Here is a 72089-nt window from a genome sequence, read left to right as displayed (position 1 = left end):
GTTTCTCATTTCTTTATCAGTACACATTGTATCTGGGCTGATTGTTTTGCATAATGGGTGTGTTTCAGTAACCAAGATCATTTTGAGCATTGAGCATTTTTAATTATGCTGACCATCATTCTTGGGTTTTATAAAGCCTCTTAAGAAAATAATGGGTGACATCACCGAGACTACATCCATGTCTTGTTTGTACAGTCTATGGCTGTTTTCACAAATGCAGAAGCCAGGACATGACGTTACAAGACTGACACAGAAATGGCGGCTGAAGCAACAGAATCCGATGCAATGACGATATTTTTTCTAAGCATATAAGTGCTGTGTGTTGTTCGACGTAGATTGAACTGATTCACAGTATAACAGCAGAGATGAACGTTCTGGCTTACAGAAATCATGACATGTTTCATTACAGGCACAGATGTCACTCTGGTCACTCAAGATATAAACTTCATCCCCCCATTCCCACTTGCCTGTGGTGAATTTTCCTGAATATTTCCGTCTGTGTTCTCACATCGGCTCACCCTGCCTTTATACAGAAAATTTGCAATGGGGGTCGGAGGAAAGATTCTGGAATAAAGTGAAAAATGTGTCTGTTTTCATTCACACATGCAGCTCACTCTGAAAATTTCAGGAGGTTTTTAGGAGTTTTGTGCATATGTGAATAGAGTTTACGACTGCAATAAAGTGGATTGGATTACGCCTCCATCCTTGTGCCTCCTTTTGCACTCCACACAAACTTTGTCCCTGCACACAGCCAGCGCCCAATGAAACAGTGGATGATTCTGCATGGCCGACAAATGGAAACCAGAACACTTCTGACACCAAAAAAATCAATAAATTTTACCCTTTGGTGGCAATAGATGATAGTCAGGGCATAAGCAAAGTCAATATGACTCCTCCTCTGTGGATCATAAATGTCTCTTACAATTGTCATGGCAATTTATCCAATAGTTGTTTAGCTGTATCAGACAGATGAAGGATCATAGAAATTACGCTAACATGGCCAAAAAATAAAAAGTATCAGCTGCCATGTTGTCCCCCCGTTTTTTTAAAACAGCAGCTGCATCTTTTTAAAATGTATTTTTTGTTATCCTTCAGGGAAACACTGTGTGCTTATGAATGTTTGTGTGATTACTGGAAGACAGCGCATACGGGACGAACAGAGCCCACTCCTGCAGTTCAAAGCACTGGGTGTCTCAGGATTAGGGTTTTTTTTTTCTTTGTTAACGATTGGAGGACTCATAAAAACCGCAGCATCCCGCAGAGTGTTACTCAGGCTGCTCTGCTGGTGTTCCTCAACCACTGCTGTCTAGCTGCATTCACGTTTTATTGCACAACAACTCTGGAAGCATGTCTCAATATTTCCAATCTTTTAGTGTACACCTGTGAAGTGTAATCCTACATGAGAATATTACATATCCACTGTCGAATAAATTAAGAGGACTGGTGTGCCATAAAACTAATCTCTGAAGTCTGCATCTGCACTCAGCAGGAATTAAAATCTAAGGAGATCTTTATGGCCTAAAGCAGCACCTCTGGGAACTTGTACCATATATGAATACTCTAATCTATGACATGCAACACTCTCATAACACATGAGGCAAAATAAACCAAAAGGTAGAGTATTATATACTTATAATGAATGTCTTTGAAGGGGACAGCTGCTCATTAGGCCACATAAAATCCTGGTTGTTGACAGTGTTTTCTTGAGCTGCATACGACCTGCTGGTGGGAGATTAAATACCTAAAGCATTACTTCTAATTCACTCATATGGAGCAGATATAATGGATTCCATGTTTGGTATAATTATTGAACAACAGATCTTAAGAGGGCGACGTTAACATTTTTATTTATGCTCTTAACGAATCACTAAATCACTCAATACCACGGTTAGAGTAAAGACTATAGCCCTATTCACGCAGTTGTAAAATCTCCTTTTAGTTGTCTGGGTGAACTTGCAGGTGTGAACCATTGACTGTATATAGATGGACAACGTGTCTTTATCTCGCACATTACAGATAATACGTCAAAGATCCATCAGGTTGTTGTTGTTGTTAGTCTAGAGGCCGACACTATTCCTGACACCCAATTCACACATACTCCGTGCGCGCAGCGGTCCGTCAGTACCACGGTTTTGCTCCGTCGGACGGCTCGCGCCCATTCACACTGGATCCGTTTCTCGGATGTCAGCGCAGCGTAGCGCACCCATGACACATCACAGGAGAACTACAAGATCCCGCGGGAATTAAGAGAAAAACATGCAAACAACATGTTGCTTTGTCTTTCTGAGGATGCATTGTTGTTCATTCGGTGCCTGTTTTGACGTAATGTTGAGAAAGCGATGAAAAATACGATCGCGAGTCCGTATATTGTGTTTTATTTTGAAACTGACCGGATGCTCTGTGCGTTTCCTTGTCTGACTTCCTGTCCGGGCTGTCATATTCTGTCCAGCTTGACGCGTGCCTGCAGCGTACTCCGGCGAAAATAGACTCGCTGCGTATTTGAAACGGAGCAGAGTGCAGTGCCGTCGGTGGCACGCGCCGGAGACGGACCGCAATGTGACCCTGTGTGAACACAATGATAGACTAGAGTGGAAGCTAAGTACAACGCGCGCCACTGACGGACCGCGGCGCGCACGGAGTATGTGTGAATTGGGCTTAAGTCATGCAGGTCACAGGATTGCTGTGGGATTCCTGCATAATGCTGAACCAGAATCTGGTTCAAATTGCTGCAAGGACCCGTAGCTGTCTTTACTGCAGCCAGTCAGCAGGGGGAGCTCTTAATCGTTTAGCTCATTTCAATGCGCCTGTTTCTCCGTCCATCTTAATATACATGCTATGGTGTGAATGCCAACACCCAAATTATTCACCCCAACTTTAGTCCAACTTTTTCTCGCTACCACTCTAGTAAAATCTCACAAGAAGTCTGGATGAGTTAATGTGTGAACACAGCTGGTAAATTCACCATGAGCAAGAGGGCAGGAGGAGATGACTGTGACCTGTGTGCAACCGATTCTTTGTGCATGTAATGAAGCTGCTCCATACTCTTTTCAGCTTGCCAGCATGTTATTTTACACTCATTAATTGATACTGTGAATACATTGAAACTCTCCTTCTGTGAAGGACGTTTGAGAGGGCAGCCAAGGAAGATTTCAGGGGCAGGCTGTACTGAACTTTCCATGTGTGAAAGGGGCTTACAATTCACAAAAACGAGTATACTACTAAAGTACAGAGTCAAAGAAAAGCAATGACAGTATCCATGTTCCATATTGCTATTCACTTGTTCCACCATTTGTAGACTCTGATCTCTTCAACATTTCCACTGCTGTCTCAGGGGAAAAAACAGCAGAGGCGAGCTAATCTCTTGAATCATGTCTTGTGTTTCTCGGCCATGTTGTTGTTACAGATTGACGGGGCTCAGCACTTTGACCCCCAGGGAGGTTCCTGGAGGTTGACTCACCGCCACGTTGTAATGGAGTCAGCATCACATCACAGCAAACCCCAATGCTACAGCACATTTCCATGGCTTGGCAGAAAAACAGCCACCAAAGCAGGAAAACCACACTTGCTCTCTGGAGTGTTCCAGTATCTGCAAAACCCCCAACTGGAGGATCCCGTCCAAACTACACCCTTGAAACATGGAAAGGCTGTCCTGGAGGTGAAATATTACCGAGCTTGTATTTGGATCTAGAAGTCTTTTTGGTTAGGCAGCTATAATCTGAATAACTACACCTTTGAGAAATAACTTTTTGTTTCACATATGGGAAGACTTCCTTCATTGACAAGTAATACAGAGCATTACAGCATCTACACCAGGTACTCAGAAATATGATGATGGGGCAATTGTTAAGCTGATCAGTTTGGTCTCTCTTCTTTGACAAACAGGTGATATCAAGTAAATGGACTTCAGCTTGTGTAGCGCTTCTGACTACTCAAAGCGCTTTTACACCTACACATTCACACACTGATGGCAGAGGCTGCTATGTAAAGTGACCAAAGGATTTACTGTAACTTATCCCATTCACACACATTCATACGCCGCTTACAAAGCAACAGGAGCAACTTGAGGGTTAAGTGTCTTTCCCAAGGTCACATCGAACATGTGGCCGCAGGAACTGGGGATCAAACCCTCAAATCGACCTTGAGAGACGACCGACTTTATCAACTGAGCCACAGCCGCCCCTGTGGAAACAATGCTATAAGCCTATCCCAACCCCTAAATAGCGAACATCAGTCACTATTAAGGCAATCATTTGGATTTCCTGTTGGTGGATGTTTAAACCTTGAGGATGGGATTACAGGAGAGCTGTGTGCAGTCGCTGATTCAGCCAGTTAATCGGTTAAATGAAATTGTTTTGACTGTTTCAGCATGCAAGCATACTATCTCAATTCCTTCTTCCACTTGAATATAAGAGAAAAAGATTTGGGGTGGTTTAGGGATACAGTCAGTACGTTTACATGCACAGTCAAGTTGAGCTAAGGTTATAGTTCTAGTTAGGTTTAGTGCTGTTTAACTGGACTACTGTCCTTGTCCCAGTATAAAAGCATGTGGGGGAGGGGATTAATCGACTGAATGTTTATACAACGTTGCAGACATATGGGGACCAATAGTTTTAATCTGAAAGAAAGGACTGTTGTGATGTACTTTACAACATTTGAAGCCATAAAAAAAGTTTTAAAAGGTCGAGGTTTGGGCTTTCAGACTTTCTTTATAGTATAATAAAAGTCTTAAATGTTGGTCGAATGGGATGGTCGTTTTACCTCTGTGCATTCAGAAGTTGGTCCAGAACAGGTTTAGACTATTAAAGTGACATTATATTATATTAAACACTTCCTTTCTCTCAAAAAAATCACATCCATAGGAAATGTACCAAGTTTACAATCGTCTCTGGTCTCAGATGATGTTGCATTTTAAGCTTCCTGTTTGATACTGTGGTAAGCTCTTTTGGTCTCCCAGTAAGTGAAAGTCCTTTTCATTATTTCCATTTCATTTTGAATACAGTACTTTTTTCTACTACTGTAAGAGCTTCCAACTCTGTGTCTTATAATATTGGTCAGCCTAAGTGAATATTTGACGTTGCGGTCACAACTAATGAAAGACTAAATATAAACGACTGTAACTCTGGTTCAGTCCAGTGGTGATTGTTTTGAAATGTTTTCCAATGGTGGTGAACATAAATATTCACACATCAACACTCATTTACTCTGTCTCAGAGAAGCCAGAGGATTTATTAGCAGACCCATACAAGAAAGAAAACATACAGAGTTTTAGTTTTTCAGGGTTATGACGACAAAAAGGCCGTAACACATCGAGGTCACTTGGATAAGAAAACAACGAGTCGACGTTTTAGAAAATGTTTGAAGCCGACGTCGGTTTGAATTTAGTGGCACGGACGATCATTTTAATGTTTCAGACCTCACTTTTCAGTCATCCAGAGGTCAATCCTGTTCTTATGCATTATTCTCACAAAGGGTTTAAAGTTTCACATGATCTTTGTAACCTTCACACTATAATCAGAAACAGACACTTTGCTTTAGGCCCTTTGACTAAGCACAGACATTATTCTCAGCTATTTAGAGCAGCCATCAGAGTTTATATTTAATAGCCAAATGGCCTGTGATCATACTGGTGTTTTCTTTTTTTACCTATTAAAGGTTGAGAGACAAAGGGGTAACAGTATATCATGTAAGTCAGATGTGTTTAACAATTCAAACACTTTATTTTGCTGCCAAGTAAAGACGACCTTCAATGATTTACCATGGACATAAACACAACCAGCGATTACAGTAACCAGTGTAACTTGTATGAATTATTTTTATCTATTTCTGTCCTTGTATAATGAGCGTAAAAAATATAAAACAATATAAAGATACATTACATGAATGTAATAAAATGCTGTTTTCTTTCGTTGTAAAGTTGTGTTGACTTTATTTAAAGATGTTTATGTTAAAAAAACAACAACAAAAAACTTTGTCGCAACTATGATACACATGTAACTTAAAAAAGAGTTTTGGATGCAAACCAGACTAGAAGTCATCTCTGAGCCCCTTTTCTTAAGTTTGCACACTGTCTTGAAGTGAAGGATTACAAACTGACTTGAAATCCTTCCTCCTTATGTAGTCAGACGTTTGCTTGTTTCAGTCCCTCGAGGTAGGTTTCTGAGAATTTGACCATTTTACCCTAATTCCCCTGCACACGTCATCACGTATGTCACCGAACTCGTTTCTTTGATTATAAAAATATCACCCCCCCCTCGGCCTGCATTATTGTATAAACATCCGAGGGTATGGTTGACTGTGTCTTTAATATCTTGGGAACGCTGCTGACTTGAGACATACTTTGAAGCAGACAGCTGTGCACTTGTAACGTGAGCTCTGCTGCGATCGGTTCTCTTTCATGTGCTACCTAATCCGGCCTCAGACTGCAGTGTTTTAAAGGAGACAGGTAATCCATAAATCAAAGGTGTTCTTGAGATTTTTTTATCCACAATGTCAGGTTGAAAACTGTCATTCTGCCACTCCTTTAACCATTTCCTGATGCGAGGCTGTGCTTCAAACTTTTCACCAGCCGGAGGCTCTCATACAAAAGTGAATGAGTGAGTGTGTGCTGATCTCAATCCCTCTTTTTCTGATCAGTGCTTTCACACTGGCCCGGCAACAGACTTAACGTATTAGTAATAATATGCAGATCTTTCTTTGCCCATGGATAGCTTTATAATGGCGTACTCTTGATCACATACTAGACGTGTTACCTAGAATCTAAAGTCTTGGAAGACCTCAACTTCTAAGAATGCTTCTACAAACCGGGTCATTTGAGCTCCAACAATGACGGAAAGTCAAGAGTCAAGTTAACAAACTGGCCTTAAGTTTATAACAAGTTAAAAAAAGATGTGGCATTAAGGTTCTTCTTCCATTGGACGGATGCTTGAAGAGGTATGCAGCGAGCGTTCAGATGTCAAAAGCTTCAGAGAAGATGAAAGCATTAGCAGTTCAACTCTGCTCAGGTTGTGTCAGTTTCCACAAACCAAAGAGATTTACTCTTTCCAATGAAGATATCAGTCTTCAACCACTTAACTTATCCCTGTTATCACCTCTTTAAAAAACGTTTTATCTTCAAAACACATTTTTCCTCATGCCAATAACGATGATTCCAGGATGAAGACTGATCGAATGATCGCATGTGTTGGTAGAAATGTGCACATGATCCTCCATTAAATTTACTTTTTGCAAAGCAGAAGAGAAAATATGACGTAACAAACCCATAATGCCTTAAATCAACGGTTAAAAGAAACTGAATGCACAACAAAGATGATCATTTAAATCCTATTGATTTTGGGATCTACAACACAAATTTAAAACTCAAGCAAAAGACTCCACTTTGCCTCCATTTCTGGATCATTTTCATGCAGATTCAAGAAATGATGCATACTCAAGCAAAATATGCCAAATTATTCCAGGTTTGTGTGTTGCTCTATCCTAAAATATTCATATTTCTTTTAAAGGAGGACCTGCCTCTGAATTTATTGGCTCTAAATTCTTTAAATATTCCTTAAATTTTGGCGCTTTAAAGCAAAAACTGCCAAAAAAACAAACAAAAACACAACATTATCCTCCTGCAAAGACTTATTTACTCTCAAATCTGTGACGACCTGATCATCTTTGAGTCCGCTCCTCAGACTGATCAAAGACATCCCTCCCACAGAGATCAGGGAGATTTGTCAGCCATTAAAAAAAAAAAACTGTGGAAAGTACTTGAGTCGTCTCAGAGACATCAGGGATCCCTCCTCCACCCTTTTAGAGTTCCCACCGTTTGAACGTTTCATGTCTGCAGGCTTTTGTCTCGCAGCTCTGGTTTTGTGATTATAGACAGAGAGATCAAATGTCTCTGTTACAGCCCAATTTCAGCTGAACGTGAGATGAGTTCAATATCACACTTCAGCTATCACTACTTTCAGGAGGAAAAATGTAATGTTTGCTTCACTTGTGTCGGTGGCTGCAGTCTAACTTTTTTTATTTCTGGAATCGTGATTATGATACGATGATGTGATGGAGTCAGACGAAGTGAGTTGCAGCACTGCATAATCGGCCTTTGTTTACAGTTACAGCAAATATTCAAAACGAGTGAAATACATTTGAATGTGAAAGGAAAGTGTGATATATTTCGGACAACCCAACTTACACATGTACAGGACAAGATCCCTCCAAAGGGGGCGCCAATCTCAACACATACCCAAAGTTCCCCCCCCCCCTGGAGCTTTAATATAAATGTTCTGAATGTTAAAGGGTTTCGCTACATAAGGAGATCAGCGTGTCTGATACTTGCAGTCCTCTCTACTTTGTGGAAAAAGTCATATGGAAGCACTTCTTCAAACTGCTGACAACAGAAATCTTTCCCCTCATTTCGAATCCTCTGAAGATCATGAAGACAAAATGTGGGAAGTAGCTTAAAACAATTCCCTGAGATTTGAAATACATGAAGAAGTACAGATAAGCTCCAGGGCTTCCTTGTCTTTCATTATATGTACTTAAACACACACACACACACACACACCTTGACAACACCTGGCACTGAAACATGGAGTTCAAGGAGAAAACCAGAGTAAACTCATGTCCCTGATGTAATTGTCAAATAAACATGTATGCGTGTATTGAAGTGTGAGAGCTCCATAAGAACGAAGGCTTATGTGTGTTCCACCTGTCCACATGTGCGTCCTGACCCTGCTCCTCACTGAACATGCCCCCAGCATTGTTTTATGACCAGCAGCTCTGAGCCTCCAAACACCTGTACTATAAATCAGCAGCTCTCTTCTGTAGGTGTTACATAACCCAGCAGGGGTTTACTGACGCCAAACACACAAGCGCCCGAGGTGGAGGCCCGACACGGGGCCGGCGGGAGTCGACTCATCTTCTAAACGTATGGGTGGTGCTTTGGCACACGGGTGTGATTACAGGTGGTTCACAGTGAAGGCAAACAGTCATAAAACGTGTTGTTGGGGCCTTTTAAAAAGTCTTCCAGAAGCAGAGATGAATGCTCTTTGGTTTGGATCCACCGAGTTAGGATGGACTCTGCAGGGCCCCTCAAATAAAGACGTTTTGTCTACAAGTATATTGACTTCTTTTACAACCTATTTTTCAAATCCAATACAAAAATGTCCGTACAATCTAACGTTAGTTATTTACTTCATCCCGACAAAAACAGAAGAAATGTGGATTTTCAAACAGGCATGCAGAGCGACGAGGAGGTGAACAGGTCTTTGTCAACAGATGTCAAAAAGCTGAGGCAAAATGAGCTTGCATAATAGAAACTTAAAAACAAATCATGTTGTAAATGATTTAAAGAAATGACAACACCCCTAAACATTTCTGCAATGCAAATATTAGCAGTGTTAGCCCTTTTCCTACTCTTCACTTCTTGGTCTGGGATCATCTTGAATGCCTTCCTACGCACTACATCTGCATTCTGCAAACCCCTCTCGAATATGTAAAGTATGGAGTAACATGTTGGAAAAGGAAAACAAACAAAAAAAACGTGAAATTGATTCAGTGGATATGGTGAGAGTGGGCGCTCCTTAACGTGGCCTGTGTGAACAGATAAGGTTCTCAGACCACCTCCGCCTGAGGCCCGAGTTCTTGGAGGACAGATATGGATCCGTCCTCAGTGCATCTTGGGTGCATTTAAGGCAGTCTACTGGGGATGTGATCATGAAAACCACCAGGTGCTGATGTTGTATTTCAAACATCCAGAGTGTTCTCTCATCAATTTGTGCAGATTAAAATAAAGCTTGAAGAGTGAACACTACTGCCAGGTGGCAACAAACACAAAGTAAAGCTCGGGATCTGTTAGATGTGCTAGGACTAGGACACACTTATCATGTCTTTAGATTATATGATATTATAAGGGCAATGAAATGATGCAAGCTGTGCAACAGTTCAGGATTTATAAATGTAAAGTTCACTGACTGTAGCTGGTGTTGAAGCCGCTCATGTGAACGAGTCATCATTGGAATAAACTGTTCCTTGTGTTTGTGCCTCTATATGGATTTCTTATGTGCAATTTTCAACCCAGATATGGAAATCTTCTGGTTCAACTGTGATTACTGCTCCACAGCCAGGATGTAAACCTGCTTCCGTTTCCATATGAACAAAAATAAATATGCAACACACAGAGAGGAAAAAGTGATGTGAATACAGATTTAAGTCACAACATGAGGTTGATATGAGCTCATGAAACCCATTCTCGGCAATCACAGTCCAATCAGAGCAACATGCCAGAGCGTTCGAGATACTTAAAAGAGTGCAGCTCATGTCTGATAACGTGAGGAGAAACACTGCGCTCGTGTTCCTCCGTCTTTGTGCCTCGTTCAAACAGTTCTCAGTCGTGGCAGAGAGCGCACTTCCAAGAGCGAGTTAAGAGAAAGTCCCTCTGTGTGGAGCCAAGTATTAATGCAAACCCTTTGACTCTACAGGAGGGAGAGTCGGTGAAACCAGCTCTGAGCAGCACAGACCAGTGATATCATTTCCCTCCTCATCATCCCAGCATGAGACGTATGCGATCACAATGTACAGCAACAATTTAATCAAATCATGTTCTCTCCCGGGGAACAGATGACTTTGATATGTTTGGGAATTTGGCCTAAAAAAGGACCAGAGCAGGCTTGGGGACTCCGTTGTAAAACTCTGTGTTTACTCCATCAGTAAACATGTTGTTATTTGTGAATTGCAATCATCCTTAGACCCACTTCTTGATCGTCTCCATCCAAGGTTTTGGAATTTAGCTTTGTGAGCATAGTTACATCCAGTGAGTCTTACAAAAAGGGCTCATATAAATATGTTAATGTTGAGTTTTAATATTGAGATTTTTTTACACCCCTGATCAAGAACATGACTGATTTTGTAACATAACAATGAGTAAGGTCTTTTTACCTGCTCTTTTGTAATGTTAACAGACAAAGAGTAAGGTATTTTATCTGCTTTTTGTAAAGTGTCTCGAGATAACACTTGTTATGAGTTGACGCTATACAAATAAAAATTGATTGATTGATTGAATTGATCAATTCAATTCTTCTTTCTCAGACAAAAACATTAGCAACGAATGTGCTGAATGCTAACGTTAGCTAATGATGATGGGTTTTCTTTGCAATATGGCCCGGTATCTGCAGAGATAAAGAGATTTTAGTAAGTATAGGCAAAGTAGCCACAGGTCAGTTTCAAACCCGGGCCGCTATGCCCTGAGGACCATAGCCTCTGCCCATGGGGCGCACAAAACAACCACTGGAGCCGTTTTCACATATGCACTCCGGATAATTTCTAGATATTTACAGAAGGACTTCTCCGGAGATTCTCCCGACCTAGCCGTTCACATATGCTCCTCACAGCGGGGGACTTTCCCTGTCAGAGGGGAAGGGGGGGGGCGGGGGATTTCCCGACGTAAGACGTGACGTAAATAAAAAAACGCGAAAGTAGCGGCCGTAGCAACAGAGTCCGCTACACAACGTTATAATGAGAATATTTGCCTTTATATCAGTGCTGTGTGTAATCCAATGGAATTACAACATCCACAAAAGAGAGGAGAACAACATGCTGACGAACAGAAAATATTATGCAGCCGTTTAATTACGGGCACGGAGATCGTAGAGGTCGCGTGCAGACAATTTAGGCAGTCACTGTATAAACGTCACTCGGGTCCCATTGGCTCGAATTGAAATCTCCGGAGTATATGCTGCCGCGTTCAGACATCAGCTTTTCTGCGGATAAAACACACTAGGGGTCTGGCCGGAGAAACTCCGGGTAAAGACCGCGCGAAAAATGAGACTGTCTGCGTTCACACATAGCCTAAAGTCCCTCCGGGTAGCCAAATCTCCGGAGTTTTTCAGGAGATTTCCGTATGTGTGAAAAGGGTTGAGGTCACCAGCGCCCCCACTGGTTTGTTTTTAACCAATGTTTGAGTGTCGTCATATAATGAAAACTGAAGACTTCTTAACCCACACACACAGGCCTCAGCTTTGCACCAATAATAAAAAATAGTCAGAAATGACGCTATACTTGTAAACATGTTTACTAAAATGGGATATGTGATATGGGATCTAATGGGTAGTCCTTGGTCTTTTGAGGCAGCCCCAAGTGGACACTCGAGGAACTGCACATATTTGGCTTCATTGTTCAGCAACAGAGATTGCTGCTTTGTCTTAACACATAAACATGCCGATATGATAAGTCAAAATCATAGCGCCACGGTTACTGCTAAGGCAGTTAGTAGTCTGACCGGGGTCATTTCAAAACATTTCAAATTGTTGTTCACACTTTATGTTGACACAGCGACTACAGGACATTCTACTTGACCTACAGCACCTCTGATGTGCACGTGAGAGCCTGTTCAGTGATTCCTGTATTATTATTGTTTTTCCTTATTGCAAAAAGGTCTCGATCACAGGGAAAGCAGAATGGCATATATCAGTGTTTGCATGTCACAATTAGTTTCAGCAGATTTCACTGTCCATGTAAGAAATTGGTGTTCAGTAAACCTGCCATCTCTTTGTTTCCTCTTTGCAACCATGGATGATGTGTGTATTTGTGTTGTAACATAAGAACTACAAAAGTATATTTACTGTGCATGTTGGACGAGAGAATCGGTTTGGGAGACTTTTCTGTTCCTTCTCCACATCGAGTGTTTGAGCCAAACCTTCTGGCTGCTGGCGTGCGGCCCACAAACAGCTCTCCTTCTTTGTGTTGTACGTCAGTATCGATTGTATGAATGATGGTTGAGCTCAGCCCTGACAGACCATGAGGTGACTGCAGGCCTACGTCAGCTCTGGCTTCAGTCTGGTTATTCTGTGTTATATCAGCTGTCAGGGTTTTTTTTTTTTTTTTTCATGTATTGCATGTTAGAGGAGAGTTTCTTCACACTCTGAACTGAAATGAGACAGAGAGCATACATCCTCTGAAGTCAGGGCTGTGTGACAGTCTACAGTTCTCAAAGTAAGAAGGCTCTGTTACTGCAGCAATGTGACACACACACACACACACACACACACACACACACACACACACACACACACACACAGACAATGATTATTCATCAAAGATAGACTGTAGATAGTTGTGATTCACTGCAGCGCCCCCTGATGGCCTCTTAGAGCAGAAAGACATGTTCTTGTTGACAGTACCTCTTAAAAAAATACATATAATTGAAAAATAATGTTAAGGTGTATTTTGCCTTCATTGTATAGGAGAGCAGGAGACAGACAGGAAACTTAAGCACAGGGCTGAGGCAGTAGTCGAACCCACAGCCTCTGCAACGAGGACTGCAGCTTCTATACATGGGGCGTGCATCATTTATGCTTTCTTGCGCCCCAATTTCACCCATTGATCAAGATCTCTTTCACTAGGGTGACCTGGCCAAGAGGGCAGCAACACTCGTCATAATAGAAAGAAATTACATTTTAATATATAATAGTAATGAAGTAAATGTTTTGTAAGATCACTTGACAGTCAAATTTAAAAGTAACACATCCTCAAATAGAATCGAAATAAGATCTTCAACCCGTCTCAAACCTGAAGAGAACAAACATTCAGCTTTAATAGGAATGTTTGTCTTAGATTAGTTTTTGTGTTTTAAATCGCACGTTGTGCATCAACAACACAGACACTGTTAACTCCTGAACAACCTGTCAAAGCTTTTGTCTCTCCGACTGCAGGAGACCAGTCACAGTCTAAATCCAATTACAGCAATTTCCTTCAATTTCCAAAGCCCCCATAAAGCCTTCAGACCTCATTTCCCCCAGGTCACGTCAAAAACACAAGTGTGAGAAAACGACTGCTACAGTTAAACACAGGGGTTGATTAAAAGGCTCCGACCCAACTTTAAGGAAAATCTTGCAGATTGACTTATTCAGTGTGCACACTTCTCTTGTCTCCTAACTCAGACCTTTTTTAAACAAATAAACATAACAGCTGCAAAACTACTGCTGTAAAGTACAAGTAAACAAGTAGATTTTACAGTAATACTTTGCAAGAGTGTGAAAAGCAAATATTTCAAAAGTGTGGGTTTCACTTGATATTTAGTGTATAAATCATAAAGCAGTCAGAATTTGTAAAAGTGATTCATAAAGTGTATAAAATGAGTGATATGAAACTGTAACCTTCAAGAGGTTTTTGTCGATGATTTGTCACCATTAGTCAAGATTACCTCATTTCTTCTGTGTCGTCTTGATGTCGATGTGACTTGTTGAAGGATCATCCAGGGAGTGCTCATCTGAGGGTGTCGACACCACGAGACACAAAGTCTGAGGATGTACCTGAGGAGGAGGAGAAAAAAAAAACAACTCTTATTTAGACTGTGACGACACCACAAGGAGTTTCTGAACCGAACGTGAGTCTGCTGACTGATGACATGAGAAGAAACTCTGAGAGGAATCACGGGGACTAGTACATTTCTTTTCTCTTTGATATAAGGACTGTAATGTGCTAAACTTTGTGTCTTTACACGTTCACACCTGCTCAGCAAGTACAGTGTCACAGCTCAACAGACCAGGTAGAGTTCGACCTGAGTGAAGTGACCCAGAAGCGTCAATGAGGCAGCATTCTATCAGCTGGTTAATGCTAAACTATGTACGCTGCAGACTGGCCCCGTTAAAACCACTTATAATATTTACAATATTTCTGATAAAGTGAACGCTGTCATTGTGAATAAGTCAGTGTTCACCTTGACGTTAACAGCCCTTCTCTTTGAGACAACAACGCTGTTCTTCTTCCACATACAGCATGATACGGCAGTGATCATTAACGGGCAGCCTGCAGGCCACATCCGGCCCCCAGAATATCAATAATTAAACAATAAATATAAAAATTCAATCACAAGGCTGAAATATAATACAGTAAATGGGATGAATTACATTTCCCATTTGACACAAACGTCTTGGCATCGAGCTGGCCTTTGTGTTGTTGATGATCCCTGGCATACGGGGGGAACACTTCTGTGATCATTTGATGAGTGGCTTATTCATATTTCCATCTACCATCATCTTTCTTGATAATTTGGTTCAGTCGTGCTCTTTTGCAAGAGTCCAGCTGGATTGTTTGGCATTGGTTTTGCATTTCCCTCCTCAGAAAAGACCAGTGGAGACATGTAGTTGTCCCAGTGTTGCTCGTGGACTGTTGATGTTAGCTTCCAGTTGAACTAGCCACAAGTCAGTCTGAGGCTGTTATTATCCAACAGACGTCTGTGTAACCTTTACTGTGACCAGGAAACGTGTTTAAACACTGGAAAAAAACTACAACCAACTGTGATATCTTCAGAATAGTGACGTTTGATCGAAGTGTGCGTTGGTCACACAACTTTCAGTCCCAAACAGATGACAAACGGAGCATGGAGGGTATGCAGGGCATGGGGAAGAACCCAGGGTCTTTGTGTGGGTACAAACAAAGTGTCCTAATGGAAAGGGCTGTTTATGTCAAGGTGAAGCAGTAAAACATAGCCACAAATACAGCAAACAATTACTCTAAGATGTTGTACAACAAGTGGGACTTTTTTAGTGGTTAAAGTTTGTTTTTCAACTGACCCCATCCGCAGCAGAACAGGAACCATACTACAGTACGATGGGAGTTATAGATTATTCAACTACTCAGCTTTTCTGCCACTTGTGATGGACACAGCCAAAACAACAGGAAGTGGCTGAAACACACAAGTTTAATTTGCAGTCACTTAACATCACATAACACACACAGTCATATTCAATTTGTTTGGTTTAGCATCTAAGTTTTAGCACTTTTGATAATACATGTTTTTTTTATAAAGTTCACATATTGAACTTATATTGCTTTGTATTGTTTGTTCATTTGATTAATGCATAGAAATTCAATGTATTTCTTTTTAGTCACCTGGTTGCTGTATATCCTTCCTGGTTTGGACAAAAAAAAATGGAGATGAGGGCGGAGCTTTGCTTTATGGAGAAGGACCATACCAAGTGATCTGACAACATGGGGGAGGGGGGGGGGGGGTTCCTTTGCGTTACATTTCGTCAAACATCTGGTGTTGAGAAGTTGAGGTCAAGGTGCAAAAAAATGCAGTTCCTCAAGTGTCCAATTGAGGTATTTTACCTTTACTGTTTGTCCACAACATCACTGTTGCCAAGAGACTGCTCATTGGGTGATAATGTCGGCTTCTCTAGATAATATCTCAAAGATTGATTGATTGAGATAGCTCCTTGCACAGATCCCTTTAGATGCCTTTATCAATGAGGCTGATAAGTACTAAAGTGTCTTTTTAAAACAAACAAATCAAACCGTACAGATGTTATCCTCTGCCACTTAACACTTATTCATAACGTCTGACTTTGCACCACATGTTGCTCGTATCAACTCTCTGACTGGCTCAATGCAAAAACAGTATTCCTCCATAATTTAAACCTCTTGATTTATAAAGACAACTCTGTTCACATTCCTCTTTAACAAACTGGCTAAAACTAAACTTGTTCTTGTAAGAGGTCAAAAGGTGAACGTTAGAATCCCATGAGTTTGAAGACAGCACAGTATAATGGATAAACCGCAGTATGCCAGGTCATAACTTTAGACTCAGGATATTCAATTATACTCTCACTGATCGTCTTGAATCTAAGATGGGTAATTGAGTCTGATCAGTAAATCTTTACATCCCTATCTTTACACGAACTGTAACACTTCTCCACATGCTTCTCTTTGTGTAGAGGTTAGGGTCAGTAATGATGGCTTGGTGTAATTTCTGGAATCAGGATCTGTCTTTTGTACACACTTTCGCATCATCTCACAAACTCAACAAATTCTCAGCTCCATGATCCACCTGTGAAACACTTTTCTTGTCTTAAAACAGAGCAAAACAAAATCCCACAGTTCCACGGGATTTCGTTTGAAATTAAAACTTTTCATATTGTGGATGGAGCGTAGAGCTGTTTTGGAGTTAATGTTATAAATCAAACCAGGAGCCATGAGGCAGCCTTATAACTGAGACTGCATCCCTGGCCTTTGGGCTCGCAAAGGCTGGTTATTAAAATGACAGGTGTTGTCACTTTTTTTTACACTTCCTTTGAGGTGCAACCTGTAACTACTGTCATGAAAAGAAAGTGCACTAAGCTGCAAAAGGAAACTTAACAAGCATGTTGCATAATGTCGAACTTCTTGAGGCTCCCCTCTTTGCTGTCATCTGCTCACGTGTGATAAAGAGAATTCACTTCATCACCGCGAGAGAGCTGTTGTCTCCAAGCTGCAGTCTCTGCATGAAGCATGTTTTTTTAATTTAATGCTGGTACTGTACTGTAGTCAACAGGCTATAAAAGTAAACATAATGCATGTTGGCAGATGACACACAGCAATGGAAAAGTGGAACAAACTGTTCTCATGTTTGAGGCCAAAATAAGAGCAGATTTTACCTTATATGGCTCATTTAAGTTCTGCACTGAATTACTGAGATAACAAAAACAGCCCATTGTTTGCACTCTGAGAATTTGACTCCCTTCCCTCACAAATCCCAATGAGCAAAGACCTCTTTGAGGAGCTATAAAACCGTCCAGCAAAAACAAAAACAGATACAAAGATTTCAATCCAGCATGTTTCTGTGATTATTACATTTCAGTCGTGATTGATTTGACGGTGTTTTGACATTTAATTTTGGCATCAGTGACATTCAGCATTAAAGCAAAGACACCGTTCAAGTGATTTCTCAGATAAAGAATTGTGTGTGTGTGTGAGTGTGTGCGTGTATTGGTGTGTGTGTGTTGACTATCTCTTTAAATACGAATGTAAAGCATCTGTGTGGAGTTTTTAGCTGTTTATGAAACGGCCTGAAATTAATACTGACAGCTCTTTATAACCTATGAAATCAGACAGGACCATGAGGCACACGACTAAACATTTCTATGTGATGATCTTTAATGCCTGAAACCATCTGCCACAAGGTAGGCGTCAGACGAGCGGACTACAGAGACAGTCTTAGTTTACATTTTCCACAGCAGAGATTGACAACGAATGATTTTTTTTAACTGTTAAAAAAAAAGCAGGTTGAGATTTTTGTGGAATACATATATATATATATATATATATATATATATATATATATATAGATATATATATAAAGAAATGTAGCATTTGCAGGAGGAAATCAGCAAAGAAAAATGATGTAACTTTTCTTCCCAGAGGCATCAATTTGCAAACAAATCAAAAGTTCATTACAAAAGCTTTGACTACATTTTAATGAGACTGGCTGCGGCATCGTCTAAAAATGTTAAGACCAAAGTTCTGTTTATTTGATCTAACTCAAACCTTTGCTCTTTATATCAGATATTGGAGAGATGCCACTCTGTACAAATACAAACTGCAATGAAGGGTCACAACAAGGTGAAAATCTAAAAATATGAGAACAAGTGGCAGAGTGTGCGATGACAGATTTTCCATAGAGACACCAGAGGTCTGTCGCTGGCACATGCCTGTAATAATAAAGTCAAAACAGTAGTTGTGGGAGTGTGCATCATGTTGGTGACTGAGTGAACCAACCCGCCCGTGACAGCCCCTAATTATACACTGAAGATACAAATATTTTCTACCAAATGTGCAGCCGCTTGCACTGTTTTTAGATCGCTGACATGGTTATTTGTGGTAGAGGCGGAAAATTCAAATACAAGCCACCATGAAACACAAACCGAAGCGAGCACCTTGACCTCTGAGAGAAATGTCTGTCAAACCGTCTCTCTTTGTTATGACTGGTGGTGTGACTGCGGTGCGTCAGTTTTTGTCTCGGCTTATAGGTTTACTGTCAGCGGGGAGCTTTAACCCCGCTGAAGTGTGTTTGGGAAAGAGGACGAGCCGTCAGCAGCTCCAGGGAGACTCTGGACTCTCTGACCTGAGTGAAGACGATCGACCGAGGAGACAACTTTTCCTTAAAGGGATTAAAAAGTCAACAACTTTGGCCCTCAGATATTATTTGGTGAGAGAGAGAGAAAACATGCTCAACGCCCTTTCAACGTAAAAACCACTGGGTGCTGAATCCCGAAAAATGTTAAAACAAAAAAACAATTAGGACAGCACTCCAAATTTGTATTTTAATTGCCACACAAACATTTAGAGCAGACGCTCTTCTTCAACGTGTAACAGGCAATTTTCTCAAACATACACAAGTGAGACTTATTTATACTTGTCCAAAATAGGTGCTAGTCCATCCCAGCAGAGGGAGTCTCCACCATACATCTTTCAACACAGAATTCGTCCATGTTTTCTTGTGAGTTTTCACACCACAGGTCTTTGTGTTTGGTGATGCAGTTTAAGCGACACAGTTCTGGAAACACAACATGACAAGACACATACCTGAGTGTTACGTTGAATCCTGTCACTTGAGGTGAAATTGTCATCAGGTTACCTTTTGGGAAGCAAGTTTAAGGCTATTGTTTTGCCGTCCAATCAACAAACTTGACTGTTTCGGTTCACTCTCTCAGCACTCAGAAGATATTTTCAGTGTAAATGCTTTAAAAAAAACAAGTGTGTACCACTGCGTGCTCAGTATGGAACAGCAGACAGACACAGTAACTTATAATTAGTGAACATAGTGAATCATTTAGCAGCTAAAGAGAATAAACATTCTCTTAAGAAGGTGGTGAACCCTAAAAAAAGGAGCAGAAAGCAAGTAAATACTGGACTTAGATTTGCCAGGTGGCCAAAGAAACAAGTCCAAGTGGATGATATTGGTCTGTAAGACTTGACTGTTATTAAACTCTCAATAACGACTTTTAACTCTCAGCAGTCTGGGGCTGTTTTGTCTGTTTTGGAATACTTTCTACTTTGCCTTTGTGTATACACATTAAAAAACTTGTCATTGCAATCTTTGGTACCTTTTTTCAGCACTGTCTCACTTATGTTACCCGTTACTTTACACTTTGACAAACTGTTTCAATTTTAAAGTACCAAAAAAAAAACACCCGAAAAAAACCATAGAATCAGGTTTCTTTTTAGGGACACTGCCTCCAAGTGACCAAAACAAATCCTTGGATTGACCACTTTCCAGTCAGACCTTTTGTTAAACCTTGTTCATGTCAACATATCTTATAAGCTGGAAGGAAACAGATCAACACGTGTGGAGATTTCCTAATAATCCATGCCATTAGCTCCTAAACACCGTGATGACCCATGGCAGAAAACTCCTGATGAACTTAGGAAACTGCTCCTGAGGTCAAGAGCCATTATGAGTAGATAGTTACCAGAACTGAGTGTGACGGATAGTTTGACTCAGACAGCTGTCCTGAGGCGGGGTCAGCAGGTCAACTTCACTTTTTACTCTCCCCAACATTTAGGTGTCACGTTTCCCCCTCTGCTTATAACAGGTGAGTTTTTAAATCTCCACTATCAGCACAGTTACGTACCTCGCTGTTCACTCTGTCACTGTGTCTCCTCTTTGTCCTTAACTGGGGTTGAGCCGGCCTATACGAGGGAGGATTGCAATTGGATTAAGTCATAACACAAATGAATTATGTTTGTTGTTTCCCAGAAAACTTGTTCATCTGCGTTTTTCCAGTCTTAGTAGATGTAAGTGGGGCGCTGAGGCGGGGATGTCAGAATTCTTTAAAGGCCTTTCAGCACATCTGCACAGCGCTGCAGAGGACACAGCGCTAACAAAAACCAGATTCACTTCATCTGAAGGGTCAGACGCAAGAATCAGCGTTTAGGCACGCTTACACCAGGAGTTGTTTGCGCATTTCTCTGCCTTCCTCAGTTAGATCCCAACATGTTGTTGGGAGTTATCATAAATGACAACAATGCAATCTGCAAAGAATCAAGTGTAATCCTGTTTTTAATCAAACATCTATCAATATATCGGAATAATGTGGTGGTGTTGGGGGGGGGGGGGGGGGGGGGGGGGTTGGGGTGGAGGTTTACGTCACAATTCAGATGCACACGCACATTTGTTAACCTCAGCTGGTGATACTCCTCCGCTCTGAGTAATCACTACATCTGGGAGTGTGCGCACAAATGTGCATGAGTGTGTGCATTCATCATTTAAAGACGGGAATCCCCCATACTCATTGTGCTGCAGCTGCTTGAGTTTGACTGTCAGGGCTGTGGCTTAGAGGCGGGACTCGCTGTGGTCAGTGAGCAAAGTGTCACCTCTGGCTGTCAGACAAACAGTCACACACAGAAAAGGCCTACAGGACAGCTGATGTTTGGCACGACATAGTCAACAGGAGTCCAGTTAACTGGGTTTGGGTTGCTTGGCAACAGGTCAGCTTCTCTTAAGAGGTGGAACTAGTTGAGTTGGTGGAGCAAAAAATTATAATCTGTTAATTTTTTTTACAATTTTCTTCAATATAGAGGTCTTTGAAGTGTTGTATTAAAACAGTTTCGCTCGATGGGGGAGTGATGTACTAAGAATCAACACTGGTGGCTGAAGAGAACCGTTGTGATATTATTGTTATTGTGGGCCACACAATGTATCATAAGTAGGCTAACCCTGCGATTCCCACCCCAATAGTTTAAAAGGTGGAATTTGGAGTTTCCATGTTAAGAATAAACAAATGTCAGATATTTAAAAGAATTAGGTGAATTAAATAATAAGTCCCTTATCACTGTCGATCAATAATAGTACTACATGTCAGTCAGAGATTAGTTGAGTATTTTCCCAGATGTTTGTACCATTGAGAGATATATGTTGAAATACAGCTGCTTTGTCTCTGAGACGTATGGGCCACCGTCAGCGCAGCCCGACTGTTTTGTCTCCTCTGGTTGCCAGTGAAATCTCCCCTCATGAGCCAGGAGGTGGGAGCCGGCCAGTATCAGCCCATGATATCATGAGAAAGGAAGCGAGCTGTGCTAAATGTTCCTAAGATCCAGTTTATGGAGTCCTTCTCTGCAGCACGTGGAAACAAAAGAGAGAGCAGAATGACATGCTGACATGAGATGGTATACGTGAACATCATCATCAGGAAAACGTTGTGTAGTCAGGTGTTCACTTCTCCCATCAGACACACTGAGTTCACTTGAGTTGTGATCCAGGAAAATTTATATTGAACTGTGCACATATCAAATTTTAACGGCTTGTTGTATCCTCTTGCCAAGAAGTGAAATGCAGGAGGAAAATAAGTACGTTTATTGTTCTGCACTGCAGCACGGTATTTTTGTCTCGTATTCCAATTGGATCGCAGGCCAAGAGTCCCCGTTGTTATCTCTGCACTGACAGACAGACTCTGGGCTCTGATTGCTTTGACTGTTTGTAGGAACGTTTGGCCAACGCATGTGCATTTCTTCAGCATCTTATTGGAGCCTGGAAGCCATTAAATATTGTTTTCTGTCAGTGGTCCACATGTTGTGGTACAACACCTCTAAATGAAACACTGTTGCCCGTAGTAACACATGACATCAAAACAATCACACTTAGTTTAATTCATCAAAATGTCAACTTGTACAATATAAAAAGACAGACGAGCAGAAATTAGAGCACATTTCAGCTCTAAGGGTTTTATCAGTATTTATTTTCTTATATAGCCCTGAAGTTTTTAAATATACAAATAAACAATAACTGAAAATGGTGGACAATAACTGTTGACACACCTTTCATTAGTCCGGTCAGGTTTTTGCTTGTGGCTCTTTTTTGGATGCCATGAGTCTGAAAAGTCTTTTCACTCAAAGCAAAACGTCACGAGGTCAAAAAAGTTCATGTCCGATATGCCAATCCATTTATGTATAAAACAACTAAAATATCCAATTAATTCATAGTCCTACTGTTTTTCCCTTACCATGATGTCACCACCTTCTTAACCACGGTAATGCCAAAGTCAAAAACCTTTGACCGCTTCCTGTGCGCAACACCTGCTGTTAATCAGCCCCACAGATACAGTTTAGGTCACTGGGCTCACAGCGTCACATAGTGATCAACCAACAATAATGTCTTTACATTTATGTTACCATGGAAACACATCATCAAAGCTCGGTTGTTGTTGTTTTTTTTACCACTACTGGAGAAGCAGAGAAACCTGTAGTAAAATATCTCAATAAATAAATAAATGCATCAATAAAAATACAAAACAGGAAAAGTTACACAAAAATCACCTGTTTCAATATTTAATAGTGCGATATGTTTGATGATTGATTGATGATGGTCCCATAATCGTATCTTTGTAAGGCCTCCCCTCATGCCGTATATACACACATTTCACATATTTCTCATCTTTGTGTCAGTCAACAATAAAAAAGGGAGGTTATAATACACTCTTTGATTCTGATGCACAAAGAGACAAGACGATCTCTTCTTACCACTGGCCAATCCCACTTCATGACTGCTGTTATTTGTACCATCACCAGACTCCTGATAGCTCAGGCCGTTATCAAAGAGGAATCAGAGTGTTCATCCTGCGCTGCTGATCATACGTGTGAGTTGTCCCTCTCTGCGTCTTTGGACAGGCTCTGCAGCAGAGACCTCTGGAACGCCTCGTCACATGACTCTGGGATCAGAAACTCCAGCAGCAGGTCACAGATGCAGTAGATCAGATGCCTGCACAGTAACATTCAAACCGCGGTTAATGACACGCTAACCTCGTCTGGTTTCATCAGCTATTAAAACAGACAAACATCGTAGCAGAAAATGTTAAATTGCACTTTCTTAATTCTTCACATTGGATTCATTCTCAAAGGAATTTAGTGGATGTATTTTCTACAAACAGGAAGTGATGGTAGCCAAAGCACCAGAGCTTCATTGATGCTGATGTGCCAGTATGTAAACAAGAACACTCGGACATTCAGCTGGGTTTATTCCTAAAAAATGTTCTGCAGTTTTCACCATTTTTCACAGGATTTAACAGGTAGATTAAAGTTGTTATTAGGGCTGGTCGATATGACCTCAAATCAATATCAGGATTAATTGAACATTTGACCTCGATTACGATGAAGGAAAGATTATTTGGTTTTTGTTTTTGTCTCTACTGTAAATATGCTCAACTATTAAAGCTGTTTTTTTTTTTTTTTTAATGAAAGAGTGTATATCTGATGAACAACTTTATGGTTATTTATTGAATATTTCGAACTGAAATCAAAGAAATGAAATGAAAAAGACACATGGAGTAGAACTGAACTTCTCTGAAACAGAAAAAAATAAATAAGTAGAAACGTTTCTTCGCAGTGTTTACATTTGACTTCTTTTTGTCCGGTGTCGTCATCTTCCCTAAAGACAAAATGTGCCCAAACAACGGACATTGCTCCCACGTCGCGGATTGGACGTGTCGTCTGAAACTCTGCCCTGAAAATAATCAGAATAATCGACATGGGAAAGATTACGTCGATTGGAGGTTCTGAATGTCGGTTTCGATTAATTGCCCAGCCCTAGTTTTTATAGAGTCTAGTTTGTTATCCAATATGACCACAACAGACTTTTACTCTACATATATATATGAATTCTCTTTCAAAACTAATCTCAGTTGTCTCACTTGTTTATCTGATGGTCCTGAAAAGACTCCAGCATTGTCTCCAGGCTCAGTCTGTACTTCTCACTTCCCAGCAGGTCAGTGATCAGTTCTGTTCAGGAGCAAACAGAGGACAACAATGTGAATTCAGGAGCATTTCAAATCAGGATTGAATGAGCATTCAAACAGCCACAGCTCTGATTGTAAAAGCTGCTTTGTACCTGGAAGCAGCTGCATCAGACAGTCCAGGCATTGCTCCTTGGTTTCCTCTCTCTCTGCAGCGCTGCGCTCGGGTCGTGGTTGAGCAGGCAGCGTGCCGCCCGGCCACACAGCCTCCTGCAGCACTTGTAAGTAAATCACCCAGCAGGGGGGGCTGGTGAGGCAGGCGACTCCTACATCCAACCATCTGCGACAGAATCAAGCAAAAAGCCATCCCTCACCTCAAGTGTCTGTTTTTCTTTCTGTCAGATATACATGCAAACATGCTTTAAGTTACAAGAAGGAGCAACACAAACAAAGCATGCTGAAGTCTCTACAGACCGCTGCAGAAACATTGTTTACTGACATGCTTAGTGAACCCCTCAAACTCCCAGAGGCTGAGGTCATGTCCAAAGGCCTAGAGGTCAGTATAATCACTTAATGACAGCAGGACACTGGAGATTAGACAAGCAAAGTTCCCACAGACTGTGTGGTGAAAAACAATCCCAGTGGAGACTCTCAGATTCCCAGTAAGTAATACACATTACATTTAAAGAGGAAAATAATAGTTGGAAAGGAAATCAAGCGAGAATGTCACGCAGCTCTTCTGTGCTACAAACCACTGAGCGTCTCGTAAAGCCATCCGCTATAAAGAGAAGGATCCAGCATCTGGATGGTCAGCTGTACGAGGGAAAAAAACATTTGAGTGCCACAATGTCATTTATATAAAAGTAGAATCATACTGCTACAGTATGTCTCTATTGTGAAGGATGGATTATTACAAAGTTATGGCAAAGGTTTCATAGCAGCAGCTAGGCCTTCTTTGTACAAGTGGGCGAGCCCTCATAGTCTCAGCAATACCAGTGTAATATAGAAATCCTCAGTCGCTTATATAATAGGTGGAATATCTTAGAGAGGGTATAGGGTACCAGCAGACAGGATTCTTTGATATGTAGATGTACAATGGCAGTGCCATGAATACTGTCTATGGAATAGGAATACCTAAACATCACTTCTGTATTTCTTGTAGTTTACATGGTAAAATTAATACAAACTCAAACGACATAAAATGCAGGCTAGGTCTTAAAAACAAAAGGATAAAGAATGGATGAATAAGAAATACACACACTCAATGTGAGTACAGAAGTAAAACGAGAGATGTGTACCTCTCAATGAAGGTACCAAAGAGCAGTCTGATGGTCTTCTGTATGTTCTCAGTGCACAGCCAGCTCCACTGGTCCTTCATCAGCAGACACAAGATGTTCAAGACAACATCTGCCACAGCTGTGTCTGAAGTTCAAAAGGAACAGGTAAAGAGGGGTACAAGGAAACACACATGAATAATCATGAATCATGAAGACTCAGGACACTCAGCAAACATGTAACTAAAGGTGGACGTTTGCTGCGGCCAAGTGGTGATACTGTGCTACTGCATGCTGATTCTCTGTTGCTGCACTAACCAACATTTTGTTGTGATGAATAATGTGAGTAGTGGTATAAAATATAACTTAAACATGTCCATAAAGGAAAGTGAGACAAGTAACTGTGTGACTTAAGGATGTACAGTATATTTGTGTTATGTCATTGTCGCTCTCTGTTGTCGTTTGTGAGTTCTTCTGTGGTGTGGGTCGGATACTCTATTATGAACAAAGCTAACAACTACAGTGTAAGACTGTTTTTTGTAAGTGTGTACCTGTGCCATGAGCTTTCCCTGAAGTCTTCTTGTCTTTGCCGGGCTGCTCACAGCTCTGCCTGGCCGTCATTTTTCCACTTGGCTCACATAAAAGTCTTTCCTGCTCTAGGACAAAGTTTTCCAGGCCTGACAGCGACATCCCATTAAGGACCTGAAGAGCCAACATGAAATCTATGTCCAGCACATGTTTCAATACACACATTAATCAATCAGAGTCAGTATACGGAGAATGGGGACTTACCGCGCTGCCTTCACTGAAGCAGTACGTCACTTTGGGATGGAGTTCAGGTATGTTGAGAGATGGGGAAATTTTGCTTGGGAACATGAGCCTCCTTATGTAGGAAACACAAAAAAACAGACCACAAACAAACAAGAGAACCAAAAAACAACATCATTAAAGCATCTAAATAAAGGTGTACTCTACAGTGGTCTGCATTGTCCTTTTCCACACATGCACTCCTGACAATTTGTAGAAATTTTCAATAGAGCCCGCCCCGACATTTTCCAGAGTTACCCTTTTGCACATTTACCTCACAGCAGGAGGAAACAACAGAGAGCAGACAGTTTATGCCTTCATATGAACATTGCACAAAAAGTAAGGACATTTGTGTTTGGTAGATTTTTTCTTTGTTGTAACAATGCTTATTGGCAATAAATAGTACACCGTTGGAAAGCCTGTTTATTTCCCTTTTAAATGATGCAACATTTGTAAGGAACATGCATTTGTGGGACGAGCAGCAGAGCTGATTATGTGGGTTGCACCCATGAAAAACTTGCCAAATCTTCTCTTCAAATCTTTGAGATAAACAGGCTTTCCAAAGGTATGAGATTAATTGCCAAAAATAATTTTTAAAAGAAAGAAATAATCTACCAAACACAAATCCCACTGGTTTTGCACTGGTCACATTACATAAACATCATCACTCCTGCCAACATGCTAGCGGTGAATTTTCCTCAAAATAATCAGCTGCATTGTTTTACTTATCACTGGGGGTCTGGCATGAAAACGTCCAGATAAAGTCGGGGCGAAACTTTTGGCCGTTAACGTCCACACGTTAACGGTTAAGTTATGATTGAACTGAATGTTGTAAGAAAGAGTTTCCTCACCTGCTTGTTATGGAGCCTCTGAGAGGGGTGAAAGTGGAATAGACACGAGAATAAATAATACATTACTTACTCTTTTTCTAGTACATTTCTTAATACTTAATAAGTCCTTGGCACTCTGAGATTTATCCAAATGACTCAGCCTAAAAGGGTGACTGACTGTTTGGTGTATTTCAAAGGAAAATGTTAACAGTGTTGAGGCCTCAAAGGTTACTCTGCTTTGTTACTATGGCATCACATGGCGTTGGCTCTTACCTGTTCTTACGGCTTTCCATTGCTCTGCCATCAGCTTCTCCCTCGAGCTCCTCTGTTGGACTGACGGGATCAGGATGAGGGAACGCCGTCTTCAGAGTGTCTAAAGCATTTTCCACCATCTTTGAAGGCAATCAAGTTGGATAATAAAGATCGATGATGAGACATGAGATTACTAAAGTATTTTTTACTGAAAAGATACCAAAGATAATTTGTAGATTACACTTTCTGATAAACTAACAGTAATGAATAACTCTCCACAAAACAAGGGAGTTGATTTGATTTAATTAAATGTGTCATGATTTGCATTTTTTCCTATAGATCTCAGGTGTTCTTACAATCAGGAGATATGTCGTGGTAAGATTATTTCTCACCTTATCAATTCTTGACTTGGCGCAAGGCTTTTTTTCAAAATACGTGCTCACATCTGTGTTTAGAGACAGGAACTCCTGCATGTCCTCACTGTTGGATGTCTCAGGAATGCTGCTCAGTTGCTAGAAAATAAATGTCTTAAATTATAGAAACACAGAAATCAATTCATTGCTAAAAATTATAATATCATTACGTACTTTAAGGAACATATCCAGTTGGCCTTTACGAGCTTCGACCTTTTCGTTGTCTGCATTTCCAAACAGGAGGTCAGGGAACATTTTCTTTGGGCCTTTGACATCTGAAATCCATAACAACTTGTGATGAGGAAAAGCTTGTACTTCTGGTTAATTTGACTTTCAAAGATAGGAGTAATAAGTAACAAGTAGTAGTTTCTAGTAAGTAGAAGATTCTTGTTACAGCTAATATTAACACAGAGATATACCATACATTATGAAAGTTCATCTTAGAGACAATAATGGAACATGTTTCCCAAGCGTGCAGATATTAAATTCATCTTACACTTAGAGTAGTACCAGTAGTTTTAGGCATTTCAAATTACTATAAAGAACTTATCAATCATGTCAGTTTTGTTTGCTCTTGTGGGTCGTCATTAGCTAAAAACTCCTCAGGAGCTTTAAACAATTATGCTGAATGGATCTTTGAGATTTGGACAAACATGTAAAGTGCGTTACAAATAAATTGTTTTATTATTATTATCTGTTTTGTCACATTCAAACGTATTCTGATAAATTTCTAATTGGTTCTTGAAGAGTCTAAATGTAATCTGATGTCTATATGTATATACAAAGCCATCAGATCATCGCTATATAGTGTTTTGTCTGTAACGTTATCACCATGGTGGATTGAACTAATTGATATACTAGTTGTTTAAGATTTCCTCAGGAGAATTACACAGTCAGTGGTATGTTAGAGCAGAAGCAGATTCTTCATGTGAGAATACTACAAATACATGTGCAGGACAGGATCAGCAAAGACATAACTAGTACTCCGTTGTGGTTGTCAATATCAACACAAAATAAAAGCGACTGATGGTCAGTGGTTAATGAAAGCAGAGGATGGTCATTTCTTACTCTTGATTAACTTCTTGACTTCGGGCTTCTCCTCTAAACGTGTCTGTAAGTTGAGGAACTCGCTGTATCTCCTGTTGACAGTGTGACAGGCAGCAAGCTGCTGAGCACCGTGAGTCTCTGCTTCGGTAAATGTCTCAAACTGAAACATGGAAAAGAAAATGTTAATTATTGTTTAACAACAGTACATATTAAAAGTACAGGAGTGGGAATCAGGGGAGAACTATTGATACAATAGCTATACCATACCATACGTACAATACCGCACCATACCACACCACACCACACCACACCATTCCATATCATACCATACCATACCACACCATACCACACCACACCACACCACACCATACCATACCACACCACACCACACCACACCACACCATACCATTCCATATCATACCATACCATACCACACCATACCACACCACACCACACCACACCATACCATACCACACCACACCACACCACACCACACCATACCATTCCATATCATACCATAACATACAAACCATACCATACCACACCACACCACACCACACCACACCACACCATAACATACAAACCATACCATACCATACCATACCATACCACACCAAACCATACCATTCCATACCACACCACACCACACCACACCATAACATACATACCATACCATACCATACCATACCACACCAAACCATACCATTCCATACCATACCACACCACACCATACCATTCCATATCATACCATACCACACCACACCACACCATACCATACCACACCACACCACACCACACCACACCACACCATTCCATATCATACCATACCACACCACACCATACCACACCATAACATACATACCATACCATACCATATCATACCATACCACACCACACCATACCACACCATAACATACATACCATACCATACCATACCATACCACACCACACCATGCCATTCCATACCATACCATACCACACCACATCACACCACACCATACCATTCCATATCATACCATACCACACCACACCACACCATACCATACCACACCACACCACACCACACCATTCCATATCATACCATACCATACCATACCATACCATTCCATACCATTCCATACCATACCATACCATAACATTCCATACCATACCATTCCATACCACACCATATCATACCATACCATTCCATACCATAACATACCATACCATATCATACCATACCATACCACACCATATCATACCATACCATTCCATACCATAACATACCATACCATATCATACCATACCATACCACACCATGTCATACCATACCATACCATTCCATACCACACCATATCATACCATATCATACCATACCATACCACACCATATCATACCATACCATACCATTCCATACCATAACATACCATACCATACCATATCATACCATACCATACCATACCATACCACACCATACCATACCATACCACACCATACCACACCACACCATACCATTCCATACCATACCACACCATATCATACCATACCATAACATACCATACCATACCATACCAAATCATACCATGGTATTTGAATTGCCGCCCGGGGACAAATAAAGTTTTTTGAATTGAATTGAATACCATACCATACCATACCACACCACACCACACCACACCACACCATACCACACCACACCACACCAGACCACACCACACCACACCACACCACACCACACCACACCACTCCATACCATACCATACCACACCATACCATACCATACCATTCCATACCATTCCATACCATACCATACCATACCATACCATACCATAACATACCATACCATACCAAATCATACCATGGTATTTGAATTGCCCCCCGGGGACAAATAAAGTTTTTTGAATTGAATTGAATTGACTACCATACCATACCACACCACACCACACCACACCATACCACACCACACCACACCACACCACACCACACCATACCACACCATACCATACCACACCACACCGTACCATAACATATCATATCATACCATGGTATTTGAATTGCCCCCCGGGGACAAATAAAGTTTTTTGAATTTAATTTAATTTAATTTAATTCCATACCATTCCATACCATACCACACCACACCATACCACACCACACCACACCACACCACACCACACCATACCACACCACACCACACCACACCATACCACACCACACCACACCATTCCATATCATACCATACCACACCATATCATACCATACCATACCATTTCATACCATACCATATCATACCATACCATACCATACCATACCATTCCATACCACACCATATCATACCATACCATTCCATACCATACCATAACATACCATACCATACCACACCATACCACACCACACCACACCATACCATTCCATACCATACCACACCATATCATACCATACCATTCTATACCATACCATAACATACCATACCATACCAAATCATACCATGGTATTTGAATTGCCCCAAGGGGACAAATAAAGTTTTTGGAATTGAATTGAATACCATACCATACCATACCACACCATACCATACCATTCCATACCATACCATACCATACCATACCATACCATAACATACCATAACATACCATAACATACCAAATCATACCATGGTATTTGAATTGCCCCCCGGGGACAAATAAAGTTTTTTGAATTGAATTGAATTGAATACCATACAACACCACACCACACCACACCACACCACACCATACCATATCATACCATACCACACCACACCATACCATAACATACCATATCATCCCATGGTATTTGAATTGCCCCCCGGGGACAAATAAAGTTTTTTGAATTTAATTTAATTTAATTTAATTCCATACCATTCCATACCATACCACACCACACCACACCACACCACACCACACCACACCATACCATACTTGACATGTGATATAAGCGATATGTGGCCTACTATAACAATTATATCACAATACAGAGACTCTGTGATCACTGATTGTTTGAAATAAATGATGAAGTGATGAAGTAATGGAGCAATGAGCCAAACTGGCATGAAAATTAGACACGCACTGATGCATCGGTTCAACATCGGTATCGGCTGATAATGTTTCATAAATCAATGTCATTGGCTAATCTTTGATTGTTGTGCCAAAATCAATTTAAAGCTGGCATTTAGTACACCTAACTACTGATTCATAGAAGAGGTTTTTATTTGGCAGACGAATTCACCTGTTGAACAAACTCTGACTTGTTTTCATTGTCAAACATGAGAGAAAATGATGGCATTGTGCGAGTCATTACACCAACAGAAGTCATAAAACAAACATCGGTACCAGAATCAGCAAACGGCTAAATTGTTATTTCAAACATTGGTAATGGCATTGGCCCTGATTTTCCCAATCGATGCATCCCTAATGGAAAGGTGTTCTTTGAACAAGTCGTTAGTTGAACCACGCGAGTTGGAACGACATTATAATGCGGTATCAGTTTTGTGTCTCACCCCTATACAAATTTAAGTCTGGTAAAGGAAGCAGGAGATGTTGTTACCTTTACAGTGTAGAGAGTGTAGGGATAAATGCCAGTGCCACGCTGCTCCATTGCATTGACGGTACCAGAAATCTGCACGTTCTGGATGGTCACCGCTGAAGCCTGGTTGTTTGGGGGATCAAAATTGCAGGGGCTTAGACAAAATCTTCTTGGAGGACTAACTGGGGATTTCTCCTGGGCTATGCCAGCCGGCCACTGGGATTCCTCAGGCACCACCACCTTTGACCCGCGATTTAACAGAGGAGCGAAGCACCCAAAGTCTTCGTCATCCTTCAGAGGGCAGAAATTCTTTGGAGGACCACAGTCACAAAAGCCTCCAGGGAGATCATCGTCAGAGTCCGAATGAATCAGGGAGTCTAAACCGATCAATTTGGAGTCTGATGAGCGGCAGTAATGTCCAGATGAGACAGAGCAGCAGCTTACTTTGCACGGTGTGAGTAAACCTGCATGGCAACCTTCTAGTCTCCCAGCAGACAGCAGGCTGACCATGCTGCCCTGTGACGAATCCCTCTGACTCTGCACATCCTCACACTCTGAGGAGCTTCTGCCCGCTTGATCAGAAGAAGAATCTGACCTGCACGTTGTCCAGGACTCCTGCTGGATCGGACATCTGTAGAGAGCGTGTGCGGGGAGCTCACCCACGTTGATTGATTGGTTGATTGGTTCTCTGGACCTGGCGATTATGTCCACAATCGTCTGATTGAGCCAGTCAGGATCAGACACCCTGCTGATGAGAGGCAGCAGCACATTGCAGGTGATGAGTTCAGTAACTACGTAACCTCCAGTTCTTGTTTCCATCTGTGGGTATGGAACTAGCACATGTAGGACGAGGTTTACTAGAGCTCTGGCGTAGCTGAGCTCAGCGGCTGCGCTGCTCACAGCCGGGTGAGGGGAGTCTACCTCGCTGTAGAGCTGCCATAGGCTGATTCTCTCCTTTTCAGTCGACTGTATCTGTATTGCTGTCATGTAGCTCTGCAGGTGACAGCCGTACAGCTCAAGCAGCCGTTGAACAAGCGCTTTTCTGTCCAGGCGCCTCGCACGCTCCTTTAGCTCCATTACTGACTCCAGCATGGAATTACGCACCGCACGTTCAAACTCCCCCTCCACCTCTGGCAGCAGAGTTCGATACCAGGACGACACAAAGTCGCGCACAGCTTTGTGGACGGCACTGTGGATCTCGTGGTTCAACCTCCACTCATGTTCAGGTGAATACAGAGGCGGGCTCACTTTGCCGAGAGGCAGAAAGTGTTCCAGGTGGAGAAGGCTGTTTGCATCCAGGACAGCACGGGACCCCAACCAACCCCCGAGAACCACCAGGAGGCTGGTGAAGACGCAGAGTAGCCAGACATTCACCAGGAGGTGGAAGAGGATGAGCCATGCCAGCAGAGCTCCGAGTCCCAACAACCTCCGCTGACCCAGGACCTCTGATAGAGTCCAGTGAGTAGACATTATTGTCTGTATATTATGTCCTGCTGAAAAGAAAAACAGTGCTTTATCCTGTCATATAACAAGTAATCAGAATAAGGAGGTGGAGCTTAGAATTCCTTACTTTGATTTATTTTAATTGTAAATAATCAAACACAGCCTGAATCCGATGATGATAAAGAAGACTGCAGCACTTGGTTGCACAATCTTAAGTTCAAAATGTTTTTAAAAATTGAAAGGACGTTTCACTTTTGATTATGGCTGCAACTACAAAAAAGTTTAGTTTTTAAGTGACCTGAATATTTTTAAAGCATTTGTGTGATCATTTTGTCATTCAAATTTTAAAAAACTTTGAAAAAGTGTACTGTTCTGTCTAAAGTTATTCAGAATCCATTTTGATTAGGCAAGACCAGCAGGTGACTCTGTAACCGGCAGAACAGTAACCGTAATATCGATTCATCAATGCATTGCAATTATTATTTTCCCAATTCAATATCGATTCAGAAAAATCCTGAGATCGATTGTTTTCGTTGTAATGACACCCCTCTCCACTGGGGGCACTGTGAGTGCTGTGAATTCAGCTCAGGCACAATTGTTCACTTTACATATCGTTTTTGTCTTCGATAACATGAGAAAAAATCTTATATGCATTATAAACTTGATGTGCACTATCACAAAACACATTTTGCTTACAAAAGTTCCGTCATATATGTGAACTTTGATATGAAACCCACCTATTTGTCAGCAGCTTAAGCAAATGGCTTTGACCCCTGTTTCTACATTTTCTACATTTGGTTCTACAAGCTTTATTCAAATTTAACAAATAAGTCAGTTCTGTTGGGAGGTATGGTTGTTATTATAAAGAACTTTGGACATATCAAAGCAGTTGCAGTTGCAAAGCAGCGGCGTGAGGCTCTGCCCGCTCTGAGGTTGTCAAAATTAAATTTGCAAATATTAAATAACATCATGTTTACACATTACTGTGAAATTTATACGGATGTATTTTTGTGAGGACAAATGTTCATATTCTGACTTTATAAATGAAAAATATTAAGTTGAGTGTGTGTGTGTGTGTGTGTGTGTGTGTGTGTGTGTGTGTGTGTGTTTACGTGATTAAAATGATGAAGTGATCAAAGGATTTACACCATGTGAATCACCTGTAAAGCACCCTTCAAAAAAGTACTTCCCTAATGTATTGTCTTGACTTGACTCTCTACATTAAACAGAAAGGAATACAAGTTATTATCATAGAGAACATGGTATAAACTCAATTACTATAATTACTGTTTACTACAATGTTGTTTAAAAAAATTGAATAAGTGAAAAAATTAAAATCTCATTCTTGCAACATGGAAGAGCTATCTTAAATTTTGCAATTCATCAATTATAACAACTAGCACAAAGCCTACTTGTAGCTAGCTTGTTAGCCTGCAGTCTGACAGTCAGGTATCTGACAGTCCACTGCAGGTATGAGATAAATATTCTTCCTAGACAGTAAAATATGCATTACCTCAAAGGTTGTAGGAGCTTTATTAGCCGAGTACAGGCTGTAGAAGACGTCCTCCTCCTCCTCCTCCTCCTCCTCCTCCTGCACATTGCTTTAATCCTCCAACAAAGATTAACTGGATCAGAGTTAGAGGACACACTTGGCCCATATGGACAGTAGGCTAGGCTAACTAGCATTTAGGTGTCCATTTGGCCTCCCTGTGTGTGGAAGAAGAACAAGTGATTTAGTTCTTAAACAAACACTTTTTATGTAGTTTCATAGTTTGCCTTTGACTATATATTGGGAAAAAAAACAATAATATGAAACAGAAATTGATACAACTTATCTTTGCCATGTATAATGACAATATTTATATCTTAATAAATACTGAAATAAATAAATAAATACATGCATTCATGTAAACAGACACATGATAAAATATTGTTCATCAATTAGCACATGGAGAAGTGTCTATTTATTTATTTTCTTTGACCTCAATGCATATGTTTTGTGTATTTAATGTTATTTGCTTCTGTTATTCCCTCCCTCAGGTGTAATATAAATACTAAACGTGCAGCCTTATGTGTTGACAGTGTATGAGAGACAAGCCCGAGGTGAGAGCTGTGCACAGCACAATGTACAAATATTGTATACTAATGTTTGTATTTACACTTTGTCGACTCATAAATTCACTGTTATGTAGATGTGGGAGGCTTCTTCATGAACAGGAAGTAGATTTATTTCACTCCTGGTTAAACAGGTGTGCACTGTGCAGCTCAGTAACTTTTCTGCATTACACACACTCAATGGTAGGCTTACTTCCTCTACATGCCCAACCCTTAGGAGGCAAAGATATTAAGCGACAGTGCCACCTAGTGGACTCCTGCAATACTCTGAATTCTGCAACATCCCTCCCCCCTTAAGCAGGTTCTATCTATATACATTATAACATTTATTTTTATAAAACACAAAACATGACAACACTATCAGCTTTAAGCTTAGTGTCCCTTTTAGCCTACTTGACTCTGTCTCTGGTGGTAAGCATGGATCCGGTCCACATGTCTCCTCACTACTCTCCCATCACAAGACTGAAGTTGTTGGTCAGTCAGTACTGAGTCACCGGTTCTCGCTATTTTGATGTGCTCTCTTCTTTGTCCTTCTTGTTTTTCTTGCACCTTTCTACAGCTTGCATCTTACTGAAAAGTGACAACAGTGGTTTGGGATCTGTCACTATGGTGAACTTTCGTCTGTAAGCACTTCAGCACCAGCACTTCAGCTGACAACATCATCTTGAAAGGCTGCTCCTTCCCCAACTCTTTTTGTAGCAGTTTGTGCACAGGAGCCAGGATTGTGGAAAGATTTGACAGGAACTTGTTATGTCCTAGATATGCCTTCAGCTAAGTGACATTTGAGGGTCTGGATGCACCTTCTCATGGACTGTGGGTCCACCCTGTTGCATCCACCTTCTGTCCCAGGAACATCTCTTCCTTACTCATGAACAAGCACTTAGTCCTCTTGAGCCTGATACCAGCATGCTCTAGCTCAGTGGCGTCCAAACTTTTTTTCTTGCGGGCCAAAATTGTCGTGTTAGAATCGCTCGCAGGCCACAGGTTTTGTTTTTTTAAATATAGTTGAAAGAGTAGTAAGGCTTTGTAGATCAGAATCAAAAGGCTCGCTAAAGAAACCCTTTAACAAAAGGAAATATCTTGATTTCTTCGTTCTACTTTATTTGTTTTTTTTCTCAGAATCAAACCTGTAACGTGGTTCATTTTTTTTGGAAAATCTTTCTGCATTTAGCTTTGTGCATAAGTTTTTTTTTCATAGTTTACAAAAAAATTTGGAAAATAGTAAAAGCTGTAGATTTAATAATAAAAAAAACATACATTGTACTGAACATTTTCTATTTTATTATTTATTTATTATTTATTTTATTATTTATTTATTATTTTTTATTTTTTATTGCTCAACCCTTGCTAACATGAAAAAGAAAAATAAGAAAATGTGCCAATCTTAATCGAGGCCTCGGGCCAAAATCTTCTGATTCTTCATTTGAAGTCACGGGCCACAAAAAATCTCCTCGGGCCGCACTTTGGACACCCCATGCTCTGGCTGCTTCAGCACCATAGCCAGAGTCTGCAGGTGCCCTTGCTCATTTTTCCCTGTCAGCAGGATGTCATCCAGAAAAAAATGCCAAATGAAGGATGCCCTGCAGTAGTCCCTCCATGGTGCTTTGAAAATTGCAGGGCTAGATGATACTCCACAAGGTAACAAACTGTTCGTGAACAAGCCTTTGTGGGTATTAATGCTCACATACTTTTTTTTACTTCCTCCTTCAAAGGGATTTGGTGATATGCATGACTCGGATCAAGCTTTGTAAACTGTTGTCACCTTGAAAGGCTGGCGCAAAGAGGACCTCGATTCTGGGGATTGGATGCTGCTCCAGTTTTTGTTACCTGATTGACAGTCAGTTTGTAGTCTCCGCACAGTCTTGCTGTGTCATCTGGCTTTAACACAGGGACCACAAGTGCTGCTCACTCGGCATGTTTTATTGGTTCAGTTATCTCCTCGGTAAGGAGACCGTTGAGTTCAGCCTCAACTCTTCCTCTTATGGGGCAGGCCTGTCTTTAAAACATGGGGGTTGCTTCCTTGTCCACATAAAAGTTAGCTGGGGGGACTCTCTGAATTTCCTGAAAACCTCCCCATATTCCCCGAGTACCTCCTCTGACATGTCTTCTCTGACATGGTAGATATGTGGTTCTGGTCTCCACTGTAAGCCACTTCCAAATGCAGTACCTTCCTACCAGACTAGGGCCCAACCCATACCCCAAATACCAAAGATAGGGTTTTTTTTATTAACTTTTTGTGCTGCACCTTGACCATATCTGCTCCGAAAACATTAACATACTGTGTATATTCTGAGTCACCAGAAATGGCTCTTCGGCTGATACCTCTATAGTTCATCTGTCTTGCAGAAAGTGACTATGACCTCATCTGCATCTTTGTCATTGTTGTCCTTCTCCACCTGGTTGACAAAGTTTGCATTCCATGCTTGCTTGAGTTGTTGCACTTCAGCGCCTCCGACCTTCAAAGTGCTTGCTGAGCCTCTATAGGCTAATTAAAAATTAAAATCATAAAGTAACATAAAGATACCCAGTATACTAAGACGCCTACATTTAGAATAACCTTCAATAAGATGAAACACAAAAGTGTTGTAAGCCTCACTGCATCTACAATTATAGGCTATCATTTATATTGTTCTGAAATCAGACACTGCATTTGTCCATCAGCTTGTGATATTTAGCCTACTGTAAGGTTATTACAATTCTACTAATTTTATCCTACTATAGACGCAAAGGCTTTGGATTCACAAGATAACGTGGGGGAGGCTCATGTGGAGTATAGATCCTGCTTATGATAAACTGATTAGACCTCCTCTGGCATCTGTTTTCTTAAGAGTTATATTCTTAACTTGCTGTGTTTAAAGGGTTGGTTAACTCATTCGTGTTTATAAATACAAAGCCTATCTATAAATACTTATTGTTTTAATGAATGGAAATGTGTTAATAAAGTGTATTTTCGTACCATCAACTGCTCAAGTGTAGTGTGAATGTCTCTGTTACGGTTCGGTGTGTAAAACAAGGGAGGTGGACCCAAGGGCAGAAACCCAAAAATATTTATTTAAACAAAAAGGCAAAAACTAAAACTATCTATCAAAAATGTCCAAACTGAGAAAATCCAAAAATTGACAAGCACTGAGAAACTCAAATACAAAACCAAATCATGACAGTCTCGCCTCTGACACCGGACCAGACAGGGTTAACAAAAGTGTTGGCAGCTTAAATCTAACTCTAAATGTTTTTAGTCTACAGGACAATGAGTCCTTGTTCCACTAACGTCACATGTTATAATAATATTTTTACAGTCTATGGTTATAAGGTTTTTTTGGGGGGGACAAAAGGCAGAAAATTACACAAATGATGCTTATAACATGTGTTTCAAATCTTCCCACTGTCCCTCCCACTTATTCTTCCTCTCACTGTATACTGTATGACGTGACCTACGTTTAACACGTTGCGTAATAGCGTTGCTACACACGCCCACAGCTGATGAATTTATGGTCCGGCACATAGACTGTCCGGCAGCGCGCAGATGCAGAAAGCAGAAGCTGTATCCATCCACGACGATAATCTGCCACCATGGCCCCTGTGAAGCTCGACAGCTCAGGTTGGAAACCTCCATTTTTTTCTTTTTGGTCTCCCACGCATGTTCAAGTGCAGAAAGGAAACAGCTCCGTGGGTTCAGCTGCTTCATGGTGTCACTGCGCTGAAATGACAGACACATTTTTAAAGATGCATGAGAAGCACGTCACCTGATCGTTCCAGTTTCCGCATAGTCGTATTCAATTATAGCTGACAGCGGATCTGCTGTTATTGGTAGTGCTTACTGGTTACGATGGAGGAGACAGACGGAGGCTGCCTGTGTCCTTGTGGCAGGACTCACTGTACTCTCTGCTGAACTGCTGCAGGCTCAAGTTTCATCTCCGCTTGCAGCAGCTCTATTTTGTTGTTTATTATTTGCAAGCTGTAATATTCAGTGATCTTGAAGACCAATACACGGTATGCATAAGATAAAAACACTTCTGCATCCAATGAGACTCAGTGAGATTTGGATTTTCTATTTATTCTAAATAAAGCTTATTATTATTATTATTATTATATCAAATGTGTTTTACACGAAAGCTTCTGAACCATCTATTTAAGCTCTACATGGACAGACACTGCAGCTGTTTTATTACACTGAGCGTTGATAATAAGGATGCATGGCAGGACGTGGTGTGTTGTACAGTCTCTCACAATACGCCCACATGTTGCTGGTAAAGGAAGTCTGCTCGCTTCACAGAGATTAGACTCTTAAGTCTGGAGAGACGTCTCTCCTTTGAGAAAGATACAGCGTGCATTCATTTTAGTTAAGGGTCTACTTTATGTCAATAGTTTATATTTTCCCTCATCTGGATTTTTTTTCTCAATGAAGGTGTTGACCATATTGTGAAGTTTCGGAAGGAAATCCAACTTTTCCTCCAAAAAAAACTATACAAAGGGAATCACTGCTTTCAAAAGGAATTTATGTATTTTGTCATGTACAAAAACCGTGTTTACTGCTTTTGATGTAATGTTTATGAATATAGAATTTAAAAAGTATGACTGCTACTCAGATTGTGAAATTCTCAGTTTGTTCATGCAGGAGTTTCTAGTGACGGTCAAAGGACCGAATGAAGTCACAATACACACATGTTTGATGTGAAGGCGGTCATCTGTTAAATGGTTCTCACTGAAGGCGTATTTACAGATTTAGAAAAACGTAAATTCTGGAAGAGCTACCTCTTTCAGTTGTTTCTTTGTTGCAATGTAACAAAGTAAACATTTTAGGAATAAAAAAAGTTAACGCCTCGACCACAGGGATATATTACACGTATGGAAAGCTTAAATATTTCATTAAATTAAAGCATAATGCATATTCCCTGTGGGACTTTTAAGTACTGGACACTCCCTTGCAGCAGTTTTGGGGTTAAAGTGGAGCTGACTGTGGACAGTAATTCAACTCATGTGTCAGTAGAAGCATAATGTGCCATAAGATGCCGTCGTCCTTTGGTCTGGAAATGTATTCGCACCTTTCACGCTGAGTTTCGCAACAAACTGCATTTTTGCTGCTGCCTTTCTGTAAACATACCATAGACGAAGTTCAAGTAGAGCGTCTTCACATTCCAGTTCAAAGGCATGGATATACATGTAGTGGAAGAAATTGCCCGGACAACATCCAATTACAAATATAAGGATAGATATTTCTTTATTTTTGTTGATGGGATTGAATGTTTGATCATTTAATTCATATATGTATCTACACAGCAAGTAAGGTACCAATGATGTCTTTGTTTTGTGCAGATGAAACCGTGCCTGTTGAAAATGGAAAAACTAAGGCATGCATCACTTCAAAACAGAAGGGACTGGAGACGATTGCCCCTCTGGTTCGCTCCGTAGAAGAAACTCCTGAGCCCATCTCCACTGAAGTTCACGGCACCATCCCCTCCTGGATCAACGGAAACCTGCTACGCAATGGGCCGGGGAAGTTTGAGTTTGGAAACACACAGTGAGATCACCTCCACACCCTGCTACACAACACACAAAATAAAACTTTTAACAGATGTGATGACATATTATCCTCCTTTTCAACCAGCTTAAATACGTCTCAGCGCTCCACAAAACATGTCTGTGAAGTTTCTTGCCCAAAATCCTGTTTTTGATCATGCCTATGAACCTCTCTGTTTCAGCCCTGTTCAAAACAGACTGTTTCTGTAGCTTTAAATGCAAATGAGATGTGTCTGACCACGCCCCACTCTGGAAGGGCTTGGGTGCCTCGGGCTTTCTTGCTCAACTGTTGTTTACAATGGAAAGGCGGACTCATAGGACAGAACAAACACCTCGTTGTATGAGGGTCACCCATCTGGGGGAAGAGGTTACTGCCCATTGTGATGTCACAAAGGGAAACTCTCTGATCAGCCTGTTGGCCTGAAAAGTGGAGCAGGCTTAAAAAGGAGTTAAAATTGACTTTTCTCATATTTGGGGGGGTTTATAGACAGACGAGGGACACATGTTCATCTAAGAAAACAATGGTTAAGTTTATTCTGCACAATATGCGACCTTTAACCTTTGTTTTTTTATTATTATCACAGCTTCAACCACTGGTTTGATGGGATGGCCATGCTGCACAAGTTCAAGATTGAAAACGGCCAGGTGACGTACATGAGTCGATTCCTACGCAGCGACGTCTACAAGAAGAACAGTGAGAGGGACCGCATTGTGATATCAGAGTTTGGAACCCTCGCCATGCCCGACCCCTGCAAGAACTTCTTCCAGCGCTTTCTGTCTCGCTTTGAGATGATCCGTGAGTACAAAAGAGAGGGAATTAGGTAGGGACAGGGAACAGGACTCATTACCAAAGCTGTACTTGGTTTGTTGAAATATTGTGCAAGAACATTGCTTGACTTTATTATAATAACAAGCTCAAGATTGGGACACAGTGGGATCAGCTGGGTAAAATGAGGAGCAGCTGGACATCTGGAGGAAAAAATGTATCGGCTGTAAAAAAAGAAAAAGGGATGATTTAATGCTGTTTTAACACTCGTTCATGTTATAGCTGTGTTGAGGCCTTGGTTGGAACCTCTTAAGTAAATAATGTTATGTAATCCCTGTACACGCAAGGCTTACATAATAACAATGTGCAAATATAGCGGGGAACCAGAGAGGGGAGTAGGCCTCTCCTACATGGTTCACATTCCCCATTGGACTTTTATAAACCACAAATCACGGAGCAGAATGTTTAACCATTGTTTCTGTTCATTTAAACGTTGTAATTTATCCTTTGTTTCTCTCTTACAGAGCCTACTGACAATGCAAGTGTTAGCTTTGTGCAATACAAAGGTGACTACTATGTCAGCACAGAGACCAATTTCATGCACAGAGTGAACCCTGAGAATCTGGAAACTGTGGAAAAGGTACCGTCATGATCATTGTGGAATTACAGATGTAAATAGAAACGCCAGGGAGGCAATTTCATTAGAGCTCCTATTAGGATTTTGTTGCTGGTTATGAAACTGACTAAAATTAGAACGGATGCTTCTTCATAAACCACAAGAGCATCAGAGTAAAGATTGTCTGTTTTCATATAGTTGTGATAACTGCCTGAAACAGCTGCTGCGGAGTAGGTGTCAGGCAAAGTGATTGACTGCACACTGCCAAAACAGTGTTTGTTCGTTTACATTTTCAGGCACATATGTTCTTTACTGGGTGATACATAAGAAAGAGCAGGATGAGGTGTTTTGTTACAAATCACTACCTTCACATATACAGGACAAAATGATCCAAGATATGAGAGGTACCACTTTGTCCACAGGCGGAGCTGAAATAGACACAGACTCGAAAAAATACTCACAGAAGCTTTAAGTAGAATGTTTTTTTTAAAGGTCACATATAACACAAAATACACTTCATCATGGTCAACTGATATGTGTCCCTGGTTTGTTTACAAACCCCGCAATTATGAGAAAAGTCCATCCTCTCCGTCTTTTGCCAACTCCACTTTTCAGAAAATGTGTGCTCAAACAGGCCGTTTGGAGAGTTTGTGATGTCACAAAGGGAAAGTGGGAGTGTCACCCCAGGTGGATGACACACATGTTAACAGCCTGGCACAAAAACAAAAATAATTGTCTTGGTTAAAACTGAACAGGGATTGATTTTATTGTTGTTACTCATCCGCTTTGATTATATTAAGGCTAAGAGTTATGCATACATTTATATAATTAAGGGTAAAGCTGGGCTGATTGACAGGTGGATGCGATGTAACCGTTTCCCGGTTGATCAAAGGTTTGGTGGAGACAGCATTTCCAATATGGTGGCTGCCATCATTGGACTTCAAAACATCTTTCCAGAAACCAATGCACAAGGTCAGTGAGACTACATCCATTTGTTAATCAGTCTCTGACCTATTTTAGAGTCAACCTCCCATGGTGCACTCTGCCCATACACTAGTCAGGCAAGTGTGCAAGTGGAATCTTGCACAAGCTTAGACGGGAGAGCTAGTTGTGCAAGAATGTCTAAGCGCCTCCCCCTGACACATTTGGACAACGATCAAGCTCAGTCTTTTTTAGTTTCTTCAGATGCCCACCCTTAGCTTTAGTATGGGTTTTTATCATTTTGCAACATTTATACATGTTTTCTTTTTTCTTCTATCCAGGTATAAAACCTATATGAATCCTCTATCCACTCAAACTGCAGCATCGACTGATCCCTGTCATTCTTTCCTGTATTTTGTAGGTAGACTGGAGTAAGTTCATTGCTGTTAATGGAGCTACCGCTCATCCACACTCTGACCCTGATGGTACCACCTATAATATGGGAAACTCTTATGGAAGCAAAGGTTTGTCCCATCATACGCTACACTTGGTGCGGGGCAAATTATAAGTATGAGAATATGTCAAGCCTTGACTTGTGTCAAACGATAATGAATCCCTGGTGCCAAATATAGATATTTCGATATCTAATCTAAACAGATTTCCCTGCCAATTGATATTACTACTTAATATCATATATCATATCGTATGTCAGATGTGTGTACAAGCTATTAAGAGGTACACTTTTATCCAGGGGCCCTGTACAACATCATCAGAGTCCCACCTGAGAAGAAAGACGCCACAGACACCCTTCAAGGAGCCAAAGTACTCTGCTCCATTGTACCTGCAGACAAGTCCCACCCCTCCTACTACCACAGCTTTGGTAAGAAATCCCTCCTGGACATCAGAGGTTCTGTCTGTATCCTTTGCTGAATAATCATCTTCTCCTGCTCACAGCCATGTCTGAGAACTACGTGGTGTTCATCGAGCAGCCGATAAAGATGGACCTGCTGAAGATAGTCACATGCAAGCTGAGGGGGAAGGCTCTGAGCGAGGGCATCTATTGGGATCCAAAGCTGCAAACTGTCTTCCACCTCGTCGACAAGCGTACAGGCGAGGTGAGAGGTCGCTCTTACTGAGTGAATACATTCCCCCTCTGTAGATCCTTGAGCATCTAATCGTTGCTACTTCACCACAGGTCAGCTCAGTGAAGTACCACACCAAAGCCGTCTCGGTCTTCCACCAAATCAACGCCTTTGAGGAGGGCGGGTTCTTGATGCTGGACATGTGCTGCGCTGACGACGGCAAAGCCATCAACAACTACCTCATCCAGAACCTACGAAAGTCAGGAGACGCTTTGGATGAGGTCAGCATGTGAAGATGAAACACACAGCTAACGGAAGGAAGGAATATAATGACCTCTGAGAAATCATCATGACAGTGTATTTTGTAACATGACATTTTATTGTCTCATTGCACCAAGAAACAAACCCATATTTATAGCTACAATAACATAAAGGATCACCTGCATTGTTTTTGAAATGTCTTCCACAGGTGTACAACACCGGGTGCCGGGCTTTCCCTCGCCGCTTTGTTCTTCCTCTCAATGTGACCCAGGAAACCCCGGTAGACCAAAACCTGAACACTCAGCCCTCCAGTGAGGCAACTTGTCTAAAAATCAACAAAGACAAGGTGAGTTTGAGATGAACAGTATACTTTTCTTGTAGTTCTTTTTTTTATTTTATTGACATTCAGTAAACTTCTCAATAAAGTGTATCTCTGTCACTTTAAATATTCAACAAATATGTCTGCCAAAAAACAACCTACCAAAAGTGTTCAGAACAGGCAAAGAAGTGAAAGATATAAAGTTGTCCTTTTCCCCGTTTACCTCATTTAAAAAAAAAAAAGAAGCTAAAATCTCTGCTGCTTTAATGATAGAAAGTAATGAAAGGTACCAAAGCTTTAAAAGTTAACTTCAGGCCTTCAGTCATATTTAAACAAAAGCTGAGACGGCAGCGATCAGTCCATTCATATTTACTTAAAATATGTATAAAATCCTTAAATACAGAGACTTCTCAAATCCTTTTCTGAGCTCATGAAGATGCTAAAGTGTTTTTAATTTCTCATACAGAGAACAGAGGATGTGACCCTGTCAAAAATACATCCGGTATTGGGTCTTGTATTTTTGATGCTGAGGTACAGTAACATAATTAGAATTTGAGAATGATTAATAATCCCTTTAGAAACTGTGCAAAGAAAATATGAAAAGGTTGTTCATTTGTTTCATATTCTCTTCATTATATTTCTTAAAATTGACCCATCATGCAATCTTAATGTATCTGTCTTTTTCTAAATCCCATTGGCTGGATAAAGACTCTTATTGGAAAACAGCTATGACAGCAGAGTCTCACTTCAAATGTTTAGATGGAAAACAGGACACAATTACAAAATAAATAACAAAATGAAAAGAATAACAACAATTCACTCCCTAACTTTTCATAGTTTTACTTAATTTGCTTTTTAAGGTTGTCATAATTCCAGAAATTTAAATTGTATATAATACTAGTAAAAAAACAAATAAGGACTATACATGCTTAATGTGCTGCAGTAACTGAGAATACATTTGAAGTTTTTCACATCTACGCTCCTTTTTTGATCTGAGACCAGAAGGAAAAACACAGTTTGTATCTTCTCTGGTATTAATATGACTAATGTAATTGTGTAAAATCACAAGATCTTTGTTATGAAAGCAAAAGCACTGATTCAATTAAGACCACACACAAAAAAAACCCACTTTTCTACACGAGTATCATAAACTGCAAGGTAAAAAAACTCATGGAGCATTTCTCTACATGTTCAGTCAAATCAGAAGTCTGACCTTGAGTGACAATAAACATTCGATCCTCTGTGTAAACAGGTGTTTTGCCAACCCGAGGATCTCCATGGAGACGACCTTCAGGAGTACGGTGGCCTGGAGTTTCCACAGATAAACTACGCCAAATATAACACAAAGCCGTACCGTTATTTCTACGGCTGTGGCTTCAGACACCTGGTGGGAGACTCTCTGCTCAAAATGGACCTAAACGACAAGACGGTCAAGGTGTGTGTGTGTGTGTGTGTGTGTGTGTGTGTGTGTGTGTGTGTGTGTGTGTGTGTGTCTGTTGCTTTTGTTTAAATCCACATTATAGTTTCTCCTTGAAAAAACACTTCACATATCTCTTTGTACATTTTATGCTTTAAATATTTTGCTCCGCAGCACATTTAGAGCAGCATTTAACCCTTTACTCGTGTTTTTGATAAACAGACTAATTTGCAGGTTCAGCCGACACAAAAAACACGCAATCCTGTTTGTCAGGATTCCCTTAAATGAACACAGGCCAACTGTGATTATTTAACCAACCGTGCTGGCAGTTTCCCCTGCTATCAGTTGCTATGTTAAGCTAACTGCAGACTGGCAAAAGAGACGAGAAGTGTTGTAGTGAGCTGTCCTAAAATATCAATATAAGGTCAAAGGTTAAAGAACAGCGTGGACACCTACACTGTTTAGTTTAACTTGTGTTTACTCCCTCAAAGATGTAAAAATACAGAAACCCACTATGACTGGACTGAAATAATAAAGCAGTAAATATACAATGCTGTTCTACCAAACTGGTTTTTGGGTGAATATAATGAAGTAGCGCCCTCTGGTGTTTCAAAAGAGGGCCAGTTGTTTGTCTACTTGAAGCTGGCATTAAAACCCTTTAGGTCCCATATGAAATAAACATGTTTACAGTCTGGTACAAAAAAAGTTTCACTCTACACTTTTTTTATTGGTTAAAACTGTGCTTAGCCCCGCCTCTTTACCTGTTTCTTTATTGTTGACAGTTATTTGGTGAAAGCATTTCCAATATGGTAACCGCCAGTTTGGCTTCATAGAGCCTCTAAAGAAACCAATAGGTGACGTCACAGAGACTCAATTCAATGAAATTCAAAAAACTTTATTTGTCCCCGGGGGGGCAATTCAAAGGCACACAGAGCAGTAAATTAACAACAGTGCAAGTAGACGAAACATTTTAAATATAAAGTGTCAATTTAAATACAACTTAAAGCTTAAACTTAACTTAAAAATACAAAATATAAAAAGAGTAGATATATGTGGGCAGTGATCGGACTAACAGATGTAAACAGATGTAAACAGAACTATGTGCAGTAAACGAGAAATAAATATATATATACAGAGCTATGTGCAAGTAACTGCATGTATTATAAAATCTATGGGCAGTTTTTACAGTAAATTAGGGTTGAAATAGAGAACTGAAAGAATAAGGACTGAACAATGAGTGTCTGAGAATGAACATTATTTTTCTTCATCCCCTGAAGAAAACGATTCTCTCCTCAGTCCTTCCTCTTCACCTTAGATTAACGAGTCCAGACGAGCTGCAGACAAGTCGGTCTCTTGCTCAAAGACACTTAAACAGGGTTTAATACTCTCCGCTGACAGTAGTGTGTGTGTGTGTGTGTGTGTGTGTGTGTGTTCGACCTCAGGTGTGGTACCAGAAGGGTTTCTACCCGTCAGAGCCCGTGTTTGTGCCGGCACCTGATGCTGTGGAGGAGGACGATGGTGTCATCATGTCTGTGGTTCTCACCCCCTCACAGGTAAGACTGTTTCTGAAGAAGACAGATGTACGACAGGAATCATAGGAGAGCCCAGATGATGACACTTAAATATTCTAAAATTTAAGAGTAAGGTAGCTTAACTGTCAATTCTGCCGTATGTGCAGAACAAACAGAGGACTGAAATCATTTTTCCAGACCGAGTGTAACAGAAAAAACACTGATGATATTTGTCAGTTTACAAATATAACCACAGTAAAAGAGCAGCAGACACACAGGACCTGCTGGAGAAAAAGTGCTAATAGATGATGTGAATATATTTCTTGGTGAGTTTAGTTCCGACCTCAGCGTTAAAATGAGCCAGTTTATAAAATGAATCTCTGGGTATGGAGCATACAAGTCCTGTTGCTTTCTGCAGTTATAATCAACAGCAGGCAGCCGGCCTGTAAGTCCACCTGAGCTTTGTTAGTTTTCTACAACGCTACGGCTGAATCTCGATGTCCTACCTAAACCCTGAGCCCTGAGCCCTTACTGACTTTATTGACGTCACCTGGAAAGTGAATGAGTGCATGAGGCTGCGAGGGCTCCAATGGTTAAATACAAATGGGACAGCACTTTGCAACTTATCTGTAACCATGACTGCATGATTTCATGTAGCAAAAGCTTATTTTACGTTTTTTTTTACTTTTTTTACTCAGTCACAGCCATGGTGCGTATAAAAAGTTCTACTCAAAATAGACCTATATATAAATGTCTTTGTTGTGGGAAAAATAAAGGTTAATCTTATCTTATAAATATAACAGGACTAACATGCTCTGTCTCTCTTGTTTTTGTTTGTAGACTTGCAAATGAGTTCTGAATTAGCTGTATTTTCCAAAGAAACTTTTTTTAGTACACTGTAAATAGAGCGTGGTTTCACCTTCCTGTTTTTTTACCGTCTCTACCTTTTTTTCCGTTTTATGGCGTTTGTTTACCTTTCAATTGTTGTTGGCTTCCCCGGGAAATCACATGTTTCACATCACAATGCTATGAACTATGGGTAATTCCCTCACGTTAAGTCTGCAGATATGCCCACTTACGGACAGGGTGCATAAAGGGCTCGTATAGTCAGCGAGAGATCCCTCAAACACTTGACGATTTCACAGTGGGACAGCACTAAGCCCTCACAGATTTACCGGGAACGCGCACCAAAGTCAGTGAGTGTGTGAGGGTGGACATCGAGATTGGGTACCAGGTTGTACGTCTTGTATTTTTAAAAGTTCTTCTCAGACAATCAGAGCGTCTCTTTTAAAGTAAACTATGTTTCTCGTAAGCACACAGCAGCTGGATCTGAAGCTGTTTAGTCTAACTGAAGACTTTCAGTGTGTGTTGGGCATCGTGACATAGATGTATTGTGTCCAAGGTTATAATAGTTTTAAATTCTCTAGTTGTTATTTTTTTTTTTTTTTATCTCAATTTCAGTTTAGAATAAATACGTTCAGACAGAAACACTCTTTTCCAGTAAATTCTTAGATTGAAAATGAAGTTTAATTCCAGATCAAAAGTCAGTGAAGGCCTCTGAATATTTTTGTGAGGCATCACACATTTCAGAGTGTCGCTGACAATAAAGACAATCAACCAATGAAGTGATACTTGTCCGGGGGGGGGGGGGGGGGACCCCAAAGGGCCAGAAAAAGCATCTAGTAATACAAACTTATAAACATGTTAAAGAGATGTGAGGATGTGTGTCAGAAATAATAATAATAATAACTTTATTTATATAACACCTTTTAAAAACACAGGTTTACAAAGTGCTTTGACAAACAAGAACAGAGCAAACTAAACCAAACACAGAAGAACATAAACAACAGCAAGAACATAACAAATACAAAATACTAAAAATAATTAAATACAATTCAACAGAAAAGAACCCGATACCCAACAGACATATATAACCCCGACCATCACAAGAACCATCATAAGAACCCAACAACACAAGAACCCAACAACACGAGCTGAGACCAAGAGGAACCAAGGATTTAAAAAGATGTAAGAAACTAAAAGAGCTGAAAGCAAATAAAAAGATAACAGCAATAAGAAGGTAAGAGCAGGAAAAGAAATAGAAACAAGTGACTAAATTATCAAAAAAAATAATAATAAAAAGTATATATACATATAAAACATAAATAGACAAAGTAAGATAAAAAATTACCAAGTTAAAACATAAGAGGAGTTAAGGGAAAAGAAACAGTAATACAAGATAAGAGCATAAATTAAAGGACAGTAAGAAGTAAAAGAAGATAAAAATAATAAAACCAGTAAGAAAAGACATTAAGAAGACGACATGACATAAAAGCAAGTCTGTAAAAGTATGTTTTAAGAAGGGATTTAAAATAATTGAATTGTGCGCAAACTGTGCTTGTGTCATTAACAAAGACAAAGGTTAAAACCAAAAACTCTTTCTTTATCATTTTATTTGTATTTCACTCGTTATGTTTACACATAAAACAGTCAACTGTCTCTTTTTGTTCAGTCAACAAAAAGGTCTTGACAATCTAGTTTCTGTTCTTTAGTTATTTTCCTGTTCACAACACTTGACTGTCACTGACATTATTCTGAATATGAACTGTCTGTTGTTTTTATAATACTTGGTGATAACTCTTCTCTGCAGGATAAAGGATCATTCCTCCTGGTTTTGGATGCCAAAACGTTCGAAGAGCTGGGCAGAGCCAACGTTCCCGTGAACATGGCTTACGGCTTCCACGGCACCTTCAGCGCCTGTGCTTGAAGCGGATACATTGAAAGTGTTTCTGATATTCAATATAACATGAAGAATACCAGCGCAGTGTATAACCACTATACTCCTGATGGTACTGACTCACCGCTGCACTATACTAAACATTGATGCAGTGTAATGTTACTGAACTGTTACTCTGGTTTGTAGCAACGCACAGCTGTGATAAACTCAAAGGTACTTAAAGGAAGAATGTGAGACATTTTTACACTTAAATCCAGCAGAAATCAAGAATATCCTCTGTGAATGTCTCTCTGAGTCATGACTGGCTGTATTATTGTCAGAGCCGTGTTTAAATCATGTTTAAATGGACGGGATGGCCTTGTGTATAAAGCTGTTTTAGTCGAGGACTAGAGAACAGACGAATAACATACACACTGCTTATTTGGATGTTACCTAAGCGTTTTTAGATCTCGGTCATTGTGTGTCAATTTATGTGGAATATGAAGCTATGAGTTAACCAAAGTGTGCTAGCATTAGCCTGCTAACACAACAAAGCAGGCCACAGGGGATTAGAGCTCCAGCCAAACAATTTTGTCCGCCGCTTGTGCTTAATGGTGCTTAATTATGGTGCCTTCTAATTGATAACTCGTAGGGGTTGGACGTGTGTCGCTGGAGGAGAGCGGAGGTGTGGCCAAACAGCAGTTTGTTTTAGTTTCATGCTGGTGCTCAAGGGCGACATCTGCTGGATCAAAAAGTCGCACATTGTTCCTTTAAGATGAGTATTCAATGACATTCCCTTGGGGTTAATAGAAGCTGAAGTTCTGCATTAAAGAGAGTGCTAATGACATATTGTTCTGTAGCATCAAACCTGTGATTTCCAGGCTGTGTGATGTTCCACTAAAGTGCCTCATGACCTTTTTTTATGAAATGATACTTTGTGAGGTTTGATGACTTTTGTACACTTGGCATTCATTAAACTTGTAAACTGTTTAAAGGTTTGTTTTAGGGTTATCTTTAAGACACACAAACACTTTTAGAACATTTGGCTGAAATTAAAACAGCTCTTTCAGCTGCTCACAGAACTTTACATGGAGGAGTATGGATGAGATTTCATCAGGATGTAACACAAAGAAAGCCCGGAAGCAGAAAGATAACAGAGATATGTTCTAAAGCTCTAAAAGGATTTATTTATTTATTATGAAACTAGATTTGATTCACATTCTTACCAATTAAATTTTTGTACATAAATGGTGCATGACTTGAGCGCAGGAGCTGGGGATCGAACCCCCCAGACTTAACGGTCCAGAGACGACCGACTCTACCAACTGATCCACAGCCACACATTAACATGGTCAAGGAGAGAAATGTACATCCTGTTGTAAAGGACATAAAACTGCTTTTCCGTTCTTATAAAGATTACATTTTTCCTTTAAGCCTTTTCAAAACTCCATTTTCCATTTCTCTGCTGTTTAACACTAAATAATCATTTAAAACAACCATCTCTTTTTTATTCTTCCCAAAATTTTAGCAGAAAAAAAATCATAGCGAGCACTCCTATTAATGTAGATATGTTTGATTCTGAAACAGCAAACATTAGGTTTTTTTTTAAATACCAGTGTTAAGTGTTGAAGCACAGCTGATGATTTCTTTGTTTTATAATATGGATGAATCCAAAGACAGACTAGAAATGAGCTGCTCTGCACGGACAAGATATCAATGCAAGTACTACAATAAAGAAGTAAGGACTGCTTGAACAAACCAGGAGGCGGATTATATAAATATATCTTCAACTCTTCAGGGATGTACGATGGAGGATTAGGGCCACGTTAAAAATAAAATAAAAAATAAAAAAATTGAGATTAAAGTCGTAAATTTACGAGATTAAAGTCATAAATTTACGAGAATAAACTCGTAAATTTACAATTTTAATCTCGTAAATTAACGAGAACCCGCACAGGCTGGTTCAAGAAGTAGAACTCTTAAAGTCTTTAAAGAATAACAGAATAAAGTCGTTATTTTAGTCTATATCAGAAGAGCAGCAGCGTCCTGTTCTCAAATGAAAAACATGGAGCATCTTGTCCTAAAGGTTTCACTAATTAGGAAATAGGCTTCTTCCTTGTGTAGTCGGTAAAAACAGTTCAAGAGAAGTTTTCACTTCAACTTGCAAGAACTTGTTTATCTGTAAAATGATGAACAGGACACAAACTGTCTCTGCACATGAGACACTTTAACAAGGTAGACAGATAACAGACACAAATAGTTGTGTTGGGGCTTTACTTATACAGATATGAAACTACACATGCTTTTGGCACATCATCATCTTCACATTGTCGTAAAATGTCAGCACCCTGAAAAGATACTGCAAGAAACTGAAGAAAGAACCACACTGACTTGGAGGAAGTTGTCTGCAGAGGAAAATACTTTTAAGAGTTCTACTTTCATCATTTTGCGCAGGCTGGTCTCGAATTTGTTAATTTACGAGTTTAATCTTGAAATTTTTTTTTTTTTTTTTAACGTGGCCCTAATCCTCCTTGTGGTATCTGAAAACTTCAAACTCACACAAATAGAAAAATGTGCTGAAATGTGATGTAAGAAATACACACATCATCCACCAGGGGTCAGCACATGATCTCATTTTTGATGCAGGGAGTGAGAACCAGTCAGTGAAACACAATCAGAAATAAAAGTGTCTCTATATTTTCAAAGAGCGAACGTGAGTGCAATAAGAAATGTGTGTGTGTGTGTGTGTGTGTGTGTGTGTGTGTGTGTGTGTGTGTGTGTGTGTGTGTGTGTGTGTGTGTGTGTGTGTGTGTGTTGTGTGTTTCTGACAACAAGAAGATCCAGGAGTGTGTGTGCACCATAAAGCAACTCCTCCATGCAGTGATCCTTGTTCTCTTTGTGTTATAACCGCTGTGAAGAGAGACGCCTTCTCTGCTTTCAGATAGGGAATCTTAACGGATCCACTTTCTGCCTCATTCAACTGTTCCAACAAAAGGGTGAGGCAGGAGCAACGTCTCTGAGGGAGGCGGCCTCAACACTGGTGCAGCGGCCGTAAGAGGGATCAAACCTGTGACCTTCTAACAGTTGGGTGGACTGTAACCGCCAGCCCTTCAATGGCTCTTCAAAAACACACCGCAAACACTGGAGGAGCAGGGCACTGAACCTAAGAGGGGCTATTTCAAAGTCTTTGACCTTAACTACTACATTTAAAGGACACTCGAGACAAACACAGAGACAACATGAGAGGGAAAATCGATGAGTTCACCTCGAGTCTAAACTCAAGACAGGAGAAAAAAAATAAGAGAACATGTTGGTTAAAAATAATAATACGATTTTGAGAAAATAGATTAAAGAAGAAGACTAACTGCAGCTTGCTTGTTCATTTTTTTCAGCTGTGTGTGTGGTCAGAGAACAGATGCACGTTTCCATAGAGGAGTGGACAAAAGAGAGAGAGAGAGAGAAAAAAAAAACGCTCTGTGTGTTCCTGACAGCCGGTTAAAGCAACAGGAACCAATTTCTTTAGAAAAAACCTTGAAATCTGACAGTTCAGTGTAGCCAGTAGAAGTTTTTGATGTCTCAGAGAAACTGCAGAAAAATGGATTTCTTCACCAAAATGTGTGTAATCAGTTTTTAAAAAAATCTGGAACGCAAACTTCTCGTACACATCACCTTCTACCTGAATGTGCATTATTCACTGTGCGAAGCTCCTCAATCAATGCATGTGTGTACTTAACTTTGCAAACAACTTAAGGAATGAGGCACGTCAAGAAAAAGAGTAAATCAATCAAAAAATAATTGCAGTGATTTATCAGAAGTTTGGACGTGATTTTTCATTGATTCGCTTCAGTCAGAACAGCTCAGTGAACAGGAGTCCAGCAGCTGCCTCTTTTGATTTATTCTGCAGGGAGAAGTGCTGACAGATATCTTCCTCCTGCAGCAAATCTTCAAGCAAACTCATTTCTGCTATAATCAGCATTCTTTATTTAAGATATGCAAAAAGATCTGTATTTGACAACAAAAAACTTTACTTGGAACCATTTCCTTTGTGCTGTTGCTAAGCTTAAACTGCTCCAGTATCAACCATTTAGTGTATATACAGATGAATGAAGTGTATCCGCCTCCTCCTGTTGTACAAAAGTGAAACAAAATACCCCCAACGACGGGCGCTCAGATATTCTGCTGGTGACGTCATTTGGAGCTACAGCTGTGCAGGAGAAACTGTGCTCCATTTTTGACATCCTGCCCCTTACCCCAACCACATAGTAACAGGAGACACATTTGACCACTTGTATAGCATCAAATTACTCTAACTACCAGAAAAAGGAACACTTTGACATAAACCGGCATGATAAGAACTTATAACTTATAAAGACAGAAACTATGTTGAGAAAAACATATTTGACATGTAGGCTATGTTTGACTGATGTCTCTGTGATGTGTGGTAAAAAAAAACAAACGAGGAGGACCCACATGCAGAAAACCAAAAGTATTTATTTGAACAAAAAGGTAAAATATGGCTTACTTAAAAAAAGAAAAAGAGCCACAAGAAAACACGGGGAGTTAAGAGTTGTATCACAAGAGCAGTTCCACAAAATGAATTGACAACAAGAGGGGAGGTACACTGAAACGAAATAGAACACTGGGTGGGACACAGGTGAGACTAACGACACAGGTGAAGACGATCAGAGCAAACAAAATGGCGGGAAACCAAAAACAGGGAGGAAGTAAGACAAGTGAAGAAACACTGGGGACAAGAACTACAAAATAAAACAGGAAACACTAAAGACACACAGAGACCTTAAGAGTGTAACAGTAAAAAAAACCACACACAGGACATAGAGAAACACACAGACTAAACATGAAAATAAAGCATTAAAAAAAAAAAAAAAAGGCAATCAAGAAAAGCAGGAAATTAAATTCAAATACTGAAAGAAGCTAAAAAAAACAAAATTAAACCAGAAATTCATGGCAGTCCCCTTTTAACAGATAGATTAATGCAGCCAGTAGGGGGAGCTCCAGATGCTTTGGCTTCACTTTTTGGGAGCTTTCATGGCATCCATCTTTTTATCAATCAATTTCAATTTTTATTTGTATAGCGTCAACTCATAACAAGTGTTATCTCGAGACACTTTACAAAAAGCAGATAAAATACCTTACTCTTTGTCTGTTAACATTACAAAAGAGCAGGTAAAAAGACCTTACTCATTGTTATGTTACAAAAAGCAGGTAAAAAGACCTTACTCATTGTTATGTTACAAAAAGCAGGTAAAAGACCATACTCATTGTTATGTTACAAAAAGCAGGTAAAAGACCTTACTCACTGTTATGTTACAAAAAGCAGGTAAAAGACCTTACTCATTGTTATGTTACAAAGATCCGGCCTATCCATCATGAGCACTTTAGCAAAGCAGCAAAAGTTACAGTGGTAAGAAAAAACTGCCTTATTAAAAGGCAGAAATCTTCAGCTGGATCCCCGGCTCATGACGAAACAGCCTTCACAGGCCTAGACTGCGCCGGGCTTGGAAAGGGATAGGGGGAGAGATGGGATAAAATGCAGGAAGAGGGATAGGGAGCAAGGAGGTGGGGTGTTTATACAGTCTACCTCAGTGGTTCTTAACTGGTGTAACATCAGGACCCATCACCAACACTTCAATGACAGCAGCCCCATTTTCAGAAAATGTTCAACCACTTACATTTATTAAAGTAACATGGTACAGTTAGGACATCTGACCGAACAAAACACAAGAGTGTGTCAAGCTCAACAGTCTTCTTTGAGACTAGTCAACAGGTTTGTCTTTATAAGCAGTGATTTGTTTCTAAATACTATGTGTGCTCTCATTAGCCGGCACTTTGCAGCACATAACATTGACTTTTTGTTCCTGGGCCCACATCCCAAACCCACAAAAAAAATGCTCTGCGTCCCACTCTTGGGGTCCCAACCCACTAGTTGAGAACCAAGGGTCTATGGTTTTTACATGTACCAGAAAATAATGTTGGAGAAGTTTTACTTTTCAGCACGGACCGACTGAACTTCACGAAGCAGCTGGCAGCAGGTTTGTAGTATTTTTAAAATCAGTCAGTGGTGTCTGGGGTCAGGAAGTGTGAGTTTCTGGCAGATTTTCTTGTGATCAGCTGTGTCAAAAAAAAGCACAGCGTTTATTTTTAGCTCGTTTCTCTTTTGTGATATGAATAGCTCTGAAAGCTGCTGCCTTTTGAGTGAACTCAAGAAATGTTTAAAGTCAGACCAGACAACATCTGTACTGCTTTAGTCTCCAAACCCCTCTAAAGACCTATTTTAACATCATACTCATGATTATTGTATATTATCTGTTGTAGTCATAGATGGAGGGCTTACAGTTAACTACCAGAGAGAGACCTTTACGTTTAACTTTTACTCCTACATTGAGCTCCAGAGATTAGTGATAAAGGTTAGTTTTGTAACAGCAGTACTGTCATAAAATTACCATAAAATAACCCTAACCCATCAATCAATCCATCTCTCCATTTTCTTCCAATTATCCGAGGTTGGGTCGCGGTGGCAGCAAACGCATTAAGTCAACCCAAACTTCATTACTCTTTCTTTGAGTCTAAATGAATTCAACTGACACACATACAAAAAAAACTTCAAATACACCATCTTTCTTATTGTTAGCCTCATAGCATAATTGCTTATGTCATGTTTTAAGGTTTTCAGAAAAGAAGGAAAAACACATTCCAAGTCATGTGACTCGAGTCCACACCTCTGCAGTTCATAATTCCCATGGTCGACTGAAAGTACATTTACTGTAGAAAGTTGAAGAAAAATGAGCTAGCTTACCAGATGACTCACAGAGAAGAGCTAATGCTTCACTTCACCTGAGCCCTGTTTTTCATGGGGGCTGCCATCTTTGCATGTAGCGTCAAAAATGTCTAAGTCAAAAGAGATGACTTAAGCCTGGCTCACACTGTGCGAGTGAAATCGGGACGGAGCGTTGACAATTGTTAATAAAGTTTCATTTGAAAAAAACAAAGGACGACGGTTGGTGAAAGAGAAGGAAGTGGAACTTGTTGTAGGATATAGAAAAGTTGATATAATTGTAGATATATGGATACAAATTTCAGAAAAGTGCTGCACTGATGATCTGTACAGAAAAGTAAAAGGAAAAAAAACGCTGGGTTGCGTCCTGCCGCTGGTCGCCATGACTACATTCCTCCCTTGTCTCTCGTGATTATATTGTAGTCACACACAACTTCTGCCGGACCCTTTCATGACGTGAACGTCAAGATTTTAAATTCTAAATATTAAACATGTTTGAAATAAATCCTGCAGTGTGAGCCAGGCTTTAGGCGGATAGTGATTTTGCAATGTAACAAGCATTCTGATAGGCTGAGGACATAGCCAATAATGCACGGTGAACCAGCAGGGTTAGGAGAGTAGAGTTAGGCAGATATTACAATTTGGCCAAAATATCACTTAGACAATTATTCTATGAGGCTAACAATATAAAAAAGTTCTTTTTTTTAAGAGTTAATTTTTGGGCTTTTTTTGCCTTCATTTTAGAGATAGGACAGTGGATAGAGTTGGAAATCAGGGAGAGAGAGATGGAGGAACATCATGCAGGAAAGGAGCCACAGGCCAGACCGGAACCCGAGGCGCACACTTTGAGGACCACATGGGGCTCGCACACCAACCACCAGGCTACCCCCCCATAAAAGATTATTTAAAAAAAAAAAACTGCTAAAAAAGCATCTGTTGCTGCTTTGCAATTGCAAACTCATTGAGAAGCAATTTCCAGTACTCGCACAGGCAAACAAAACATATTTTTTGTAAAGCAAATACTTACATATGAAAACACTTTTTCATTGTGTGATGAATTCCTAAATATCTGCAGATATCTGTCAGCTATACTGAGCCTCAGTCAATGCATCCCTAACATTGAGACACACATCTGGAATTCATCATCTATAGACTGAACAAAAAAAGTCCCTCTTGTCATCTGACTGAAGGTAAGACGTTAAACAAAAATATGTTGGTTTTCCTTCCTTCAGTTCTGTTGTAAGAAGGCAGAGAAGGATGTTTTCTTACAGGACAGGGTAAAAAAAAAAAAAAAAAGTCTCAAAATTCCTCTGTCCGGTTTGTTTTGGGATCTGGGGCATGTTAACATCTGTACAGTGTGTTTTAAATATAATAGAGCACATAAGCCTCTTTTAAGTACCATCAGGATACAAAAACAGTTTCACTTCTGTTTCTCTTTTGTGCGATGCATTCTCTGGATAATCATGCACATGTGAGGAGTATGATTTTCTATTTCCACTCTTTGATCGTCTGTTTTCAGTTAGGTCATTACTACAGTGAGATGTGTGTATGTTAACATTTCTCAGATTGAGAGCAACACTTGACCTCAGAGTAGAGTGTGTGATATGCCCATGTGGTGTGTTCCCCCGGCACACTTACTGTATAGACTTACACACGCATGCACACACACACACACACACACACACACACACACTAAATCCACACTGCAGCCTTTTCAATACATCCAGCCTGATTCACGTTAACCCATAAAACATGTCTGACATATTAATCAGGTCTGCATGTGGGGGTAGCTCTACTATTTCTCTGCTGCTGTGAGGGGGAGGGCTCTTATTGGGCCATCTTACGCATCCTAGCGGCCAATAAGAGAAGGCTGAATACCTCCTCTCCTAGCAACAAGACTCCTTTTTCTCTGTGCGGTGCAATCAGCAAACCCGTCACCCGTCATTTTACGAAACGAATAATTACAACTTAGCAGCTGTGCAGCAGAATCAGGAACACACGTTTATCTTTTTCCTCATAGATAGAACATCTCTGATTTCTCCTCCTCTCCCTCCCTCTCTCCATCTTGGCCGCAGCTCCGACTGAGCGCATTCAGGCAGCTCCTGTCTAACCATCTTAAAGGCACAGCCCTGCATATTTAAGATTTTTTTTTTCCCCCCTCTGTTCAGGGGCATTGTGGGTAATGGTCTGTACTTGTTGACCTCAGAGCGCTGAATGGAGGGGCCTCTCTCAGGAGGGAGAAGGAATACCTTGGCACAGAGCTATCATTTCCCTGAGACACCACCAACCTCTCAGCAATGAGCTTCTCTCTCTTTCTCTGTGTGCAGATGTTACACTCGCTGTTTGCTTAACACCCAACACTTTGACAAAAAATAAACAAAAATGAAGGCCGAGTATGCAGAGTTAAAGGTGTCTTTTTACACAGATTTTAAAAAATGACAGATAAAATAGACACATCCTTCAAGGTTAAATACTATAAGAGACTTAAGACACCTTGCTTGATTGAAGCTTTGCTGCAAATGACTTGGCTGTTGTACAGCACCTGTTGCCAGGATACAGCAGTGCATGTGCACATGGCTGTCCGACCCCTGACCCTCGCTGCATTCCTGTCCTTGCCCCTCTGGGAGTACGGGAGAGTCGAGCACATGTTACATGTCTGCACAGCAGCCTAAGACAACCAGAAACACGCAGATTTTTTTTCGACTAACGTGTTGCTCGTAGTGAGCTCAGGTACGGGTCAGAATAGTCTTCAGAATTTGAGTGAATTTTTCCAGCAGCCGTGGTTTTTGTTATGGCTCATTTGTGAACTTGCTAGGGGGTTCATTGTGCGTCCAAATAAGAGGAGGAAGCTGCGAGGTTTAATATGTTAAGAGAAATGGGGGCACGTAGTACAACGTCTCCATCGCACGTCTGTGTGAAATTTGACATGGAGCAATTGTAGGGACAGTTTGACCTTACACTTGCGAGACTTCTCAAATTTAGCAGAACAATATCTCATGGTCATTATGAGTCAATTGGGGAGTGGGGATGCGGAAAGCGTCTGGCAGGTTGAGAGGCAGATAATTAACTACCCATCTGACCTCCTGTCCTTTTCGGCATCTTCCGTCCAGTCTCTGAATTGTCTGACAGCAGGAACAAAAGCCCCCACAAAGCTCATTTAGCCCGCTTTCAATGAGGACAGACAAGGAAAGAGTGCTCTCCCTTTGAAGTGTGTTCCCTCCGTCCTGTTCCGGCCCCACCTCCTGTCTACCGGATCAGACCGTTACAGTACGAGTGGCTCGAACACACAACCGGCGTTCAACCTTAGCTGACCCTTGCTCTCGTCAGACCCGCCCTCCTCAGGGGAGGAATGCTGCTGATGGGAGTTTTTAATATTCCCCGGCCCTGCGTGCCCTCAAATTTGGCGGTGCGGTGTTAACACAAGCTGACACCACAGATTAGCCACAGACATCAGGAATGCTGCTGCCTTTTTGTGCCACGTGGACTTTGGCCAAGAGGGTCTTTGGGTTGCAAAGGCCACAGAGACCTGCGAAAAAAACAGGTCCACGACGGAAAGACGGACGCTTTTCGTCGTGGTCGTCTTAATGTTAGCTAGCAAGCGAGCCACGGGCCGTGGACATCTACGACTATTTTCTTTCACATATTTGTGTTGCGTATTACTTTTTTTACACAAGGGGTCAAAATTACAAAAGAGAAACTACTTCACAAAATAAGAAAAGCAAAAAAAAAAAGAATAATTTATGAAATGTGTGAATTTTAAAATTAACTTTGAACAGAGACAGATGCCCCTAAACTACCCAAAGAGTAATCCAGACCTTCAAATGAGCATTCACAATCGACACATTGAGCCTAATTTACTCTTTAGTAACTGCAGGGTTTTTTTTTTTATATGAACACAATCATCAATACAAAACTACCTAAGGTTATGAACACCTCATTCAGTAACAGCATGAATATATATTTAAAGAAGCCGGTGTGTTCGAAGGCCACTTGATCAGAGATGAACAAGTGTTTTGAAAATCATTTTCTCTTTCAATACCATAACACACACATTGATATAAAAGCTCTGTGACGTTTGCTGTGTGACAACACCAAAATAAATCTTCTATTTCATTTACATTTCCACACAACATGTCATTTAAATAACATGATTAAATACTGTAAAGTGGATTAGATATCATGAAACAGGTCTTTATTATGAGTGAGAATTTTGAACCTTGGTTTAGTCTGAATAAAATGCTAATATTCGGTTGTAGGCTCGGTCGTTCTTCTCGGTGGAATCTCAGTAAACATTTGTTTTATAAGAGAGAAAATCTATACAGCAGCAGCTTCCTTTACAGCCAGACTTAAAAAAGTGTAGACTCCAACACAAGCAGCTGAGGTAAACCTCAGTGGTTTTATGGCATCTTTGCATCAAATGAATAGTTTCAGTCATGTTAGTTATTTGGGAAACTTGTGGTTGTAACCTGACAAACAGTTACTGCTAACCTCAAAAACATCTCTCATTGCAGGCAGGTTTACGTGCTGTGTTGCCTTGACTTTTTTCCAACTTGTATGAAAAACAACGGAGTAACAAAGAGGTTTGTTTCGGGCGTGAATATAAACTGTATACTCTGTTGAGGTCACTATTTATCAGCTAAAATAACACTAGTATGCTCACAGGAGGAACTTTTTTTAAGAAGTCTCTGAAGACTTGCTTAAGAGGGATCAACATGATGAAGTGTCAAAAACTCATGAATACAAGGATGAAGCTTTCCAGAGAAGAAGTTAATAATTAATTGATAGTAATTGATCAAATTGACTTGGTTTTACCCGGTTGTTTTCAAGAAAAATCAGGAAACAGTCTCGTGTCAAAGTCGGAAATGAACTCCATCTGATTGATCCGTCTGAAAAGTCCTTCATTTACTGTGAAGTCATTTGTGTTGCAAAAAAAATATTTTTTTATCTTTGAGCGAGAAACTCTGAAGGACACTTTCTGCTCGCTGCTGCTGAAGCTGAATGGATGACTTTGCTTTTTTTATTCCCCTCTAAATAAACAAAGTTGTTTACTTACAACAGCATAAAAACAAGCCTATTCAATGAACAGATTATCAACAGAATTTAAAGATAAAGAGCGGGGTGACTGCACATCAAAAACACTTTTTAGTGATTTTTGGAAAGGCAAAAGAAGTGAAGCTTAGTCTTTCTTTAAAAACTTACAGGATGCGTTCATAAATACAAAGGTTTTGTAAATGATCTGCAGTGAAATATTGACTGATGTGACCATATCTTTCTCCATAATCTGATCAAATAATCAGCACACTGTCAGGTTTGTGAAGCTGCTGCAACACAATGAAACCTGTGATCGGACCACTGAGAAGAATCCATGCCACACTTTGTTCTATAAAAGTTTCAAAACTAATGACAGAAACAGGAAGTGAAATTAACAACTAACATTTGAACATAAGTGATTAAAATGTGCAGCGTAATAACCTCATGCCCTCAGTTTTTATTCTTGTGTGGTGATGCATCTTAATGATCAAAAATATTCTATTCATGATATTTTGATGTTAAAGCACAAAGATGACCAGACCACATTATTGTTGTTCTTTTTTCTTTTTCTTTTTTACACATTTCTCTGGTAAATGATGCATTTGACAGGTGTCCACTAAACCTCTCCAACCAAACATACACATCCATACAGAAGCTTAGATGGGCAAAAAGACTGCCACAAACCAGGTATTGGATTTACTGTACACCCAACATTAATTACTCATATTTTAATCAGTTTAAGTGAAGGAAAATGAATTTTTTACAACACAGTCCTGTTCCACTCTGAGTATTGTGAAATACGTTCTTGATTTGCTATGTTTTTACAGTCTTTCTTGCTGTTGACTTCGTAGTGAGGATGTTTTAATTGCTTTATCTGCTTGATTTTACTGTCAATCAAATGTGATAAAACCACAAACAGAACTGATGAGGAAGATTGCTGAGTAGAGTAGTAGTGACGCAGTCTTGAAGGTAAGTTTGAGGGGTTTTGTAACAACTGATTATTTCAATTTCCTGCAAAAAAAAAAAAAAAACACTTTCATTAAAGGTCATACTTCTTATATTTTCAAGTGCACAAAAAAAATCAAGGTACATATTTTTGACTGCGGTGGTCTAACTGGGGCACTGGCTTGTGCTGGTGTGAACAGCTTGTATGCAGATGATCTTGTGGTATGTAATTCAAGTAGTGCTGGTTAACAGTGCATCTGTACGATCTGATGGCATGAGAAAGATATCAAATAAAATGCCAGTTAGAGAGCCGTCTTGATCTGTTAAACCATAGAGGTATATGTCCTGTAGCCATACTGTATTTGTATTTTAAATACTGATGGCTGTTAAAATGAGGCGTGGTTCTTGGCTGCCCTTTATTTAATAAGGTTAGTACCATTGAGATTAGAGATCTCTTTTTCATGGGAGACCTGGCCAACAATAATTGTTGTTTAAAATGTCCGTATATCTGTATGTAAGTCTTTCTTATATGTAGAGTATATCAAATATTTCTTTCTAATGGCGATACTTACACATTTGCATACGTTTTATCTTATTAAGTTAACACCAAGACACCTCAGAGATCATCATAAACTGTGTGAAACTGACAGACTGGATCAATACTTTGTGTAGCTGGAGAGCAGCTGTTTGTGCGACACTGAGATCACAAGAGCTCAGTTTCAATGGCCACACAGGCAGCTGCACATGAGATGCCGTCCGCTCTCCAAGTTTTGGATTTTTCTTCAGTATCAGACAGAATTTTGAAAATCACCAGAGTGTTTGTAATCTCAACCACATTTCACTTTTTAAGGCCTGTGATATAAAACCAGTCTTGACGATTGACTGTATATAAAGTTGAAAGATGCATCTCACCCTCCCTCCCACTGTACAAAATTGAAGCCTGAATACATCCCTTACCAGGGCTGGACTGGGACAGATAATCATCCCTGGCATTTCTGCTCAGACTGGCCCCTCACAACCTGTTGAACCACACACCTGTACACCATGCCTTAAACACATATATAGATGTTTCTCTTGACTGGCGCCTTGGGTTAGATGTGATTATGGAGTATACACAAAATCCTTATTAAGTTAGAAATACTTGAGTGAGCACATTTCTTTTTTAAACCAACAAACAGGCAAAACAGACATGAGGTTGTTTACAGACTAGTTAATGTGTCCAAGTAAAATTTAAATGATGTTTTTCATCATAGCAGCACATCCAGCAACAGCTAGGCAGCTTTCAGTAGCAGTTCCCGTTTCCTTAACAGTATTTGACGTAACATCCTGTGTTTCTATGGCAACGATAAACATTTCATGTTTGTCATGGTGGCTCTGGAAAGACCCGTCCCGTTAAAACTTTCAAATTGAGGGATTTCTTTAGTGTCAAATTTGAATACATTTCTACATATTTTACCTTTTGGCCTGTTAATTGTTAACTCATTAACACTCATCTCTATAAATATCAGGACAGCGACTGAGAGTTTGAAGCAATCTGAGGATCTATATGGATGTAATGTATTTTGGATGATGAGTCAAAATACAGTCATTCATAGTTATTTGAGTTTCATTGGTCTGACAGATGGGTAGATTGTGGCTTCTGTGTTAGCTGGAGCTTGAAATGGTTTACATCGCTATTATGACAGAAAGAGCAGGTTTCAAACGATACACCACGAGTTATATGGACACACAGCTGTTGTGTACGCAATCGTCCACTTAAGACTGGACTGTTAGCAAATATTGGGAATTTACGCTGTCACACAAAGGAGAACTGAAACTGTTCTTGAATACTTGCATTTTCCCAATTTGGTTTTTAATAGCACTTTCAATACTTTCCCTTATTTTTATAAGTGCATCACACCCAATGCAAGGTTTAAACAGAGCGAGAAAAAGAAGAAATGCTGAATGAGAAAAGAGGGGGGTAAAAAGAGAAGCTGCCTGTGACATTGGAGAGGCAGAGTTCTCACAATCCTCTGTCATTTATGCTTGGAAAAGACTCACATACAGGGCCCCTGTCTCATTACTATGGCAACCTGAAGGCCATTATCATACTTTGCCATTCATTATGAAAGAAGTTCAGTGAAAAGGGAGGACAGTGTGGTGCGTTTCTCTGCTCAAAGCATAGAAAGAGAAGCAAAAGGAATGAATGAGTGGAAGAAAAATCAGACATTTATCATTGAGAGGTACAGTAACAAAGTTTATAAATGTGAGGGATTCCCTGTTATGTCAATAAGTGACCGCATTCTGAGCCTCTGTCAAGAATAGGGAAATAGTTTGACCATGATTTAAGATTGTTTGGTCACATGTTAACTGAGAATTTCCTAATGTCTATGTAAAAACATGGGGTGACTTGCTTATAGTTACAAATGTACATTACAATACAGTTGTGCACAGATGATATAATACTTTTTCATACAATAGATCTTTGATTATAGAAAGTCAAGGCTTTTTCCTATTACTTTTTTTTGATAAATAACTGTCTACAACCTAAAGGCTTTAGGAATAACATATGATGCCAACAATTATGTTTGATAACCTGTAAGATCATTTAATTGTATGACTGATAAAAGCCTGAGATCACTGAGTGTGTTTCAAGGTTTAACGTCTTGTGAATCTCTAGAGGTTTTAGAAACAATCAGAACTATAAAGCCCAATGTTATTGTTTTCATGAAGGAGGTTGAGCATTTTTTTTAAACACTACTTTAACTAACCACAAGGCTATCAACAGTATGCATATCTGTGTGTTTTCAAATATGTTTGTTTCACATTTTATACCCCTGGTACTACTGTATGCACTCACCTGTTTGTTTATCTTTTATGTATTTTATGTATTTATATTCTTGGTTCAACTCAAACTCTCCTAGGAGTGGATAAAGGTTTCTTTCAGTCATTCTTTCTTTAACCACTTGTATCGTGAGTCTTTAATCATGAATAATTATAAAACAGGAATTAGAGACATTGCCTACCTTGGTAAAATAAATAAATTAAACAAAATCACCCCTCAAGATGAAAACTTGAAAAAAGATAAGTAAAAAATAATATGGGGGAGGGGCATATCTGTGCTTTCATTTTCCATGCTGTATATGAAGGTTGAATAAACAAGGGAGGGTTCCTCTGTGACTATTTTCCGGTTAAACAGAATTTTAATTGTAGTTACTAATTAGTTTGACTAACTGACTTTAGTGTGGCTAACGTTAGCAGTGATAGCACTGCCAGCCTTTTGTTCTCTGCAGGTTAACGGCCTGTGTTAAATGTGGTTACGCATAGCTGCGGTTGATATGCCAATTTATGCTGACACAGCCTAAACACACATTGCTCCTATAAGAGGTGCAATCCATTCACTGTGCTTGTTTACATCCAGGTAGTAGAGCGAGGAGAGCAAGCCCATTACCCGGAGCTACAGCCCCATCTAGGGACGGAAGGCTGCGTTTGCAATTTGATCATAACATTTGACCAGCTTCAAGGGCCAACATATAACAATATTAGTAACATGTTTAACCAACCGGTGATTATGAAGGGTGAAGATGTTTAACTGTTTAGTCCACGAGAATAAACAGATGACACACTGATAAATTTGGTTTAGTAAAATGGCTGTGGTTACCTTTCATTTTGGTGAACAGAGCTCAAGTTGAAGAGTTATATTGAGGTAGAGTTTTTTTTTCTTTTCTTTGAAAGACCCACAAAGTGTTTTCTGTTTTATTGCAATTGTTTAGGGTTGCTCAAAATCTGAGCTTGTCCCTTAACTGTGCAGAGAAAGTTTGGCTTGGAATATTGTAAATCTGGCTCAACATTGCTTGTTTGTGATGATATCACTGATGTAATTTAAATTAATGTATGAACCCCTTACAGAATACTGGATGTTAAATAGTGCATATGCGAAAACTACATAGAACCTTACCTGGTACAACTCAGTTTGTAGACGCATGCATGTGGAGAGTTGAGAAAATATAACTGACTTAAATTATTCGAATGATTAAGAAAGTTGTGAGTGCAGGCAAATAGTTTTCAGTTTCTGCATTAGTGCACTGCTGCTGTTTGTGACTGTGAGAGAGAAGTGAGCCGGTTAGTGTGACAGTGCATTAGCAGCCAGGGTCCGTTCTCTGCGTCCCCAGAGAGACCAGAGCGGCCATATTAACATTCTCCTCAGAAGGGCCACAGGATCTGCCTTCAATGCCGTCTGAATCCAAACAAAGGACGGTGTGTGTGTGTGCTGGATGTGTGTGTGTTACTGTTTGTAAGATGAGGAGGAAAAAGCAGAGAGAGGGAACGAGGAAAAAGGGCTACAGTAGCAGGGGGATTGAGTTTCAGGGTGTAATTTTTGCGTCTGTGTATGAATATGCAATCCTCCTCAAGCACAAGTCAAAAACTTTGGCAGACAATTGATTTTTCTGTCACTATGCTTGGATGAAAACTTTCTTTCAAACTAAATTCTGGAACAAATCCTTCTTTTTTTTCCTTCTCAGTGACGTGTGTGACTCTCTGTGAAGTTTTAAAGGACCAGAAACATTTCAATCATTTCATCTCAAAAACAAACATTTAACCCATCAATATGACTTAAAGTTTGGAAAAATCTAAATCTGACTCATAGCGTTCTCGCCTTCGAGTTTTTTTTTTGTTTTTTTTAAGGAATCTATTTTAGTTCAGTCTTTGACCAATCATTGTGATCTACACACTTGCCAACCAATCTGACTCTCTTTAGCTTTGAGGATAATTTGCTTAAGAAACTGTAACCAGGGAATTCAAGAGCAACTCCTCTTACTGTACAGTATACATTATACTGTTTCTATTTATATTCATGCATTACTGTTTATGTAATGTTCTCTGAAGTCATTTTCTCTTCAATCCGAGCTCATGTATTGGTTATATCGAAGCCTTAATAAGTGATAGGGCCTTCTTAAATTGGATTAAAGAGTAGATAGCAGTGCAGACGTCTGCCTGCATCACAGTAATAACCAGAAGCAACTGTAGACAATTGACTTCCTATGCATAACTCAAACATCTGGCCTTCATCACAGAGTGCCTGAAATCTTTTCACATTCCATGTGCAAACTGCACCATGTCATGCAATCTTTCCCGACTCTGCTGCACCATCCAACATTCACTCCTCTCTTATTTCTGAAAACCAAATGACGTGTGTTTGCAGCTAGTTAACAGTTAAATCAAGAGGGAGGTCAGGAACTATGGATCAATTTCATAATGGCCATGTGCTGTACTTAATGTGATTTATTAACACTACTGAAACTGTAGAGACCAGTATGATAGCTGCTCAGGATGTGATTATAGTTTATGCCTCTATGTTTTACCTTCTCTGCTTCACTTAAAAAATGAATGAGAAATGGATTAGCTGCATGTGCATAACATGAGGGATAGGCATCAACATGTACTAAATATTAAAAAGAAAAAAAACATCTGAGGCTATCTACACATGTTTGATTTCACTGCATAACCACATCATTGACGTTCAATAAATGTGGCAATATACTGACAACATAAACAGAAATAAACAATCCAAACAGGAACAAGTCTCAGTCAGTTTAAAGTAATGTATCCTCCCAGTATAAGTAACAAGAAGTCTACAGTTATTCAAGCTTCAAGCTGCACAGTTAGCCAAATCATAAGGCTAGCTTGCTGAGAGTGATGATTTCTAAAATGCTGATATTAGGCAGAATTAATGAGCACTGTGTTTACCATCATATTTTAGAGTCCTCTAATGTATGCTGTTGAGCGTTTAGGTTGATGGGAACATCATTAGCTTTGCAGGTGTCCGGTCAAAGAAACTCGTTTTTTGACAAATCCAAATTTGCTCTGATGACGGTGCCAGATGATAAGTTAACATATTACAGAAGGACATACATTTCATGCTAATTCACTTGATAAATGTTTATTTTCAAAATACAAATGTCAACAATCTCAAGATGGCATTAGAAAAAATATGATTATCACGTTCAGTTAGTCAGTCATGGAATGGTAACCATGAATTTGCAAAACTTTGTGCCAATCTTACTAATGGATGTGGGGATGTTTCACCTGATCAAAGAAAAAATGTTGTTAATGACTCTTGGTGAAAATGTAGGGAAAAACTAAAGTCATTAAGAGTGTCAACCATGATGGATATCTGTAAAAAGTAAAGTAGAAGATATTGACATATTTGAATGTGAGCCGGAGTGGTTGACCAACCTACAAACTGACAAAGTCATACTTATTAACAGGTGACGTGACAACAATAGAACTTAAAGGGATAGTTACCCACCGGACATGCTGGTCACCTCGGCCTCTTTACTCAGAAACCTGTTGGAGTGCCAACATGAAAGCTGACTATACATGGCTGCAGAAAGGGCCGTTTGTACCATGACAGTTTGAATATTTTAGGAAAAAACAACCTACAAATCGATGTTGATGTACGGTAAGTGTACACTATATTTATATTTCAGTGCTTTACATTACTGTCAGAAAGCCACTTTGATTTAGCACTTCTTCGGTGCACACATAGACAAAGAAGAGGCTTAGGCATCTGTAGCTTTGCCCTCTATAGAGAAAGTGCCCTTTTAATGAATTAATAATTTCCTGTTTGCACACAGCCAGGCTCCAAACAGATATATTTGGTTTAATAAGAACATCAGGTCAGGAGATATGTGTTTCAGGCCAGCGCGATGCCCTCTTCTAAATCCTCTCCCGGCTTCAGCTGCAAGCGCGCCATCGTGTACTGCCAATAACGTTGTCCTTTAAAATAAGCTTTCTGCATAATTTTCTAAGTTAGAAAAATATATCTGTATATCATCAGTCAATAATGAAACCTGTGGAAGAATCAGGACTCAAACTAGACCTGCAAGATAAGAGAAAAATATATGTGATATGCAATCACGTTGTTCAGCATTGAAATAACGATATAAAGAGTGGTGAATAATTAAAAAATAAAGGTTCATTTGATCTTTAACTCATACTGTAGGTTTTATGTCTATATGCTGTTTCTACTTTTCTACGCAATACCTGTGTTTGCAATATTTCCCTCCTTAATCTAAATTTGACCACTAAATTGGCAACAACTAATTTAAGGCTAGCATAGCTTGCTACATAGCTAGCTTGTTCCTCATCACACTGCATCACAATGGTGTAAAGGCACGGTCATTATACCCACACCTCCATCCATCCGCTAGAACGTATGCATGGTTAGTGAGAAAGCATTGATGTTTACATGAAATCCTTTTCTTCACATGATTGTTGTTAATTCAGGTTTGTGCAATGTATTAATTGACAATGCTCACATTGCGGTGAAGATAGAATTGCTCATAATTGTGCAGCCGTAGCTTTAACTGATAGAAAACACGCCTTGTCCATCTACCTACAAGCATGTAGTTGATACTGGTATCAGGATTTACTTAACCATTGGCCTGAAAAGAAGAGTGTCTGATCACAGCTGAAAGCATTTAACCCTAAACAAAGCAACCTTTAGCCTTCCATATACAGTATCACTGCAGAGCTGCAGAGCATGAATGTTGAAAGACACAAGGGAAAAGCAGAAAGTGGTAACCTCAGATGTATGGATGTATTCTTCAGGGACACTTTGTTTTTTCTTCATACTCTGTATGATTGCATTAGCATAGTTTCTTCTTGGCAGTGTCTGAGAGGATTGGAGACTTTCTGAACTCAATGCTGCATCACTCTGGCATCCACCTACACACATCCACTCTTTTCTTTTTTTTTCTTCTTCACCACAGAACAGTTTAATAAAGCAATAACATTTCTATACTGTAAGCTGATATGAGCTTTCTGAATTGCTACCTTTTGTTTTAACCTTGATTCTACCTGCACACTAGAGGAAGGTCTTATTTTTTCAAGTAATTCACCCTATTACTGCAATTATACATTTTTTTCATGAGTCAACATGTCTCTTTGGGTCAAGTTTACAGTGGATTTTAATGAGGTATTGACATATATGAAAATATATCAGGATCAATTCATCCTTCACAGTTTTGTCTGTATTCCTTGTACAATTC

At 40.0% G+C, this 72089-nt stretch overlaps 2 protein-coding genes and 1 long non-coding RNA gene across 5 annotated transcripts; 1 reads left to right on the top strand and 2 right to left on the bottom strand.

Annotated features, from left to right (window-relative positions):
- Window positions 1-23099: 23099 nt before the first annotated feature.
- snx19a (sorting nexin 19a) lies at window positions 23100-34074 on the bottom strand. 3 transcript variants are annotated; one of them, XM_061056533.1, is made up of 12 exons: window positions 32622-34074; window positions 29109-29247; window positions 28215-28315; window positions 28020-28139; window positions 27649-27767; window positions 27397-27414; window positions 26531-26621; window positions 26290-26440; window positions 25763-25886; window positions 24620-24804; window positions 24423-24510; window positions 23100-23494 (listed from the first exon to the last, which is right to left on the bottom strand). In XM_061056533.1, the coding sequence occupies exons 1-12, from the start codon at window positions 34068-34070 to the stop codon at window positions 23365-23367; spliced, it is 2715 nt and encodes a 904-aa protein (XP_060912516.1). In that variant the 5' UTR covers window positions 34071-34074; the 3' UTR covers window positions 23100-23364. The 3 variants fall into 3 exon arrangements, 2 of the variants coding, with proteins under 2 accessions (XP_060912516.1, XP_060912517.1); XM_061056534.1 differs by lacking the exon at window positions 27397-27414; XR_009675879.1 differs by lacking the exons at window positions 23100-23494; window positions 24423-24510 and adding an exon at window positions 25217-25277 and having other exon boundaries at window positions 24668-24804.
- A 5558-nt stretch (window positions 34075-39632) lies between these two features.
- On the top strand, window positions 39633-52278 carry LOC132988897 (carotenoid-cleaving dioxygenase, mitochondrial-like). Its single transcript, XM_061056532.1, has 12 exons — window positions 39633-39756; window positions 41472-41676; window positions 42260-42471; window positions 42966-43081; window positions 44400-44502; window positions 44730-44858; window positions 44933-45093; window positions 45174-45341; window positions 45530-45667; window positions 46893-47075; window positions 48500-48610; window positions 51219-52278. Exons 1-12 carry the CDS (start codon window positions 39729-39731, stop codon window positions 51333-51335), a joined length of 1671 nt encoding a protein of 556 aa, XP_060912515.1. The 5' UTR covers window positions 39633-39728; the 3' UTR covers window positions 51336-52278.
- A 3479-nt stretch (window positions 52279-55757) lies between these two features.
- On the bottom strand, window positions 55758-58087 carry LOC132988895 (uncharacterized). Its single transcript, XR_009675878.1, has 2 exons — window positions 56635-58087; window positions 55758-56481 (listed from the first exon to the last, which is right to left on the bottom strand). It is a non-coding gene; the product is annotated as an uncharacterized LOC132988895 (long non-coding RNA).
- Window positions 58088-72089: the final 14002 nt, after the last annotated feature.

The sequence above is a fragment of the Labrus mixtus genome, chromosome 14, assembly GCF_963584025.1.
Source record: "Labrus mixtus chromosome 14, fLabMix1.1, whole genome shotgun sequence".
Lineage (NCBI taxonomy): Eukaryota > Metazoa > Chordata > Actinopteri > Labriformes > Labridae > Labrus > Labrus mixtus.
The sequence above is the reverse complement of the archived record's forward strand: the minus strand, read 5'-3'. Positions and strand labels throughout refer to the sequence as shown.

What these genes read in the sequence shown, in the direction of transcription:
- LOC132988897 (XM_061056532.1), top strand. Translation starts at nt 39,729, where the DNA reads ATGGCCCCTGTGAAGCTCGACAGCTCAG. An exon ending in TTTGAGTTTGGAAACACACA is followed by an intron (nt 41,677 to 42,259) that starts GTGAGATCACCT and finishes TTATTATCACAG; the next exon opens with CTTCAACCACTGGTTTGATG. An exon ending in CAGGAGACGCTTTGGATGAG is followed by an intron (nt 45,342 to 45,529) that starts GTCAGCATGTGA and finishes TGTCTTCCACAG; the next exon opens with GTGTACAACACCGGGTGCCG.
- snx19a (XM_061056533.1), bottom strand. Translation starts at nt 34,070, where the DNA reads ATGTCTACTCACTGGACTCTATCAGAGGTCCTGGGTCAGCGGAGGTTG. An exon ending in ACACTCTCTACACTGTAAAG is followed by an intron (nt 29,248 to 32,621) that starts GTAACAACATCT and finishes TCCATGTTTCAG; the next exon opens with TTTGAGACATTTACCGAAGC. An exon ending in AGTCAAGAAGTTAATCAAGA is followed by an intron (nt 28,316 to 29,108) that starts GTAAGAAATGAC and finishes TATGGATTTCAG; the next exon opens with ATGTCAAAGGCCCAAAGAAA.